The sequence below is a fragment of the Vanacampus margaritifer genome, chromosome 10 (assembly GCF_051991255.1).
Source record: "Vanacampus margaritifer isolate UIUO_Vmar chromosome 10, RoL_Vmar_1.0, whole genome shotgun sequence".
Taxonomy (NCBI): Eukaryota; Metazoa; Chordata; class Actinopteri; order Syngnathiformes; family Syngnathidae; genus Vanacampus; species Vanacampus margaritifer.
In genome coordinates this window covers 21,530,001-21,585,745 of record NC_135441.1, presented here as the reverse complement: position 1 = coordinate 21,585,745, position 55,745 = coordinate 21,530,001, and the positions used below count along the sequence as shown (strand labels likewise).

General features: G+C 38.5%; 2 protein-coding genes across 2 annotated transcripts; both read right to left on the bottom strand.

Annotated features, from left to right (window-relative positions):
• Window positions 1-1,867: 1,867 nt before the first annotated feature.
• On the bottom strand, window positions 1,868-18,509 carry mtnr1c (melatonin receptor 1C). The gene is made up of 2 exons (XM_077577708.1): window positions 18,022-18,509; window positions 1,868-2,929 (listed from the first exon to the last, which is right to left on the bottom strand). Exons 1-2 carry the CDS (start codon window positions 18,212-18,214, stop codon window positions 2,064-2,066), a joined length of 1,059 nt encoding a protein of 352 aa, XP_077433834.1. The 5' UTR covers window positions 18,215-18,509; the 3' UTR covers window positions 1,868-2,063.
• A 5,070-nt stretch (window positions 18,510-23,579) lies between these two features.
• Window positions 23,580-41,353, bottom strand: neurl1b (neuralized E3 ubiquitin protein ligase 1B). The gene is made up of 6 exons (XM_077578946.1): window positions 41,074-41,353; window positions 33,774-34,015; window positions 32,080-32,413; window positions 28,401-29,135; window positions 25,833-25,958; window positions 23,580-24,774 (listed from the first exon to the last, which is right to left on the bottom strand). The coding sequence occupies exons 1-6, from the start codon at window positions 41,102-41,104 to the stop codon at window positions 24,527-24,529; spliced, it is 1,716 nt and encodes a 571-aa protein (XP_077435072.1). The 5' UTR covers window positions 41,105-41,353; the 3' UTR covers window positions 23,580-24,526.
• Window positions 41,354-55,745: the final 14,392 nt, after the last annotated feature.

Below are 55,745 nucleotides of genomic sequence, written 5' to 3'. Positions count from 1 at the left end.
GAAAATAGAGCTGATGGTAAAACATGCTGAGAATATTAAATTGCAAAAATGGAAATGAGTCATTCATGTTTTATCTCAAGAAATCTTTGGGATTTTTTCTGTGAGGTGAACCGCAGATAAGATTGTTGGATCACGTAATCACACCACTGTCTCCCTGATTTATATCATGCCTCTTTGTCTGACTTTTAATATGCATGAATGTATGCCTTGTCTTAGCAACTGCTTTTTTATTTGGTTCGTGTGTATGAAGCAAAACCCTGAGGAGTTTTGTTTTCAGCAGTAAATCATTTGAGGGATTATACTTTTTAATGGATTGGAACCATAGAAGTCCAACAGTATCAAAGCTATCATTGAGTCATTTGCTCCCCAAAACAAATAAAACATTCTATTTTAAATATTGCCATGGTCCCAAAAACGTATTTATACGTTTTATTGTTTAGTTTTTTTTTTTTTTAAATGCTAGAGCATACATTAGGCTTTGATGCAGCCTCTGATCAGAAGAGGTCACTTAAATCAATGGTAGTTATTACAAAAAATGGCCAGCAGGTGTCAGCAGAGTATAAGAGATCAACAGGCCCATGTTGGAAAAAAAGCTATTTCCCCAGTGTTTTTTTTTTTAAAACAGATTTGTGAATAATAATAATGAAACTTAGCTATATTCTAATGCTAAGTGCTGAAAAACGGAAACCAGATACAAATACTTTTTTTTTTTTACCTGATGAAAGAAGAGACTCTAATCTTTCTTTTGGTAGGTTCCATCTTTTTATAGCAATAGAACACAATATTCTGTGGGCCTTGCAAAATCAGTCAAAATCCAGTAGAACAGCCGTGAGAGTGAAGCGGGTTGCTTCAGTGAAAATTGCTGATAGTGAATGAGTTAATGAAGTCCACATTCTCAGTGAAAAAAAAGCTTGTATTTGACATCGATATGCATAGATGATGAAATATTACAGCAGTATCACATTCATTACATTTGCACATCCACCGTTTAATATTCTTGGCCACTACATTCCAAGTAGGCGTGTAATCTTTGGGATCTGAGCTAAGTGTTGAATGAATCCCACATTGGATGGATAAAAGATTGCACTTAAAAAGATCAAAACACACACTTATTCTCTTTCTTTATTTCTTGACATGCTCATAATGGATCCGACCAAAAGATGCTGTGAGTCAGTAGCACGTGTTTGATAGGCTTTTCGGTTGTCCAGTCTTTGGGTGATCTGATGCTTTTTTTTTTGGTTGGCTAACTTCTCATATAAATGCATCATTGGTAATGTAGTGGTTCACACCATGTAGCACATAGGTCTTGAACTCAGGTCCTTGAGGGCGGCAGTCCTGCATCTTTTAGAGATTTTCCGCCTCTAACACAACTGAATCAAATGATCAGGATCATTATCAGGTTTCTGCAGTTTGCTGATAAGCAAATCATCTAAAACCTCTAAAAGCCAGAGGTCATGGGTTCGATCCCGTGCCATTGTGATCACCTGGAAGTATCCTTGAGCAAGATACTGAACCCCAGTTGCTTCTGATGCTACGTCATCAGTAGATGAATGAGTAGTCGAATGTAAAGCGCTTTGAGGGCTTTGTAGGTCGAAAAGCGCTACATATGAATGCAGTACCATTTACCAAAACATGAAGGACTGTGGCCTTCAAGGACCAGAGTTTGAGACCCCTGCTGTAAAGCAGTGGTTCTCAACCGCGGTCCTCGAGTACCTCTATCCAGCCTGTTTTTCCATGTCTCCCACAGCCAACACAGGTGTTTCAAACGATCAGCTAATCAGCAAGCTCCGCATGAAGCCTCAATAATGATCCTCAGCTGTGTTGGCTGAGGGAGACGTGGAACACAGGCTGGATAGGGGTACTCGAGGACCGGGTTTGAGAACCGGTGCTGTAGAGGTATGGGTTGGCTCACACTCAGTGACCGACAGTCCACGGAGAAGTCTGTCTTTTGTTCGCCTGTGATCGTGAACAGTGCCATAGAAAATGAATGGCGGGACTACTGCCATGTCTAAAGGCACTAGTTGAACACAAGATTCCCGATTTTCCATCAGGACAACAGTCTGCTATACATTTATCTCTGCTACATTATTGTTTGTTACAGCAGCTGAGGGTTTACTCTTTAGGCCCTCTGTGGCACATCTGGAGGTTTCCACCAGGAGCGAACGTGGCACGCACAGAGCAAGGAGAATTGTCTTGTATTCTTTTCGAAAGTTTTGGTTGAGTAGTCCGTAAATGATGGCGTTGAGGCAGCTGTTGAAGTACGCCATGAAGTAGCTGGTGACAAAGAGCCACTGCGGTATATTGGGCGCAACCTTAGCTGGGTTTATTGCCACCGCCAAGCCGATGAAGTTCAACGGCGCCCAACAAACGGCAAACAACACAAAAACCATGAACATAGTCAGGAAGTTCCTCACGTCGCTTGGTTTTAGCTTGGCCCCTTGCTCCGGTTTCACCCGGTGCTTCACTTGGATCACCCGGACCCATATCCTCAAGTAGCAGTAGGACACCACCAGCAGCGGGATCAGGAAGTGGATGACCACGACTGAGATGGTGTAGTACGAGCTAACAGTCTGGGCAAAAGTGCAGGAGTATATTCGAGGGTCGTACTGCAGCGAGCCCACAAAGAAGTTGGGCACGGTGGCGATGGCGGTGAAAGCCCAGGTCAGTCCCAGGTAGCAGCAGGTGTTCCTCAGGCTGAACACGCGGTCGTATTGCAGGCTATGGCAGATGTAGCAGTAGCGGTTGATAGCGATAGCCATGATGTTGAAGATGGAGCCGATGACGCTGATGCCCATGATGAAGCCGCTGGCTTGGCAGTGTAGGTCCCCCATGGTCCAGTCGTCGTGGAAAATGGCCGTCAGCACCAGAGGGTAGGGGTACAGCGCCACCACCAGGTCCGCAACTGACAGACTCACCACAAAGATGTTGCCTGGAGAAACAGAGGATGCTTAAACATTTAAACAACAGAACAAGAATAGCCACAGCAGACAGATTCCCTCAAACTGTGACTCTGGAAGTCTAACTGTGACTTCCTCTCATATAATTGAATCTATTGTGCCATCTGGGACCTGTTTTGCCCAAGAATCAGGCTAAAGCGATCGTCGCCTCAACTGACAGACAACAAATATCTTTTATGCAACATCCATAAACTACTGGAAATGCGTAAAAACTGACAGACTCGATCCCTTGGTGTCATGATTAGTATCAGCTGTGCTGTTTCCGTTGCAGTTGCTGGGCACCTGCAGCCCGTTAGCTCATCAGGCCAGGTTAAAAGCCTGAGAGAAACATCAATGAGTGTCGGGATATTCGTCCGTGACACTACTCACTTGACCCGACTGGTAAACGCTTATCCGAGAACCAGCTGCTGATCTCCATGACTTACCTTTTTTGCCGCCTGTGTGCGCGGTTTTGAGTTTGTTTGCTATCCGCCTGTGCGCGTGAGTTTGTGTTTACTTTTGTCCGCCTGTGTGCGTGATTTTGTGTTTTCGTTTATTACTACATTAAATCTAAGTTATCCTCATCCCTGCCGTGGCTCGCCTTCCTCTCTGCATCTGGGTCCTCCCTTCTCAAGCCGTGACACTTGGGGATTGAGCCTGCGAACAAGTACCACCTTGACTTTAATCTGAGACTTCTTTGACAAATCATTGCTAGTTGTGCTTTGTCAATTGTGTCCTCACTTCTTACTGAAAGCCCATCTTGAATTCTCTTATTATAAACTCTGGAAAATGGGATGAATTCTCCGAAAAAGTGGTTACACAACCTCGGGCTTGTTTTTAACAAAGCAATGATGAAGAAAAAGGAAAAAAAAAGATGATAGTCCTGGTCCATCACAAGGTTTCTTAATTCCAGAGTGAAAACCTTTGATTCAGCTAACAAGAACAAACTGGAATCATTTAAACATTTTTAGGCAATAATATGTTATATGCGACCTCACTAGTCTGAGCATGACATTTGATTAATTAGGGTGACCAACCGTCCTCTTTTGGGAGGCCGGACCATTTTCTTACGTCCTGTTTGAGCATCCGTAAAAAAAATAAATAAATAATAAAAATAATGAAAATGTCCGGTTGGCATTGCATGACTAATAAGAGGTGAAGTACAAAAAAAGGGAATATGGTCACCCTAGATTAATACATTTGTGGAATATGAATTATGCGGCAAAATCCAGCTATTTGTATCCATATCAGGGAGCGGCCATTTTGCAACTTGCTGTCGACTGAAGATGACATCACAGCTGCTCGGGGCTCAGGCAACGACCAATCACAGCTCACCTCTTTTCTGAAGCTGAGCTGAGCTGTGAGCTTGTTATCTGGGACCTGAGCAACTGTGATGTTATTTTCACTCGACAGCAAGTGACAAAATGGCCGCCTTCTGATACTGATACAAAATTGCTGGATTTGGCTGCTTAACTCACATTTCACTAATGCAATATTAACCAAAATACCGTATTTAGACTAATGGGGCTGCATAAAACATATTGTCAGGAAAATTTCTGGGGGTTGACTTCCCCTTTATGAACCTTCAATAACATTGTTTCTCACATACACAAGTTTTTTTTGGGTCATTTTAACAAAACAGTACTTTAAAAATGGTATTTCTAGTCCATCAAAACACTTTCTGATTCCATAAAAAAAAAAGTTTACTGAAAACTTGTTTAATGGGCTGCTGTGGATGAACTTTACATTCAATTCAAGGCCCACCTTAAAGTTCACATTTTGCAACAAGAAAATAATCTGGCATTTTCAAGTCATAAAAATCACATCCTCAGAGGACATTGCCTTCAGATTGTGTAAAGTTAAATGAGGGGCAAAATAGCCGTTTAAAGACCAAGTCAGGATTTTGATTAGGATCGCAAATAGCTGATTTGGACAAAAGTGTTTCCGCCTCTGCTTTGATACGAACTGATTTAATATGAGGAGAAAAGAATGTGTCTTGCATTTAAAGAGGAAATTGGCACAGTTTGCTAGGATGCATTTTGCATAATTTGAACTGCCTATGGCCAGCGCGGCACGGAAGTGGTTAGCAAGTCTGCCCCACAGTTCTGCTGTCCGAGTTCAAATCTTGGCTCTGACCTTCCTGGGAGGATCAAACATTTTCTATGTGGTTGAATTGCAAACTTTAGTAGCTGGATCCTGTGGGCCTCACTTGGCCCCAATGCAAGCAGACCGTAACGTAAATGAATACTACCTCTAGCAGTGTTGATTAGAGACAAGCATAGTTATGTATGTAAATGCAAATTTTTTAATGCAGATTTTGAATCGGATTTCGTGCAGTGTACCTAATTCAATGGTGTGTTAGTGTGTTACACAATCATATAAACAATACCAGAAATTTGAATTTGCATTTCATAATCCTGTATATATTTTTTTCTTTTCACATTTATTTGTGAGGAAATTGCGTTGGAAGACTGACAGACACGCGAACATAGACACACAAATATGGATTATGATTTTAATGTTGTCGTGTGTGTTATTATCCCGTCCTCCTTCGGTCAAAGCTGGAGGTTGCGTGACACTGGATCATCTCAGAGGGCATGAATCATAGAAAATGACGTCTGATGTTGTTACAGTGCAGCTGTTACTGACTGGGCCGGGAAGATAAAATATAAATCAATTGTAATGTTGTGTCAGATTGCATATCAGATAAGGGAGATCATGTACTGTGGCGTCTCAATTCAATCTACAGTACACGAAGATTTAAAAAACGCATAAGTAGCCACTCCCACCCTACAAAAAAAAAAGAGAACAAAATGTCTGTTTGTTTGGTTAACATAGTCACTGTCCACCTACTTTGCAAATAATCCCGATCAGTCATTAAATAAATTAAGTGGTCCCAAGTCCAAACGTTAACGAAACAGCCAGACAAAAGGAATTGGAAAAAGGAGTTAATTGTAGATAGTGCATAATTTAATTCTCAACACGATGGCTTGCCAAAGCCTGTTACGATCCTTTCACCCTTCATTAATCCGGCTTTTGCTTTATCTATGTACTTTATGGGCTAATTCAGTGCCATTTTCATGAGTGCAAAACAATGGTGGGGCACCAACCACTTAAATAGGAACCATACCAAGAAAAATACAGTACATACTTTTTTTTTCTGGCAGTTTTTTCTTTTACGTTGAATAGCTCTGTGCTAAATCAGTAATCACGCACAAAATGTGTTGTTATCTCTACAATTTTTGAAGGTAAGCTTGCTAACATTAATTTCTAGTTACTTTAGCTTGATATATATATAATAAAATATATATATTTAAGTTCATGTGCTTATTTTAACACTGGAAGAGCCTTCTAAATGTTTCAGCAAGCGTAAATTAAAAGAGTAGAAATGCTTTTCATGAATTCCAATGAAGCTATAAGAATAAAAATGAAATTGAATATTTATCTCTTTAATACTTTTGTTTTTTTTACCATTAGTATCTTCAAAACGGTGGCCCCCTTTTCAGGTATTAGCAGAGCATCAAAAAAACAGCCCAGGCCGTCGCTCAGCCTTGTTAAAATAAAAATAAACGAATTTGTTCTTCCTTCTTGAGTCAGCTCACTGGGCAATCCTGTCAGTTTGCATTTGTGCCACTCAACTCGCTATGCGCATTTGTCATTGTGCAGGGGTTTGAATTCTGGCTGACATGCTGCAGCACAGTGTTAGCGTCTGCACCGACTGGCCGGGTTGGCCTACAGCCTGAACTTTGGCCGGCTCAACCGTCTCTCCTCCTCATTGTCAAGAGAATTAGGTAAGTACTAAAACACAGCTGGGAAGATAGGGAAATTTATTTACACACGATTTCCATCACTGTTTTTTAAAAAGTCTGTATATGTAGTAATTCAACTTTTAAACAGTTTAATCACCAACATCATTTGACAAGAAGAAGAAGTAGTAGAAGTAAGAGGAACGGACTGTGATAGAACAGCCTCTCATGTTGTGCTAGCGCTAGTGCTAATGTACAAATATAGCAGTTAGCTATAGTCCCCGCCTTCACATCTCCCCTTTTACTGTTACTGCGCCATCACAACTATACGCAGAATTGAACAACACTAATCTAAAGTAAGCAGGTAACATTTATGTTATTGTATAAATATACATTATATATAGACAAAAGAACCGGAGCACCCGGAGAAAACCCGCGTAGCTAAAAGGAAAACATGAAAACTCCTCTCAAGATGACAGGAGTCAAGAATCGAACACAGAACCTCAGAAGCAAAGTTGATAACCACTCAAACACTGTGCTGCCAATTGTCATTGTTATATAGTGCAGTAAAATGTTAGAATAGCGTAACTGCTTAGCATCGAGCAGGAGAAAGAAACTACTGCTACTAATGCATAGCAACAGAGTAAGCTAATGTTAGCATTTGTCCTTATTTTTGTCATTTTAAGCCGTGGCATTCTCAATGTTACAATGTTGCGGTGATGGTGAAACAATGAGAGCCATTCCACACTTTGAAATCGAGATAGCTACTGAAAATAGCGCCTAACACTCTCGTACCTTTTCCCCTTCCCAACGAGTAGAAACTCGCCAGTAAAGAATGAAGCCAAAAGAAGTTAGGTAAAATGAGTAGAAAACAGGCTTTTAGTTCCATACCACACATATTGTAGCATTTTTAAAATACTGGATAATAAAGTCATGTTCGCTACTTTGTGTATTCATTTCTAATAATGCAGTCTATGGGTTGTGCCTTCTGTTTATTTGTCAGGAACATCTTAAAAAATGTTGGAAATAAAAAGGCCTCAAGTTTTTTTTTTTTTCTCAAGCTATTTACATTCCCTTGTGTCCTTACCACCAGTTTCTTGTTATGTAATCATCGGTGTGTACATCGTCTCCTGTCTTTGTTTATTCCCGAAGCAAATATTGTGCATTTGCATGTTGACTGTGCTTCTCGCTTTGGATTTTGCCCTTTTTGTATTTTTATTCTTATAAAAGTTTTGACCGCTACGTGATCCTCATTCGCCACAGGAGCTCATCACAAACAATATTTCAGAATATATATATATATATATATATATATATTAGGGGTGGGGGCAGCAGTGAGCTTGGTACAAAAGGGCTGCAACACTTTCAGGAATATAACCTGACTCATTCGCTCCCTTCTAGCCTACAAGCCTTGCAAGCCGAAATAAAAATTGATTCCATATGTTGGCATATTAATGGCGCGTTGCGTGAGCCGAGCAAAATGGAAAGGCAGACACAACGAAAACAAAGACACAATTCAAATCAATGGGGAAGGATAAACATACAGCGAGACCACTTGCATGGCTGCACACGATTCTTCGGCTTCTCTGGTTTTATATTTGCCCCTCAGTCTCACCTCACACCTCACCTAAGAGCGCCGTAAAGCATTCCTTTTAATATGACTGAATGCCAGCAACACCTTATTGTTACCTCCAGTGGTGTCGTGGTCCCTGGAGAAGTGGGTATACTCAAAATTCTACTTACCGGCACTGGAACTTTAAAAAATAAAAATAAAAAATAAATAACTTTTGGGTTTTGCTTCTAGAAAAACACCCTGTTTTAAGTAAGTCGGTTCACATAAAGTAAATGTTACCCACCCTACCAGTTACTGCATGCGGATGGAAAGAGAATACAGCATAATGCGATTGGCGTTTTCTTTACTGATGTGATTTCATCGGATTATTCTAACTTCTTCAATGCTTACCACATTAGAAAGAAATAAAATGTCATCTTTTATTTAGCTGCCTGGAAATGATGACATATCTAATGTGACATCTTAAGTGATATTCACCAAGGAGCTGTCCTGTCAATTTAAGATGTCCGGCCTGGTTTGACTCAGTCAGTCCAATAACTCAATTAACCCCCCCCTGCACTCCTCGAACCCTCTGGGACACCCCAGTGTTGAGGTTTTATTCGTGACAACAGCGTATAAGGCTGCATTATGAGTTAAAATAAATAAATAAATAAATGAGTCCCTCCCCACATTTACATGAAGTGCCTGACGTGGAAGTTCAAGCACAAGTCATTCTTTCCACCATCTGTTCCCTCCGAACCCTTTTTGTGAGTGTATTTTTAGTTTGTTTAACCCCACTGGGACATCGTAACGTTAACACCCCACTGTGGCAGTGCCACAGTGTCACGTGCCCCCACATTAACAGTCACTTTGGAGATCCTCTGCCATTTTGGCACTTTAGAATGCCCGAGAGCTGAACAACTAATTAAATTCTTTTTTTAATTTTTTTTTTATGGAGGGCTAAGTTTTTTATTTTTTATGGAGAGCTAAGTATTGTTCATTCGGTAATTTTACCGATTTGACATGTCATCATCATTGCTCTCTTTTTTTTAAATGTATTTTATTTTTTAAATTTTTGTATGTGTACGTGCGTGTGAGTGTGTATTCATTAGTTCACCTAAAACCTATTAAAAAATCCCATACCGTTCACCTAAACCGAACACTTCCAGCCAGAGTCGTGAGGCCGTCAGGAGACCCGAGGAAGGACCAAAGAAAGGAAAGTGAAATGTGAAATTCAAATAATTAAATTCAAATCGACGTCTCATAGCAATAAAATGCCATTCTTCGTCAGTCAGTAGGCTTTATTTTTTTATATACTTATATGTGTTTTATTTATTTATTTATTTGTTTCATGTCATGTCTAGATAAATTCAGCGCTTAAGAAATGATTAAATGTGAACGTTGTATGTGACTGTAAGTCAAACTCCTGACCTGCGGGCTTAATTGTTTTGATACATGGCACGGGTCCTTGGACTTGGACTCATGCATAGAGTGCTTCCCGAGTGTCATCAATAGCACTGAGATTTTCACTCAAAATTCCAGATTATGATAATACGTAGTACACCATGCCTTTACAAAATAACACTTTAAAGAGGCATGACAGGTCAGTCATTTGATTCCATGTCACGCCCCAATATCTCTTCAAATGCCAAAATGTTCATCCAAAGTTTGCTTGGAGTTTTTGGTCCCCTGTTCAATTAAGTGCCTCAAATGCACATTTTGCACGTTCTTCTCGTGATTGTGTTGTCCTATTCCGAAAACGTGTATAGTTAGTTTCAGAATGAGAGAAGGATTGTAAAGCTGGGGTTTGAAGAGAAAGCTTTTAGCAGTGGTGCATTCTGGAGAGAGAAACAAAAATATTTTTCAGATTTACATTGACACTAAAAGAATGAGGTAGACGAGTTTGGGAGAACGATTTTTTTTTACAGTAGATTTACAGTATTCCACACACAGACCTAAATATTGTGCAAAAAATGAGAACGAATCTTCCCTTGAGGGAAAACCCAACACTGTGATTTGTGTTTCATAATAAAACTTACTAACTAAAAGACGTATTGGAAAGAAAGAAAAATAGCACCTTCTCCTGCACTGAATGTGGATCAAAATGTGCCTGTTGGACTTGGATTCGCGACCTCTGAAACCACGGGTATCAAATGCCGGTCCTCAAGGGCCAGAGTCCTGCAGGTTTTAGATGTTTCCGTCAAGATCATGTTCGTTATCAGGCTTCTGCAAAACTTGCTAAAGAGCTGATGATATGAATCAGGTATGTTGGAGGAGGGAAGTATCTAAAACCTGCAGGACTCCGGCCTTTGAGGACCAGAGAGTAATGCCTGCGGTTTCAGGGGTGCCAATTCCAGGTCCAGAAAGTAAAAATCCTGCCACAGTTTGGCTTTAGCCACTGGTGCTTCTACTCAACCGGTAGGTAAGAGCTTGTTTACCTGCCGGTTCTAATCTGTGGCAGGGTTTTTTACTGTCTGGACTTGGATTTGCCACCTCTGAAACCACGGGTATTAAATGCCGGTCCTCAAGGGCCAGAGTCCTGCAGGTTTTAGATGTTTCCGTCAAGATCAACTCCCTGATTTGTTGGAACTGAGATGTCTCTGGGGTTGGTGAAGGACTCTGGTTGGTGGCCTGGTGGGTGGTGTCTGGTCGGTGCTGGATTTCACGTCCCTTTCTTTGGTCCTTCCTCGGGTCTCCTGACAGCCTCGCGACTCTGGCTGGAAGTGTTCGGTTTAGGTGAACGGTATGGGATTTTTTAAAATAGGTTTTAGGTGAACTAATGAATACGCACACACGCATAATCACCCACATACAAAAAAAAAAAGAAAAAAGGGGGAGCAATGATGATGACATGTCAAATCGGTAAAATTACTGAATTAACAATACTGAGCTCTCCAAGAAAAAGAAGAGAAAAAAAAAATCATAGTCGTTATCAGGCTTCTGCAAAACTTGCTAATGAGCTGATGATATGAATCAGGTATGTTGGAGGAGGGAAATATCTCAAACCTGCAGGACTCCGGCCTTTGCGGACCAGAGAGTAACGCCTGCGGTTTCAGGGGTACCAAATCCAGGTCCAACAAGTAAAAACCCTGCCATAATTTGTTAGGTAAAAACTCATTTGCCTGCCGGATGAAAGCTAAAGACAATCTGTGGCAGAGTTTTTACTTTCTAGACCTGGATCTGCCACAGGTTACATAACAGAATAACTCAAGTTGTCCAAACCGATTTTTGCTATGAGGTGACAGTACTAAACAATCGTCTTTGTAATGGGACTGCTGTAACGAATCCAAAAAACAGCCAGCTCTTAAGAGGGGATGAAGTAAACACCAACGAGAACTTGTACAGCTTTGTTCCAAGACTTTGCTTTCCTTTAAGGAAATCTGTACAATTAAACATTCATATGAAAAAGCCGACACTATAAATAGGATCTCAAGAACAGAGCAGAGTTTGTTGAGACACTGACGGTGCTGCAAAATACATTCACTTCAGAGAAGCAAAGTAAACTAAAGGAAAGGACAGAAACCCCCCAGGAGTGATTATGGAGTCTTTCACACATGCCAACTAAATGAGAAAACTGTAAACTACCACGACTGCGCTCATCAGTCAGTCCTCCTTGTTTTGGTGTCCATGTGCTTACAAGCCCACCCGCGTGCACGCAAGACTTCTCAACGGGGGCTTTTTACCCACGGCGCTCTTGTCCCAGACCAGCCAACCGTGTGATTTTTTTTTTTTCAAAATCGATAGTCAAATTGTCCCCCTTGGTGCGACGCTTCTTGCCAACTCGCTTTTTGGCACGTGAATATAGGAGAACATCTTGTTATGTAATATATTTGAAACTGTAAAAGCTCATTATTCCAAGCGCTCTCTGACCTAACATGCCGCCGCCTGGTTCTCATGTCCTCATTAGCATCACCGCGCGAAAACGACTATCGGTCATTGGCTTCTCGCAAGACTTTACAACCTTCACTGAGAGGGCACAGCACAAACGGCCTAGTCTTTAAATGCACAACCTTTAAGAGCAACATATTGACACATAAGTGCAACAACAGAAATGAATAACAACAACCCTGTGTGGAAATTTGCTTGTTCTTCCTCTGCTTTAATTGAAGACTTTAAATTGAACAACAGCGCAAAGTTGCAATGGTTGTTAGCAGAGGTGGGCATTCCATCAATATTGACAATGACGGACACCCATTTTGTTGACGACTGCCGATTGGTGGGAAACTGTAACCTTCAATCCGTCAATGACGGACGGCCCATTTTGGATTTCCGGAGCATTGACGGATGCCCACTTCGAACGACGGAAACATTGACGGACGCTCATTTTGCTGAGCAATCGACGAATGACGGATGGATGATTACGGTGCGCTTTGGCTGGAAATATTGACGGACTGACGATGACGATTGCCGAATGATGGACGCTCAAAATTCATTGGTGCGCCCGCCCACCTCTCTGGTTGTTAGTTTTATATGTGACCTGCGATTGGCTGGGACCCATTCAAGTTCCGTTCAAGGGTCGGCTAGGGAAAGACTCCCGCCCACCCAAGACACTAACGAGGCCAAGCAGGCTAACCCTAACATGCTTTTTGATATTTGGATTCATCCAGGTCCTTTCATTCTGGACTAGTGCTGTCTTTGTCCTAGAAGATGTTTCACCTCTCTTCCGAGTAGGCTTCATCAGTAGTTCATGCAACATTTTTTTTATGCTGCAGGTTCGAGACACGCCCCAATCACAAATATTATCGCTCTGTTAGAATGCGAAACAACACTATTCATAACACTAAAGAAAATGGATGAATATCAACCTACTTGGAAGAAACATGAATTTTAGTGATGCATTTGTACTTTTACACCCCTTTTTGTCGTTTAATGTTGTGTATAGTGCTATCCCTTTTTAGACACCAGTGTTTTTGGCTGTGAAATTCCTAGGTAGAGCGTTTTAGGGTTTGTTGTGTGCGCCGTTACTTTCTCCTGCACAGTTTTGGCGTCATGTGCTGTAGTGTTTTGGTTGTGGTATTTTATGGAGTAAAGATGATTGCTTTTGGGATTTCACCATTAGTCAGGTTTCCATCCAATTGTTTCACATTTTTTTAAGCAAATTTACTGAAAATGTGCAAAACGGACATGCGACTTATGCCCGTTTCCATCTGTTCTTCTTTTGCGAATATTGAGAGGGGACTCCGCCGCTGTAGGTGGCGGTATACTCCATAGAGATGTGATCCATTAGTACTTTAAAAGAAGAAGAAGAAGAACAGAAAGTCATATGAGTTTGCTTTTGTAATTCTTGATAAACCGTAGCATTTCTTTGCTGTTTTCCATCTAAAATGGCATTAATATTCGCTTCTTTAATTAATTCCAAAAATATTTCTGTTTCGTCGTCCCCCCCAAACATACCTTACTTTATCGTCTGACATTGTTTTGTGACGTAATATCCAGTCAAAACGTACGAAAAATCCCCCCACCAAGCGTAAAAACTTTTTTGCGAATTTCTAGCGTTTTCATTCAGTTTTATTTTCGCATTTCTTGAAAATTTAAATATAAATGGGTGGATGGAACCCCCACTATTGTCTGCCGTGAGGGGCTTCGATCCTGTGTGGAGCCAACTGATGCACATTTGGTAAAGAACGCAATCGACGACGCTCAGCGTTAAAAGGAAGTGACGGGAAGTGACAGAGAAGACTAAATGTGATAAAGATGATATCAGTCATGGAGCTAAAAAACACTGCTCTCCTTTCATTGGTCCACTCATCCATTCTCCATACTCTTGATCCTGTTTGCAAGGTTGCTGTGAACTGGAGCATATCCTAGTCACCGGGCAGTTTTAATTGGTCAAAAGAGAATAAGCCATTAGATTTGCCACCAAGAAAAATCACATTTTAATGGAAAAAATATCTGCCTCAAATAAAAACCAAATATCAAAATTTATAGAAACATGGTCTACGTATATAGAATTTTTTAACCTAATTCTGGTTACTTAATTCTGTCTGTTAGCGAGAGCCACTACATCGTGATAACTTACATTGATGTTTCTGCATTTGGCAATTTATTATTATATTATATTATTAGTATGGGATTTTTTTTTAATGGGCTTTAGGTGAACTGATGAATACACACACACACGCATGCACATGCACATGCTCACCCACATACAAAAAAATAATATATATATATATATATATATATATATATACACATATATATATATATGTGTGTATATATATATATATGTGTGTATATATATATATATATATATATATATATATATGCGTGTATGTGTATGTATATATATATATATATATATATGTGTGTGTGTGTATATATATATATATATATATATATATATGTATATATATATATATATATATATATGTATATATATATATATATGTATATATATATATATATATATATATATATGTATATATATATATATATATATATATATGTATATGTATATATATATATATATATATATATATATATATGTATATATATATATATATATATATATATGTATATGTATATATATATGTATATATATTTTTTAAAAAAAAGAGGGAAAAAAACTTTCTTTTTTTTTTATTTACTTGTTTTTTAAAAAAAAGGAGAGCAATGATGATGTCAAATCGAATGAACAATACTGAGCTCTCCTGAAAAAAAAAAAAAAAGATTTGCCACCAAGAATGAATTGAAATTCGTCTCCTTTTTGTGTAATTTACCATCTATGTAGCCGGCGCAGCGATTGCTAGCAGCTAATTTGTCCCATGGAAAAAGCACAAGAATCTGGCTCAACTGACACCATGGAAGTAACATAATAAAACTGACCTGATCTGAACTGTACCGCTCCGTGTAAACTAGGCTAAGTGTTCTTTTCTGCATAATAAATCCCAGCCATGCTTTGTTTTGATAACACCCGTTAATAGAAACTCAAAGTTTTTGTTTCTTCCACATCGTCACTCTAATTTTGTTTGACCATCAATAGCAGGATGAAAACATACTGTCACTGACTTTCCCTGCCAAAGAATTTAATGTTTTTTATTTATTTCTAGAGCCCAGCAACTAATATCCTAAAAGCAACCACGGCAGGACTTTGTGGTCAATTGAGACAGAGGGTCATTCGTAGGACTGCATTTTCTCAGAAGTAAGAAAAAAAGTGACTAATAAACATCTTGCTCACCTTCACACTGCTCCTGGGACCCCTCAAGTGTATGACAACATGATATGATGTGTGAAGTGATGCAACAGTCCCTCACCTTGGCAACTCGTGAGCCACTGCAGGTCCTAATACAAGGAAGGATTTAATTTATCAGGGATGGTGGACCAAGGATAAAGCCAAATGGAGGGAAGGGCGTGTTATTATTTATGGAGAGATGTGACAGAAGACCGGCAAGGCTGCGGAAACTCCGTCACATCTAAAAGGACTCGCTTTAGATAACAGTCTGTCAAGCGCAGGATTGACTTCAAAGTCACATAATGAGCTTTTTGACCCATTCACTGCCATTGACGACTATTGACGTCAAAAATTAATTTGAACGATTTCTTTTAGTTTTAAAAAAAATCCACTTTTGTTAATTTCTTTTTTTTTATCTTTTTTTTTAAAAAGAAGAAATGATTATTAAAAATTTGTGGCGTCAGGCAATTACAATTTTTAATTGTAATTAATCGCATGACTTCACTAGGTTTTTTTTTTTTAATAAAATATTTTTTTTAAAAAAGAAAAGAAAAGATTATTAAAATTAGGGGTGTCAGTTTGTAATCGTAATTAATTGCATGACTTCACTAGTTAACTCACGATTAATCACAAATTTTACATCTGTTCTAAATGTACAATAAATACTCTTGTTAACAAAAGTGGGGATTTTTTTTTTTTTAAACCAATAGAAATAGTTCAAATGATTATTTTTTTTAACGTCTATAGCCGCCAATGGCAGCGAATGAGTTAATAGAAGATTTAGGTGCAACCGAGCTGCTTACCGCTAACATTTAAAGTAGTTGAACCCATCTGAAGGTACTGTAACAGTTTTAACTTATGATATTGTAATCTTTCAATCGCAGCATCAGCGACGTCACATTTGTCTGCTGCAGGAGCTGAAGTTTAAATATAAACAAACAACTGCAGTTTTTTAATAGCTGTTTGTTAGTTGGTATTTAACATACAAACAAAAGGAATGGTTCAAATCTCCTGTCCCATTTACTGTAGTTTCAATCATTTTAATCCCTTTCCATGTGTCCTCTAGAATTCATTTCCCACCCGGCTCCATGTTGGGGCTCGGCATCATAGACAAAAGGCAAACGTCACAACCAAAACACTTTTGAAAGTACAAAAAAAAAAAAAAAGTTAACCCAATTGTTGGCGTCAAGCTGCCGATATACAGGCACACACCAAAAAAAAAAACAAGCATTGATATTCCTTATTCAAAAATGGCGAAAACGCTACAAAAAGTTCCCTGTGGGTTTCAATGCAAAATTAATACCAAATGGTCAAATAAAATGGAAAAAAATACAAATAAGGAGAAATTTGATTTAACACGCTGCTATATTGACTCAGAGGTCACACTTGTAAGTTTTTTCTTTCCATAAATCATCATAATGTATCTGACTTGATAAGCTCTATATTTCGTTGCTAAAAATAATACAGTAATAATATTAAGCAGTCATAATTGTTAATAATCCACCCCACCAAAATTCTAGAGTTTAGTCATGATTTTCAACCCATTTATTTACCATACAGGGCTTATTTATCCTAGCAGGTGACCAGCCAATCACAGGGCACATCAACCACGCATTCAAACTCATGTTTACACATATGGACAATTCAAAGTCGTCAATGAACACAACATGAATACGGAGTACCTGGAGAAGAAAACCCAAGAAAGCACGGGGGAGATCAGATCAAGCAGAAACATGTGAGATTTGAACCCAGAACCTCAGAACTCTGAGGCAGACGTACTGACCAGTGACCAGACTCACTTTAGTCTGTCACGCGCAGGATTGACTTCAGTCACATAATGAGCTTTTCGACCCATTCACTGCCACGTCAAAAATTCATTTTAACAATTTCTTTTAGTTTAAAAAAAAATCCACTTTTGTTAATTTCTTTTTTTTAATCTTTTTTTTTTTTAAAGAAGAAAAGATTATTAAAAATTAGTGGCGTCAGGCAATTACAATTTTTAATTGGAATTAATCGCATGACTTCACTAGTTATTTTATTTTATTTTGATAAAAGATTAAAAAAAATAAAATAAAAGATTATTAAAATTAGGGGTGTCAGTTTGTTATCGTAATTAATCGCATGACTTCACTAGTTAACTCACAATTAATCACAAATTTTATATCTGTTCTAAATGTACAATAAAACAAAAATGTCTAGGTTTTCATACTCTTGTTAACAAAAGTGAGGATTTTTTTTTTAAACCAATAGAAATAGTTCAAATGATTTTTTTTTTACGTCTATAGCCGTCAATGGCAGTGAATGAGAAGATTTAGGTGCAACCGAGCTGCTTACCGCTAACATTTAAAGTAGTTGAACCCATCTGAAGGTAACAGTTTTAACTTATGATATGCAGAATCATGTGCGATTTGAACCCAGAACATCAGAACTCTGAGGCGGACGTACTGACCAGTGACCAGACGACTGTCACAAATCATTCCTGCAAATCCCACTTGATAAATTCTGGATTTTGTTTTTCAAATATTAAATTTAGGGTGCATGTACTGGCGGGGGGGCGGGGGGCGGGGGGGGGCACAAATGTTCCTCCCCACTCCACGTTTATTTCAACTTTCTCACCTGCATTCCGAAGCTTTTTATTCCTGTACACGGACAAGATGACGAGCACGTTGCCCAGGATGTCGACCACGATGGTAAAGATCAGCACGCTGGCCAGCGCAGTGGACAGTCCCGCGGAGGCGCTCGGCCCCGCGTCGCTCTCATTCCGGGACAAACAAGTGGAGCCGTTCAGCTCCCTCGCCTCCAAATCCATCACCCCTCAGGGCACGGCGACCATGGTGGACGTCTTCCTCCCTCTTTTTGAGTGGAGTTTGAACAAAATTAGACTTAACCAGAGGGAGTCTGGAACTCTCTGATGGTCCGAATCCAAAAGCACGTTCCGACGTGTGTGATGCCGGAGCAGCAGTACCGAGAATTCGACGCCATTCAGGGAAAGAAGTTGGCAGGCGAAGTATCAACGAAGGTCCTCCGGTCCACGGTACCGAGCCGAGTACTACTTAGAGGGGTCCATGTGAGACCTCCGGTGCGTAATGGAAGGATGCTATGGAGCTTCATCACTCATGCACACGCAACCCCGAGTCCCGTGTTGGGCTTTTTTAATCCCCCCCCCCCCTCTGCCATCTATATAAAGACTGCACTTGTGTTCACTGTTCACGCTGTCCAAGGCAGATGACTTGTGAGCGCCTTTCATTGCGAGCGTGCGCGTGCGTGCGCGCCCTGCGCGTCCCGATAGGGACTCTCACAGTCGAACCCGCCCTCCCGCCCGATTAGATAAAAGTCCGATATAAGCATGCGCTTTAAAAAACGTTTAGAGGTTATTGATCTCCGCATGGGATGAGCAAATGGCGCCTTCGTGTGTCCGCGGGAGATTCTTACAACTGATATCCCTTCCAAAATGAAGACATGATTGCCTTTAAACGACGTGGTTTGACGGTTTAATCAGTAAATATAATAATTTGAGTAAAAGTCCGTTAGCAGTATCACCGCGAACAGATTTCACAAAATAATGTATTCAAGCAAGTTTATTGCAAGACAATGAAGACATTATCTTAGATCCTGCAAAGTCAATTTATAGGCGACCCTTGCCATATTTTGAGTTCGACTTAATTTTTTTAAATGTCTTTTTAGCTGCAAGTGGCAAAGCTAATGTGTAAAATGAAGGAAATGACAAAAAATTACATGGCCAGATTTATCAATGCTCTCTTTCAGGGACAACCAATGTACTAAAAGTTTGAAAGATCGTTCTTAAATGCATCTCAAATTTTTTCCACCACAAAAAAGACAATGATCAATTTCCAGTAAATTCATTACAAACAATAAACTGATATTTGTATTACAGTATTTTAAGCCACTCGAACGTCATGCTAAGTTTGAATTTTAATGCTTTATTTAAACGTATAGGAAATATAGAAACCTACTCAATTCATCATGCAGTCAAAATATAGTGCTAATAAAAGCACCAAAAAAGTTCTTAGTTAGCTAAACGTTGACAAAAAAGTTTAAACAGTTATGTAGTGTATTGTACATGAAAACTAATCAAAAAATCGTGTTGTACTTGATTAAAAAAAAAAAAAAAAGCGTTAACAGGCTTTTTATGCATAGCAAACTTCATTCTAATATTTTTTTCAGGGGTCATCAACTCCAGTCCTCCAGGGCCCCTATCCTGCATGTTTTTAGATGTTTTGCTCCCCCATCCAACACACCTGATCCAAATGATCAACTCATCCTCAAACTCTCCAGTAGCCTGATAACGATCCTGATCATCCAGGATGTGCTGGAGGACGGAAACACCTCAAACTTGCAGGATAGGGCCGGAATGGTGACCCCTGTTGTGCATTTTATTCCAATTTAATTAATTGATTCTTCGGCACACCTCACCACACATAGAGAATAACTTTTTATAGATTATGTTAGAAGTGATCAGGAATTATTTTATTATGTCTCTTTAAGTAGAGCAGAAGACATCGTCAACACTAAATTAATTCAAAGAGCATTCCGAATATTTGTTTATTCTACAAATCAAAATAATAATGAAAGTAGGCCTAAATGATGTCAATACTCATTAACGTCAAAATAATTTGTCGCCAAAACATTCCATTTCCTTCCAGTCCTTAATCAGAAATACCCATAAAGAAACGATAACAATTTTCGGTCCATTTAGGAAGTTCAGTGATGTTGCGTTTGGAACAAAAATAAATCCGTGTTTAGTATTAGTTTTGGAGGAGTGACAGCACTTAGCTATTTTGTTGAAAGCTTTTCAATCATCGCAGCTTGCAAGGGCAAAAGATTTCTTCCAGTTCAGCCATCCAAGGTGCCATACATTCTTTTTTTATTCTTCTTTTTTTATTCTTCTGATATTCCTACACATTTGCTCCAGCAGCGTGTGAATGAGCTCTTTTTTTTTTTTTTTCATTTCATGACGATGTGCAATCTGGATGAATGAGGTGCAAAAGCAGATCTCAGTACAGACAATTTAATGCCTCCCTCCAATATATGCCTCATCTTCTATGTAAAATAAATATAAAAAAAATAAGTGTAATATCGCCGATGAATCCATTTGCACGCTATTGCTAACCAAAACGGCAGCACCTACCACGTAAAGGTCTCTGATATAAATTAAAGCGTAGAGGCTTACCTCATATTGTAAATACGTTTCCTGATGTCCATTTTTAGAACTTTTCATATATTCAATTTATTAGAGCACTATAATAACCTCAATGGCGCTTTTCACAATTTTACAAGCTAGCCCTCGACGACCACATGAGTATATAAAGATCATTTGAAAAAGTTTGTTATTTCAGTAGATTGCAACAAATTAGTGTCTCTTGGTACCCAAGGCGTAGTGGATAACAAAGTGCGCGTAAACTAGGAAACTGATACGGAAGGGTTGAAAATGTGTAGAGAATTTGTGCATTGGAACAGAGTTACTGTGTTTCACTGAAAAACAGCCTTCGACAGTATGTTCTAGTTTTGTTCCAGGAAAAAGGCGACAGACAGACAGACAGAGTGCGTGTTTGCTCTGATAAAGACGTCTTTATTTTGAAAAGCCTGAAGACAAAGAATGCGGCGTAACTGTTTCATCTCCCACCGATCGACTCATAAGGCACACTACTGTTGAAAAGCACAGCAGGATTTCATGGATTTTAAACAAGAATTTAGCCTCACAAAGCAGTTATTGAGGTCGTAGTAATTTCTTTTGAAATTTTCAAACAGCTGAAAAATGTGCATTCATAAACAAAAAACATAATGTTCCCGCATAATCCTTTATTAAGCATGAATTCACATGGATCACATCAGAATGCAGCACAAGTCTAGAAGCAAAGACTTCCTTTTTGCCAATTATTAAAAATACTTTAAGAATGCAGTACAACGCTACACATTTAACTAACCATTTTTTTAATGCTAAGAATAATGTCTAATTTCCATTTGTTATTAATTGTATTGTACACTTTTCAAGCTTCAATGTAAAAACTAACCCAAAATAGGCGAAATAGATAACCCAGCGCTGGGTCAAAAAAGGCCTCAGCCAATGCTGGGTTATTAATATTCCCAGTGCATTGGGTTGAGGATTTGACCCAACATGCTGGCTTTTGTGCATAAACATTACCATTCAAGTAAGTACAAAAATATTATTTGGGTACTATTTGCCCTCCAAGTCATTTAAAATCAGCAAAAACAAAAAATATTAGGCAAGTGCCATCTAGTGGTCAATGGTGATACTACAACTTTAGGGACCGGGCCATCAAATAAATGACGCCCATTGAAATTTATTATTATTATTATTATTATTATTATTATTATTATTATTATTATTATTATTATTTATATTATTATTTATATTTTTGGAAAAAAATGGGGTTAAGAAAATGGGGGGAAAATAAATACAAAAAAATATTCGCAATAAATCGCAAATAGGTAGGGGACCACTGTAGTAGAGAAGGCACATTTAAATTCCCCCACAAAAAAATAAAGTAATACAATAATAATTTATCCCCGGAAAAAAAAGAAAAGCTGAACCTGTAAATGAAGGAAAATACAATAAATAATTTTAAGTGGAAACAATGTGTGCTCTCGTCAAAGTAGACACCAAAGTTTCCTATTTTTGTCTCAGTCGAGTTACACAAACTTTTGTTGCAGTGTTAAACATGAGCGTGAGTTCGCAACAAAACACTGTTTGTGTGTTTTTAGATCAGCCTGATTCAAATGAACCCCTGCATTTATTTGGGGATATTTGAAAGAATGTGTATAGGCTATTAGCTCTAATTTAATAAATTATTTGTTCTTCTATGTACAGTGGTTAGCATTTCTGCCTCATAATTCTAAGATTGAAGGTTTGAATGTTTCTTAATAGGAGTTAGCTGATGTTTTTTTTTTCCTAGCTAGGAAACATTTCAGGTGGTTAGAGACAGCACCAATGAAAAAAACAACAGTTTTTTTTTTTTGTTAGTTTTTTTGTTGTTGCTGTGGCTCAACATAAATAACCTTTATCATATTGGAAGTTTTAGTCAAAGAGCTTCCCAAAAAGTGTTGTTTCTTTTCCATAAATGAGAATGAAATTGAGTTAAATGTACCGACCGGTAGCTTGAAACTGCTTGTGCCACAAACGACCACAAGAGGGGGATAAAGTCTTAAATGAAAAAAAAAATGTATTACGTTGGGGAGAACAGCAAGCAGGAGAGAATTAACAGAGCTGGTTCCCAGCCAATCACAGGGCTTAGGTAGACGAACAACCGTTCCCACTTAAGGAAGCTTTAGGCTTCCGTGAACTTAGCATGCATGCATTTGGAATGTGATAGGAACCCCCACAAAAATCAGAATCTCCATTCAGAAGGGCCAGAGCCCAGATCGAACCCAGGACCACAAAACTGTGAGGCAGATATGCTAATCTTCAATTTTGTTACATTTACCCCCCCTCAAAAAAAAGGGAAGGACATAGGAAGACCGGGGCTAGTTGTATCACGGGTAAGTTGTCACATTGCAATTTTCTTGTCCACCAGAGGGCGCAACCAAAAAGTAGAATACTAGTTTTCTTCGTGTTAATGGTCCGGGGTTGTGTACTGTCTGAGAAGAGAAAAGCACATTGTGAGCTGAGATGAGTGCCAGTTATCTTTTTTGCCCAGCTCAAAGTAAAAATGTTCAACTTTATATTAAGAATTATAATTAATATTTTGAAACAGACAAATTCTAGCAGCAAATCACGTGGAATCATTAAAGGAGAGATTCAGGCATCTTGTCGTGCCTTGGTCACTGCTCTTTTTTAAGATAACTTTAAACTAGAGCAAGTATTAGCCAACATGGTAGTTTGGGGCAACTTGTCTCAGTCCTTTTGGGGTTTGTTGTCACATATGCAAAGAATGAGCCAATGAAAAATGCACCTCTGGCAGTTCTGTTTACGTATGCCAGAATTGTTGTTCAGATGATGAGTCTGAAGAGTGAGAAAATTAAGTTTGCCAGGTTTTGTTTCGTTTTGTTGTATGACCTACATGTCAGCAGTTCCTAAGGACTTTAGTTTATTTCATAATATATTATGTTAAAGTTTGCTCACTGACTATGGTCAATTTTCAAAATCAATGATAAACAAGTTCTCTGGCTGTATAAACAAACAAAAAAAGAGGAGAACCAGGATAACTTTGTTTTATTAGTTGCAAAATCCAGTGTTACATCGTACCCTATATAGTGTGACAACTTACCCATTGATGGGGCAACATGTCACATGTTTACTCCCTCTATTTGATGGCTTATAACTCTGCACTGACACAAAATATAAAAATGACACATATAAAAAAAATATACCTAAGACTTTGGTCTTTCATCTGGTATGCATTTTTTTTAATATATGATGTATTGATTCCACGAAATATATAGAAGTATAAAAAGTGATACTAGCTACTACTACCGGTCTCCCTAATTGTGCGAAAAAAATTAAAATCCACTTTTAAAGTGGTAGATGCATGCCTTGTGTTGAAACAAACAAAAAAAAAAAGACATTTTTTAACTCACTTTTATTTTTCTCTCAATGTGCAAAACCCGACTCTTCATTTCCAACAACCTCTCCAAACGACGACTTCATTAACCCATTCACATACTGCTTGCACACTCCGGGGTGCCTTTAATCGCTTAAATTCTTTCATTTTCCATGACAAACCTTATTATACATTTAAAAAAAAAATATGGCCTGGATTGTCAGTTAATCACTTGAACACAGAATGAGACAAAATAACAATCTAAGGCACTAAAAGTCTTAACCACGTTTTCCAGCTGAAGCGTAAAAAGATTTGCAACAATAATCTTAACACTTTATCGTTTTGTGAATACATGTAGCAACATCTGAGAAAGCATACTGATGACGATTAAACAACAGTGCCACAGAATACATCGCATCGTTCTTTACCAAAAATAATGGTGCTCATATTTGTTAAGACAGTGAAGCTTTGTTTCTTGTCTCCAGAGATGATTAACATATAAAATCCCATAGGCACAATGATGTCCTCTTGAGGCTAATCTTGGAGTTGGCGTCCAACCATGCCTGAGAGAAGGAGACGAGCGCTTCCCACGCCAACAGTCATCATGGCCGATATGTTTTAATTACATCTTTGATGGGCCTCCTGCAGATTGGGCAGCAGGGGTTGAACTGCCTCTTGAGCTTCAGTCCGCAGTCGTTGCACAGGCACATGTGGCCGCACGTGTAGATGACCGTGTCCACTTCTTGGTCGAAGCAAATTGTGCACTCTCCGTTCTTTTCGCAAGAGGGCCACTCTGAGCCAGCCAGGCCGGGAGAGACGGGAGGGCTGAGAGGGGAACTGGGAGCGGTCACTACATGGAAGAAGAGAGAATGTTTAAACTGTTGGGCAGATGAATAATAATCAGTGTTAGTTACTAGACTCTTTAACCCCACAAAAAAATACTTTGAAAAAGTAATTTGTTTAAGTTACTAGTTACTTTAATTTAAAAAAAGTAATTAGTAATAGTTACTAGTTACTTTACCCCCCAAAATTACTTTAAAAAAGTATTTACTTTAAGTTACTAGTTACTTTATTTTTTTTAAGTAATTGGCTTTAGTTACTAGTTTAATTTAAAAAAGTAATTACTTTTAGTTACTAGTTGCTTTAACCCCCCAAAAATACTTTAACAAAGTAATTAATGTTAGTTACTAGTTACTTTAACCCCACAAAAATACTTTAAAACGTAATTAGTTTAAGTTACTAGTTACTTCAATTTAAAAAAAAAAAAAGTTTTAGTTACTAGTTGCTTTAACCCAAAAAATACTTTAAAAAAGTAATTAGTTGGAAAAAAGTACAAAGTTACTAGTTATTTTAATAAAATAAAATAAAACAGTAATTAGTTTTAGTTACTAGTTGCTTTAACCCCCCAAAAAATACTTTAAAAAAGTAATTTGTGTTAGTTACTAGTTACTTTAACCCCACAAAAAAATACTTTAAAAAAGTAATTAGTTTAAGTTACTAGTTACTTCAATTTAAATAAAAATAATAGTTTTAGTTACTAGTTCCTTTAACCCAAAAATTACTTTAAAAAAGTAATTAGTTAGAAAAAAGTAAAACGTTACTAGTTATTTTAATAACATAAAATAAAACAGTAATTAGTGTTAGTTACTAGCTACTTTAACTCCCAAAAATTACTTTAAAAAAGTAATTAGTTTAAGTTACATTTTCAGTGCACCATGTACACTGACTGTGTACATGGTGTACTTGTTTTGGTCTTTTGAAGAAAACCACACAATATAAGACCTAAAGGTAGACACACACGCCGATTTTTTTTCCTGGTCATATGTGGAGTTTCTCACATTTTAAAATTGGATAAGATGTTGAAAATCACTAAAGCAATAGACTATATACTGCATGTGTTGTTCTCACCCAGAGAGGATTCAGACGCAGAGGAGGATCTGTTGACGCTGAAGGCCAGATCTGAATCGCTGTCGTCTGGACTGCTGCTCTGGGAAGTGCTGGGAGATGTGGAGGGAGGACTCGGCTGCAGCGTTCCTGGGTCACAAAAGATAAAGACGCTAATGAAGAGGTATGCGTAGATGCGCGCTCATATTGATTATTATGTCTTAGAGTTTCACTGGGAGGCTTTATGCTAATGGCGTTGGATCTAAAAAGGTGGTTCCCAGATGACGGGAGTTTTGGGGGAGTTGTGGGAATGGAACGCAACATGAAGATTAGATGTTGTTTTGAACACCATCGAAAGACACACTCTGTGGATTGAAAGACCTTGCGCAGGTTAGCTGGAGTTTACCCTAGCGGACTCCATGAGCTAGTCACGAGCCATTTACACTTACAATCACTTAAGGGTAGATTTGGTGTCTGCAATCAACCTAATGTGCACGGTTCCAGCATCTGGGACATTTAGAAACTCAACATAGGAAGATTACGTCACAGTCGGGCACCATGTGCGCTATCACAGATTGTTTACCCAGCCATGCAAGACTTTATGGGTTTTCCGTGGATTGATCTCCAGTTAACGATCCTGTCCGCCTCTGACTTTCCTCCATTGTGGTTCTCCCGGTAATCCCCTCGGTCTTCTGCCCCCAAACATGAGTTCTGCCTTAGCACACTTGCCCGTCCTCGTAGCTGTTTGGCGTTTTGCTACAACAACAACAACCTCAGTGTCGGTTTCCCCATCCTGCTATATGTGGATCATGAGGCATTACATGACCTTGCCCCAAACCCCTTCCCAATCTTTAAAGACTCTTTATCGGGTCTTAAAAGTGAACCGCTCTTTATCTGGACTTTGAAAGGATCTGCTGTGCTACTTGTTGATAGACTTGCAACTCTCAATTCTAGCTAATCCTGTGCTCCGATGTACTGCATCTGGTGTCAAATCGTAGCTGAGATTAGCATCAAAACGTCACTCGGAATACTCATGTTATAATTTTCTTAATTGATCTGTTTGTTCTTCATTTTAAATATGATTGTTGTTGATGCTGATGGTAGAAACCGCCATGATCTTGTGTCTTACGTCACCCTTCTCAGTGAATATTCACATTTTACTATCTGAATCCAGATGGAATTGTTTTCTCTAATCCCCAAATCACAAATGATACAGTCTCATAAATTATATCAAACGGATGGACAAACAAACACAAATACTGTATATATAGTGCTCCATGACTTTATTTTCCTTGGGGTTTTTATTTTCTCATTTTTGCTGTTTGAGTCACGCTGAAACTGTTTCCCGCGCCCCAGAGTTAAAAATGGATCAGCCCTGTAATCTTAGGCCATTCTCCATGTGGTAGGAAATAGCCCCCTCTTAATAATGTTTTTCACTTATGCCCATTTATGTCACAATGGAACCATTGCTCTGCAACAGAATCATAAATGGTTCTGTCTTGCGTCATCCTGTGTCGACCAGGAAAGGGCATTTTGGGAAACAGAAGGGCATAAAAACAATAATAGAGTGCTGCATGAATTTTCACTTATTGTGCAATTTAACCTTGTTGTTATGTTGTGAGTCAGTTCTATTTCAGTGCTTCGTAACTTCTTTTTTTTTTTTTTCTGGAGAGCTCAGTATTGTTCATTCGGTAATTTTACCGATTTGACATATCATCATTGCTCTCTTTTTTTTTTTTTGTGGGTGAGTATGTGTTTCGTAACTTTAACACAGGTTAAGATTTTGCCTGTCACTGGAATACAGTCGATTATGACGGCGTATTAGGGCCACGTTTAAATATAGATTTTTAGACTAGTAAATTTGCGGCTTTATAAAGTGGCAAATTTGCGAGTTTAGAAAATGGCAAATTTGCCACTTTATAGTCGCAAATTTGCTACTTTATAAAGTGTCAAATTTGAGAGAAAAAACTTTCTTGCAAATCTGCCACATTTTTTTTTTTTTGTGGGTGAGTATGTGTTTCGTAACTTTAACACAGGTTAAGATTTTGCCTGTCACTGGAATATAGTCGATTATGACGGCGTATTAGGGCCACGTTTAAATATATATTTTTAAACTAGTAAATTTGCAGCTTTATAAAGTGGTAAATTTGCGAGTTTAGAAAATGGCAAATTTGCCACTTTATAGTCGCAAATTTGCTACTTTATAAAGTGTCAAATTTGAGAGAAAAAACTTTCTTGCAAATCTGCCACGGTATAAACTTGCAAATTTGCCACTTTATAAGGTGGCAAATTTACTAGTTTTTTATCTCAAATTTGCCACTTTATAAAATGGCAAATTTGCCACTCTATAAAGTGGCAAATTTGTGAGGTTTTTATTATTATATATTGTCCCCGCCCTCTAAAACATATATGTATATGTATATAGAACTCAGGTAGCTGAAAGATGTAGTCAATACTGTAAATCTTTTCAATCCAATTGTGCCGCGACAGAACATCATGCCACGGTAAAGTTTTTCAGAATCACTGCTTGGCTACAAATTTTAGGGCTCAAACAGATCCCATTTTCGGCTTTACTTTACATATTCTACTTACCAAGTATCCTGAGTCTGTTGACAGCCCCATGCAGGGCAAAGAAGGCCCACAGCACCTGAGAAGAGTCCACGCAAAGCAGCCTGCCTCGTCCCACTCCGTTCACCCCGTGGTGCACCTCCCCGCTGGGCAGCAGGCTGAAGCTGAGTACGTCCCCGGAGCACGGCATGGGAAAGCCGCGGTGCACCACCCAGTACTCCTTACGGTCCAGCAGAACCTCGGGGTCGGCCGGAAGGTCCCCGGCATGTAAACTCGCCGGGTCGCAGGAGGTCAACCCAAACAAGAGCGCCCCAAAGTACGGCAGACCCAAGTGGCCAACCTCTACGTATAAAGTCTCTCCCGGGTGCAGCGGCCGGTCGCTGAACACCAGAGTCCGACTGCTGTCCAGAAAGTGGATACAGGCGGCCGAGCGATCCGCGGATAGTGTGATGTCGGAGCCGCGGATGGGGTGAAAGTGCAAATCGCCGTCTAGCGGGGAGGGAAGGCTGCGGACCACCCTGGAGAATCCGGTGGAAGCAGATGAGGCTGGCGTGGTGGAGGACGAGTTGGACGAGAAGCAAGGAATTAGCTGAGTGTAAGTATTGAGCTGGATGTTGGCCATCTTGGCAGCGGCGGCCTGGTTGTTCTCCAGTTGATTGTTGTTGTAATTGGCTGAGTCGTGGCTGCTCTGGGGCAGATAGGCACTCAGGCGGGCGGCGCTGAGACAGCTTGATCCAACGCTCTCAGCAAACATGCTTTCTGTAGGGCGAAAAGAAGAGCATGATTTGATTATATAAGGGTCATCTTTGTGCAAACTCACTTGCTCTTAGGCTAAAAATGTGATCTGTGTGTGTCATTGAGGTCTCCTGAGGTTCGTGTTCAGTCTATTTGGTTTTTAACATTAATCGTCCCATTGAAATCAGTCCAGTGAATATTCTTAGCCTCATTTCACGTTGTTTGCCACTGAACACCCTTTGCTGACGTTTCAAGGATTCAAGGTGTTAACTTGTTCATCCATTCATCAATTCGCTGAACTGCTCGTCCTCACTAGGGTCACAGGAATGCTGGAGTCTATCCCAGCTGTCATTGGTGGAGAGGCAGGGTACACTCTGATCTAGTTGACAGCCAATCGCACGGCACAAACGGACATAGGTAGGTTTACCCTGCAAGTTTTTGAAATTTGGGAAGAAACCTAAATCTACTGCTTATCCGGGGTCAGGTCGCGGGGGCAGCAGCTTTAGCAGGGAAGCCCAGACTTCCCTCTCCCCAGCCACTTCAACCAGCTCCTCCGACGGGATCCCAAGGCATTCCCAGGCCAGCCGAGAGACATAGTCTCTCCAGCGCATCCTAGGTCGTCCTCGGGGCCTCTCGCCAGTGGGACATGCCCGGAACACCTCACCAGGGAGGCATCCAGGAGGCATCCGAACCAGATGCCCGAGCCACCTCAACTGGAAACCGGTGTACCCGGAGAGAACCCATTCAAGGTCAGATGCCTAAATTGTCAACTGTTCCATGTAACATTGCAATTGATAACTCTTGAGACTCTTTTTGAATTTATGTCCTAAAAAGCCAAAGAAAAATCTTCCTTTGTCCGCGAGGTTTTCCTTGGCAGCATTTGTGTGAGTTCAGATAGATACTTCCCTCTAAAATTTTGTTTTTGTATGACTTCAAAATGTTGACTTTTCACCAGTTTTTCGTAATGCAGGTTGCATAATTAGCAGGGGATTTTTTCCAATTTCATACAAATAAAACCTTTTTATTACCGTCCCCATGACTTCCCCTCCGTATGATCAAGTCACTACACTGCAGCATTGTAAAGGTTTCATAACACAAGCACTGTAAACTAATCTGGCACTAGTCGTGTCTCATTTGATTTAGGGTCCATTCCTTTATGACTATTTCTAGTGATGGCGTATAGCAGATGAGCGCACTGGCCCCTCACCAAAGCTCCTGGGATCTGCCGCCTTGACCAAACATGGCTATAGCTCCTGTCAGAGTGAATATAAACACAGTAAGGGAGGGAACTACAGGGCAGGCGCTGATGGAAATAAAAGGAAGCGCAAAAGGGGCCCAACAAAGCGCGGCAATGAAATGGCGAAGGTCTGTTGAAGGAGTCATTAGGGCTGAGAGTTTTCGGCAAAATGGAGACTGGGTATCTCCTATATGTTGTTGCTTGCTCAGTGATGCTGCTGCCTATATGTCCAGTCCAAAGTTGACATTGGAACTGGGCAGCACAGCTGCTCTCTGCCCTCTCTGGAAGCTGCTTAAATTAGCTCTGTATTTATTGACACTATGTAAATATGTTCCTGAGGTTTAGCAGTCAACAAAGCCATGTTCAACCTACATAGGCTTTCAAGTTGACCTTTAAAGCTGTCCCAGTGAGTCTAATAAAAATATTGTTTTAATCATCTTAAAAAAAAAAAAAAAAAGCATCTCAGATTCATTTGAGTAAACAATTGTCAACAGTCTCCATGAAGTGATCACAGATAAGCAGTAACGAAAAAATGGTTGAAAAGGAAGACCATGCAACCTTGACAATCTCTTTTCCTATTTTTAACTAATTTGCTCCCAAAAACGTATAAATATGTTCTATTTTAAATATTACCATCGTCCCAAAAACGTATTTATATGTTTTTAATGTATTTTTGTTTTTTTTATGCTAGAGCATACAAAAGGCTTTGATGCAGCCTCTGAAGAGAACGCTTGAAGCAATGGTAGTTATTTCAAAAACGGCCAGCAGGTGGCAGCACAGTATAAGAAATCAACCAGGGCCATGTGGCTAAAAGCTCTTTTCCCCACTGTTTTAAACAGATTTGTGAATAATGATGACACTTAGCTATATTCTAATGATAATTGCTGCAAAACGGAAACAGATAGAAATATACTTTTTTTCCTGACGAAAGAAGAGACTCTAGTGTTTTTATAGCAACAGAACACAATATTCTGTGGGCCTTGCAAATTCAGTCAAAATCTAGTAAAACAGCCAGGAGCAAAGGGGGTTGCTTCAGTGAAAATTTCTGGGAGTGAATGAGTTAATAATAATTGATTCCAATGTTCTGCTTCCATTACCGGCTGATGAAGTGGTTTATCAGCGGTGTAACAGCAAAGTCCCGATTTATCTGCCAAAGCAGGACATGCACGTTCACACGGCCATTGCGGTTTCCCTATCAAGATAATTAGATGTGGCGTCAGCGTGACGGTGACATTTGCCTCAGACATATGTGGGAACTGAGTCTCGGCGCTGTTAAACTTCACAACACTTTTCAGAGGCCAATACCTCATGTGAGAGGAGGGATGATCAGTTTGGTACGGAGGAGGGAGGGACCGAAAGACGAAAGATTGATTAACTTGCATTGTCCTAAAAAAAACTATCAATAATAAATTGTTTCCATACAATTTGTCATAGTAAAATTATCATAGTAAAAAGCTTTTGTAACTTTGACATATACATACTTTTATTTATATCACAGTATATATTCTATAATGATAAAAAATAACCACTATAAATATACTCACAAATATCATTAGTGTTCCAGAGCTTTATATACTGTAGAGGCGTCCATGTTGACTTACATTTAAGCCGTTGGAGCGATACAATCTGAGTGTCTTCATAAGGTAGGATTTATGTGCATCATTTTAATAGTGTTATGAATGCTGCTAAGTGTACTGGCTCATGTTAAGGAAGTTTGTCGAGGCAATTTACCAAGCAGCGTGACCTCTTGAGTGATGCCGTAGATATCTATGATGGCCCAGAGCGGGCAGCCGATGCTGAGGCCGCAGTGGAAGAGGATGGGCTCGCCGTCGTTGATGCTGTAGAACACCCTCCCGTGGCGATCGGCCCAGAACGCCAGCACGCTGTCCTTCAGGGCAAGTCTCTCGGGCAGCGCCTTGGCCCAGTAGCCGGGCCGCGTCACCAAATCTGGACAAGCGTACTTGGGGATGTCGGATATAATCAGGTCACCGGGGTCGAGACTGGTGAAGCCAAAGCGTAGAGCTCCGCTCCAGCCGGTGTGTACGCCGGTGAGACGAAGCCGCACCTGAATCGAGAGAATGATAATATTCAGGGGTGCACATAAAAAAAATATGGGTCAAGTGTGGCACATTTGCCTACCAAGCATTTTGCGTGAATTATTCCGTGAAAGGGGTCGTCCGTTAGAGCAAATCGCTCCTACTTTCTTTGTGGCTTAAAAACATTCAGTACAACAGGGTGACCATATTTCTACCCCCCCCCCCCCCCCAAAAAAAAAAGAGAACACTTTCCCCAGCCTTGAAATTGTGGTACCAGTCGCAGTTACACAGTGCACTTCATCTGCTATTACTCACGCAATGTCAACCGGACATTTTCATGAATTTATAAAAACCCCTGGACGCCCGAACAGGACGTAAGAAAATGGTCTGTCCTCCCAAAAGAGGATATTTTGTCACCCTACCTACAGTTCAAAATGATCGTTTTGTACTTTTTTTCGTAGCCTAGAAATTCTTAATATAATACAAGACTATTGTAAATAAATACTAAAAGAAAAATATATATATTGCGGGGAGGAAAATGGCGTTACATCGGGTGGCATTTATGAGTTTGTTAGCGCATCTTTTTTTCACCTCCGTTACGATTAGATGCCATAAATAAGATCAACTGTTTCAAAAATAGCACTACAGGCTCCAGTAGAAACAACAGCCATTCATATAAATAGGTTGATCAAATATGCTTCTTTTGCGCTAGCTACATACCTACGCCAGATGCTAAGCTATATATGCTACATTTGAAGGGACTCTGCTAATGTGGCCACCATGTTTGTTTATACATTGCTGTTGATGTGAAAGCCGCCTCTGCCAGCATAGCTGCCACATTGGAAGATTTTAGCCTGCTCTAGTCTGCTGTAAGTCAATTTGTTTATGACAAGAGAGCGGCACAACCTGGAAATGCATGACCTGTTCCTGTCTGTTGATGGCGGCCAATTCCAGAACAAACAGACTTAAACGGCTCCCTCAGAAGGGGTGTCTGTCCATTGAAGGATCCACTGTATTTCACCTTTCACCTTTAATAATGATCCATCTTAAAGTGGGAATTGTCAAACCTAACAACACAGCCAGCATTGCTGCCATACTCGACCATATACGTATGGTCATGCTTGTAGCTAGCTTGTTTACATTAGCTCCACGAGCCAGCTTGTGTGTGATACAGGCACAATATTTATCTATTTCATATTGAAAAACAGCAAATGGATAGACACACAAAACCCTAACAGGTAATGAGAGAAAAAGAGTTTTATTTACCAAGGGTCTGTTTGCTCGTGGTGCCATCAGAGCTACCACCGTGTGACGTCATGGTGAAAAGATCTATTAAATTTGAACTGCTCAAATATGAACTGTTGTGGACAATGGAGGAAGCCAACTGACCTTCTCGTAGAGGTGGACGGGCCTGTGACTGAAGGTGATTCCATTGCAGAAGCTGTTCTTGCGAGTGGCGCGGCGAAGCTGCCCGTCCAGCCTGATGTTCTTGCCTTTGGCGTGGGGGTGAAAGCGGGGCGACTCCATACTGATGCTAACCGGATGCGCCGACCTCCTCTCAAGTCCGCTGCCATTGTTGGGCAAGGTGTAGTACTGCCTGCTTGCCGCCGAGCGGGTTTGCAGAGTCGCATCTGCAAATTTACAGCAAACCGTAGAAAAAGGGGTTTTATTTTTCAGCTTCAAAAATACAATTCAACGTCAAGGCATGCCAACAGCAAGTTTGCATTGTTGTGATTACAACAATGTCAAACCATTAAAGTTGGAAAAAAAAAAGCAGGTGAATTAGCACCCAATAACTGCACTCTCAAAAACAAACCAATTATGAGTCAAATAGGGAGCACCGCATGACCAAATTACCAATGACCGCAAATTTACTCAACTTTTGGGGTTATTCATTTAACCCCAGAAGTTGGGTCAAATAAAACTATTTGCATGACTGTGGAACTGAACATTTTTCCCGCGGCACCCCTGATGAGCTCTCACGGCGCTATGTGCCACACGCCGCCCTGGTTGGGGGAATCACGGCTTTCGAGGGCAGAGGCCAAGTGTGTAAAGGAGCCCACACGGTCGTCGACACTTCCTTTCCCACACTGACACTATGTACCTCTCAACAACTTTTTTTGAGCATGCATTCTAAAGAACTTACTGTCATACAAGACCACAGAATGAATACCACGTACAGTGTTTCCATACAAGGGCAGAAGTACAAACGCCAAACTGTTTTAATAATAATAATAATATTGTGACACTTGTTAAGGTTCTGCATTGAAGTGAGGAACATAAGGAACAAACCCATATTCCATATGAAAACAGCATGAAATGCGCAATCTACTGACTGACTATTTTTTAGCATTCAACATCGTCAATTGGTGACAGTTGATTATACGAAATACAAAATAATATAATAGTTTTGATATGTAACAATTTGCATAGTCATAACCAAAACATGAAAGAGCAAATGAGCCTTACAGAAAGTTTAAGTCTAAATTGCGTTCCAGTTACCATAAAATCCTGTGAATAACACACACCTGTGTAACGCCCCCCCCGTACTTGGGTATAATACGATCACCCGGTTTGCTGGTATCCCTTATCATCAGAGTGAATAATATACAAAAAAGGAACAATTCAAAACATACCAAAAAAGTGTAAATGCTTTTAAATCCAGGTTAAAAAAAAAATTTTTTTTTAGTATTATAAGTCAGTGATTCTATTTTGTGTGTGTGTTTGTGTGTGTGTTATTCACCGGATTTTACAATAATCATAGCCAAAGTCTATCGTTTACTACAGTAATCCCTGATGTTTTGTTTGAATGAACTAAATTTGCCAAACACAGTGAAGTACTAATAGCAATTAAAGGTCATACAGAAGGAAAAAAAAACTTCTAACTCCAAATATTGCTTGTAGCAAAAGAGTATTTCCAAATCTACCACTGGAAAGGTCACATCATCGCGCGAGACAAACGATAATCACATCAAGAGAAAGTCACGTCGTCACGTGCTGGCGTTTATCTTATTTATGTTGCAAAGACTGACAACATCCTTGGCCAGCAGCATAAACAAACTCAATAGCCCTTATTGTCTCCTCCCAGTCCAGGAAAGATTCCAATTATTCAAAGGTCTTATCTTTAATTGTGTTGTCATACAACGCAGTGCCTTAAGACATCGCATTATATTGAATTTAACAAGGGTTGGAAATCAAACAAGAATGATTTGGGTCAATTTATTTTGTATCAAATTCAATTGAGCTGTAAAAATCATATGAGCAATAAAGTCAGCTAATTTAAACAACGTAGCCTTCATGCAGAAGACAAATATATGAATTACAGTAAAGGCATTAAATCAAAAAATGTCTCATAATTCATCATTCATAATACAGTTCATAATTTTGGCTTTGAATGGTTTGAATGGTTGAAATAATTAGAGTTCTGTAGCTATATTTTTTTTATGTATTCAAACATGACGTCTTCATTTAAAGCAACAATGATAAATGTTTCAAGAGTTGTAGCTGTTGTTTTGTTAATTGATTAGCCACTTCATTAGTTTACAGGATGACACACAAAAAACTACACAATGAAATGAAAATGAATAGTCTTTATTAGCAACAGTAGCCCTGGCATCAAAACAGGCAATGATTATTCTTCTGAGAAAAATCCAAGAATCATTTGATGTTCATTCAATGATGATGTAAGTGTGTTCGGAAGATCTTCCCCTCAAACGACCGTGCTCTCTTTCCATTGAGGAGCTTCAAGCAAGTCTCAATCTCTTGCTGGAATTTCAGAATGCCAAGTGTAAATAATACATTTGCAACGCTCACCCAATTACATGCCGCTCTGGCTTCCATTTAAGGGTACTGATAAATTATGGCCTTCATTAGTTTATTGAAGAATCGGTGGTGCTGGGCGGCTCCTAACACTAATGGAATCATGCACTTTATATCAGCTGTCTGTTTTTTTTAGAGGTGGATTATTCAAAGTCCTTCACTGGAGGGGAGTTCGTCTCCTTAGTCTGCCTGCCCACACGCACTCATGTCTGTTGCACAGGTTACCTCAGTTCATAGTTTTCACACAGTTAGTGTACAGGTTCCTTTTTCTCATCCTTTGTGCTGTTAATGTCTGAGTTTGGAGATATTTGAAGTCAGGTTTAGGTAGAGATGAGGGAAAAAAATCATCTGCAGGGTCAGGTAGAGCTCATTGCTCATTTTACTGCAGGAGGAGGTTCGAGGTCCAGACTCCTCTGATGGTGGGTCGAAACAGGACAGTCGATGCTGCAGTAGTCACAATTGAAACCCAAAACTCGGCCCTATGTGGCATCCGTGGCTATGGTCTACAAGAGGAAGCATGGTTCAAGCCTCCAAAACACCTCAAATTATGAAGATTTTGCCCAACATCCACCTGCTGTGTACACACTGTCTGATCCCTGTGGATAACGTGCTCCTCTCGGGCAGCTGGCCAAGGGTTTAGAAAGTTGTTTTTTTTTATCTCTTCCCTTTTCGGGGCAAGACATCTAATAGGTCATGAGCTAAAATGTACCAGTTAGCGGTATAAAATTTGACTGTCATACCATCAGGACCAGGAGCTTTACTTTGCGCTTTGGAGGGCTGTAAAAAAAAAAATTGTACTAGTGGGTGTTCCAGCTGTAAATAAGATTCCTTAGAAACCTGAGGTAGCTCTCTGCAGGACAACTCCATCAGATTTTCATCACAGGGAACTCGAATACTTTTTGGAGATGATTCTATGAAGGGATCTTATGCAGTGCCAGCAAAATGAGTTGAAGTTCGATGCAGTTCTTGGTTTGGTTTGCTTGTTTTGGTTATTTTTGTAGCAATGTCGTCTTCAATGTTATTCATCTTTACGTTCTTCTTCTTCTATCACGCTGCATGTTTTCCAGTAGAGCTTAGTGATTCCCAGCATGTTGCACCACTTCACTTCCTTGTTTATATGCAGTAAAAAAAATGGTAGCTTGAAAATCCAAAAGATAGCACTAATATATATCCCGGGGAATCACTGTAATCAGGTAGCCATTTTGGTGCATAAATGCTTTGTGGTGCCCCACGACCGACAGAAATGAACAATATCTGAGTATTTGTCAGTTTTGCTTTTATTTACAAAATAACTTATCAATATTAATGTTTCAAAAAACGTTCACAAAAATATGACTTTTCTTTTTGTGAAAGTTTTGGGATAAGAGACCTACTGAAATTCACTTTGGATATAAACGGGTATAAACAGCATGAACCGAACACTAAACTGAATAATCAGACCTGCTATAGCATTTTTATTTTTATTTCATCACTCGTCTGTGATGATGGAGCAAATAAATAATAGAATGTTTTCCACGTACACCTTAGAATGTGCTCACGTAGGACTAGTCATCGCTGTTTTTCTGTGGAAATTTGAGATGTCTGGCCATTGTCGTCGTGGTTACTGAGGTCAGGCACACCTGGATTAATCAGTTTGTCCAATCATGAAAGACAGGAAATGAAGGAGTGGTACTGAGTTCAGGAAGTAGTGGATTTGTGCAAAGAACCCATATGGGCTCCAGGAGAGGACCACAAATTTACACGGGGAACGAACCAGCGATCCCGACTACGCACTAGGCACTCTCGACCTTTGCCCTTAGCTCCGCAATTTATTTAATTTCACTCAATATGGGCAAAATAATTTTAGTATTTTAAATCTTACATACTGATATTATTCTAATTACTATTATTATGATTTTTTTACTAGCTTGATTTTGTTTCGGTGCCCCCAACCGGGTTGATGCCCAACGCGCAGTGCGGGATAAAGTATGCCGAGCGCCGTGTCTGACTGTAATCATACGTCACAAGACACTTTGACGTAATATGAATGATGTACTTAAATAACGTGCCATTGTCAACATAAGTAGGGCCTTTATTCTATTTCCTCTCCAGGCTACACTCTGAAGAGCCATGAGCTTTAATAGAGTGAATGAGAATTTCATGGTCTTATTTATTGCGTCTTTGTTAAAGGACCCCTATAGCATTATTTTTGAAACTTTTCATTAAAGTGACTGTTAAGATTCCGTAATTTGACGATAAGACAACATTTAAATGAATACAGATTTTGTGTCATGCAATCAGTGAACGGTGACTAGGGTGCTGGTAGCGGGAACCACATTGTATCTTTGCCTGAATGGGGGGCGTGGGAGTGGGACAGGCAGAAAATCAAAACATCAGGAACTGATTATCAAGTAATGTTCTTTTAGAAAGGACAATATTGTTGATGGGAATGATTCAATTCCAATAAACATGTTTGATGGCCTTAGGTTAATTGAAGTCTACACATAGCCAATCGGTGTGAATGAGCCTGTGAATGGTTGTTTGTCTATATGTGCCTGCGACCAGTCCAGGCTGTAGCCCTCCTCTTGCCTTAAGTCATCTGGGAAAGTCTCCAAGTGGTATAACAAATGCACGTCTATCTCTTGACATTGGCTAAGTAACATTGTGTTTTATACTGTATGTCACATGAACTCATTCACTGCCATAAAATTCATTTTAAAAAAGATTATTAAAAATTAGGGGCAAGAGGCGATCAAATGTTTTTGATTGTAATTAATCACATGACTGCACTAGTTAACTCACGAGTGATCACAAATTCATACTCTTGTTAACAAGAGTGGAAAAAAATGTTAAACTAATAGAAAAAGTTCAAATGAATTTTTGATGTTTAAAGAGGTCGACGGCAGTGAATGAATAAAAAAAAAAAGAGAAAATTTTATTAAAAATTCGGGGCGCCAGGCGATTAAAGTTTTTAATCGTAATTAATCGCATGACTTCACTAGTTACTCACGATTGATCACAAATTCATACTCTTGTTAACAAGAGTGGAAAAAAATGTTAAACTAATAGAAATAGTTTAAAGAGGTCGACGGCAGTGAATGAATAAAAAAAAAAAGAGAAAATTTTATTAAAAATTCGGGGCGCCAGGCGATTAAAGTTTTTAATCGTAATTAATCGCATGACTTCACTAGTTACTCACGATTGATCACAAATTCATACTCTTGTTAACAAGAGTGGAAAAAAAATGTTAAACTAATAGAAATAGTTTAAAGAGGTCGACGGCAGTGAATGAATAAAAAAAAAAAAAAGAAAATTTTATTAAAAATTCGGGGCGCCAGGCGATTAAAGTTTTTAATCGTAATTAATCGCATGACTTCACTAGTTACTCACGATTGATCACAAATTCATACTCTTGTTAACAAGAGTGGAAAAAAATGTTAAACTAATAGAAATAGTTTAAAGAGGTCGACGGCAGTGAATGAATAAAAAAAAAAAAAAAGGAGAAAATTTTATTAAAAATTCGGGGCGCCAGGCGATTAAAGTTTTTAATCGTAATTAATCGCATGACTTCACTAGTTAACTCGCGATTAATTACAAATTTTATGTACAACACTAAATGTGCAATAAAAAAAAATCTAGATTTTCAACAAAAGTGGAAAAAAATGTTAAACTAGCACAAATAGTTCAAATGAATTTTTGCCGTTCAAAGCCGTCAATGGCAATTAATGAGTTAAAGGGTTCTCCAAAGCAGTAGGTGGCAGTAATGAGCATTACAACTAAGAAGAGAAATCTTGCTATCTCCGTTGAATTTGTTCTATGTTTTGCAGCAAACCAAAGACAAATTTGACTGCACTATTATTATGACCAACATGTAACAATTATCTGGATTGTGAACATAATGAGCATTATGAGCTGATGATTAACAATTGTTGTAACTTTCAGTATCATTATATTGTTGATGTGCACGTGGTAAAATCAGGTGAAAAAACATTGTCCATAATGCATTTTTTTTTTTAACATGGATTTAAAAGTATTCACACTTGGGCCTAAGTTCAGTTCTGTGGCAGTTTATTCCATCTGCATGCAGCATAACAGCTAAATGCTGATGCACCATGTTTGCTTTGAACTCTGGCCCCCACTAATTGACCCGAGTTTGCTAGCAATTTTACATTATAATTTTACACAGTTGGTAAGATTTTTTTTTTTTTAATGATCATTTATTGATTAATAAATAGTTGTGTCTCACTATAGTAATTAAATGTAACACATTTAATTAAATTTAGGGTCACGGACACAATGGCTGCTGACTTCTGGTGAGAGGAGGGGTAACCTGTGTTGATCAACCAATCACAGGTCACAATTGAACAAACAACCAATCACATTCACACCTAACAGCTTTTTATGTTATTGTTAATCTAGAACCTCAGAACCCACATTCAGGCTGTCCGTCATTCTGTGTAATAATTCAGTTGATATGATTAATGAAGTTTAGTAGTACTACTATGAACTAAACAACGGCATAAAACCGTAGTTAAGTCACACTTAAGCTTGTTCCATTTTAAAGGTAGTCAAGGTAGTGTTAAAACGACCACCACCGTGGGCAAGGTGACCCTTATTAGTTGCACTTAATCACTTCTGGAACACTAATGTTATATTTTTTGCTCAGCGTTTACGTGCAACAGATGACGACAAAGATTACAGTCAGAGAAAGATACAATATCTGCCGGGAAACTCCATTTGGAGTCAAGCTCAGCTTCCCCCCGTGATGCGCAACTCGCTTCCAATAGCTCAATCGGAGGAAATGGCACCAAAAGCACGCGCTCGCGCATTCACACTCACACACACACACACACACACACTCCAGTAAAACAATAATCATCACAAATCTCACCTATTAACGGTTTCGGTGTCGTATTCCCCATTATGTCCACAAATTCCGCGCACCGGCTGTGAAATTAATCCAGATTATTATTGCAGCGTCCGTCTGCACATCCATGTGGACAGTAAACCCCACACTCTCTCTTTCTTCTTCTTCTTCTCTCTTTCAATCTCTCTCTCTCTCTCTTGTTTTTTTCCCCAATGCTGACGAAAATCTGCGCGAATTTCAGTCAAAACCGCCACCGTGTGCGCGTCTTGAGAGGTGTGCCTTCGCGTGGACGCGAGGCAGGCAGCGTGCAAAAGCAAAAGTAGACCCCCCCTCCCCCTTCCCTTCCCCTCCCCTTCCCCTCCTCTCCTCTCCTCTCTTTAGGAGCAGCGCTCCCTTCCACGGTCCGCACCACTTTAAAGACACAGCAAGCAGAAATAGTCCCCAAATAAAACAACAATGCATTCAAAGATGGTGAAATGCTGAAATGACGATTTTCTGGAGGAGGCTGTGGGCTACAAAGGGTTCTTAAACGTTTTACATTAAAACCCTGGAGAACCCACGGGGGTCAAATTTGGCCCCTAGAAATTCTGCTACTCAAATAACAAAGACCTTTTTTTATTCTATTTATTTTTTTACAAATTTAACTTCAAAAGTCCAGAGTGCCACTTCTGACCCCTGCATGAGCCAAAGTGGTGGTGACAAGATGGCTGGCAACATGCTGTTTTGTTGAGCTGGAAATCAATCCAAACAAAACCATCTTCTCAGCAAACCATCAGATGGTAAAATTGTTTTTTTTTTGTTAATCTATTTCATATCATGTTGCAGAATGCCTAGGAGTATGTTTTATTTATATATATATATATATATATATATATATATATATATATATATATATATATATATATATATATTGATAAATTAGCAACTCTGAGCTAGTTAAAAAAAAGGGTTAAAATTAAAAAAAATATATATGTTGGTGTTCAGTGAACTTATAGCAGTCATTTAATGTATAATTCATAATTTTCCAAAGAAGAAAAGGGTTCTTGGGTTCTCCAGGGTTAAATACCACCTCAAAAATATTGAGTTTGCCAAGTACTTGACAGTTTGAGCATCAACACTGTAGGCCTACTTAAATATCAGAAAATAAAATTAAAATAAATAAATATAATGTTTTTTAATGCATTGCACATAAAAGTGAAATAAAAATTGTACACAGTTAAGAATTGTATTCACATTTGAATGCAAAATGCACTTTCATAAAATGATTAACTGACAGCGTTTCCTAAGCTTAAATAAGCATTTTTACAAATACAGTTGTCTAAAATAAACGCCTGGGACTCACAGTTGAAGTACACAATGCAAAGAAGAAGCATCTATTCATCACCTACGTACAGTATTTATCTTGTTCAGGGCCACAGGGTAGCGGGTTGTATCACGAGTCAATCCCACGAGTCAATTGAATGGAGCATTTACCCGTACTTGAGCTCAGGCCGGATAAATGAAAGGCTGCTATGTGAACCACTGTGCTATAAATAACTTTTAAACAAACCTGATGTGGTCTTAGAGCCTCTCTAATAAAATTGTAAAAAACAAACAAAACAATTTTTGTTTTTTGACATTTTGACATTTTGACCTACACTGTAAAAAAAAAAAAAAAAGTAATAATATTTGAAAAACCTAGTAAAGTTTCTTTCACTCAGAAATTTTAAGTAAATTTAACAAAAAAGTTTTGAGTACATTTTACTAGTTTATTTATTTATTTAAGAAAAAAATGACTCAAGGGTTGAGGAACTAAACCACGACCTTCAGGTTGGGAGACTCTACTCTCTACCACCTGAGCCTGCTGTGTGTTATTATATTGATGGTGTCAGACGGAATCCTTGTACCTCCAAGAGACCATTTTTTTGTCTTATTTTGGACACCCCCGCAATGCAGTACAGTGGCAAACAGAAAGAGTGGCATGGTTCAGGTGGTAGAGTGGAGTAGAGTCTCCCAAGCTGAAGATCATGAATAACTTTTTATTTTATTTTTATAAACTGGTTAAATGTCTTTGTAAAATTTCCTGAGAATTTCTGAGTGAAAGAAACTTTACTAGGTTTTTCAAATATAATTACTTTTTTTTTTTTTTTTTTACAGTGTAGGTCAAAATGTCATTTTCATGTGACCGCGTCCAACTGCCCTACACGCAGGGATTCACGTCGATGTCGATCCCACAGCAGTGATCATACGTTTGCGCCAAATAAAAGACGGCACACTTTTGATAAAAATCTGGGCCATCGTATGAGGAAATCCCCCCCACATCCCCACAACCCCTCCCGTGGCCTTGACTGCTGGACTTCTATCAAGCTGTTTCCTGTCTTCTGGACCACACTGCTCTCAGAGGAGTCGTGGCCTGCAGGGCTTGGAGGACTGACTCAGACAATCAGCGAATGGAGGGTCTTGACCGTTAATTTCGCTTTAGTCAAAATCTTCTGATCTCATTAGGGGGAAGTGTTCCCATTGCACATATGCGATGTATTTATTCATATTTGCGCAATGAGGAAAAAACCCTTCGGGTTTCAGCCGATGCCAACACGCTCACAGTGGTGTCTTGATGCCATTTGCATGAAGGCAGCTCCAATCTAAATATATCTGCTAAAACAAAAGCATTTGTTTCTACCTCATCAGCGCTGTTTGTTTTAGCAGGATATGGTGGGCTCCTTATATGAACCGTTGCTGAATGGTGTTTGGGTCCAAGCCGAGTAGAACTGGAATCTCCCAGCCTTCCCTGCCACGCCCTCGCCGTGACATCAGATCGAAAAAAGAGCTGCCACGGCAACAGGGGGATCAACGCAGGAAGTGAATATGGAGCACCGCAATCAAGCCTTGCCGGTAAACCGTCGAGCCGCAGAAACGAGTGCCGATCCGCCATGATGCTTCACACACACGCTTGCGTCGCGTTGATGAGAGCGTAATGACGGGCCGTGTTGATTTGACTCCAAACGCGTGGATTAAACGGTCGTTAAGGAGGCTGTTGACATTAGTTGAGAATGTGTCAACATTATTAGCGAGAAAAGGGTGCGCGTTTGAGTGTGATAGCTTGTTGTTTTTATAAGCAGTCTCGTGCCAGACAATCAGCAAAAAACAGGCCTACGCTCAAATTCCAACACACGCAGAACAAATAAATAGTCTGCGACGTAAAGCTAAAGCTAACAATTTCATTTCTCACACTGAAGAGATTGCCTGAAAGCTACCACGGGAATGATCACTTTCTGATTTCTGGCAAGATTTTCAAAGTTGTTTTCGTTTTATTTTTTTATTTTTTTTATATGTATATATTATTTATTTATTTTGGGTTCACTCACACATACGGTCTCCCAGGCAGGAAGCGAACTCACGCCAACCTGCACCGAAGGCAAGTGACGGTAACCACTCCGCCACCCGAAGTTGTTTTCAATCGACATCATCGCCGTCTAATGGCCTTTATGCCCATCAATCACATACGGATGCTACTTTGTATCATTTTTTTTGCCCGTTCATCCGCCACTTTCTGTTTGTTCTCAAGGTTCCGATTTGTGAATATATTACATGAAGGGGTCGTCAAGTATGGTTAGTTTGCTACAGAATGCTCATTTTTGATTTCATTCATTCAGCTGCTCAGTGGAAGGGCGGATGCATTCAAATGGGATGCAGGGCCACCCTAAAAATAAATAAAATAAAATCCTCAGCTACATTTTTTGCTTCATCACCTTACACAGAAAGCCTTGAAATCTAAATAAAGAAATAAAAAAAAAATCTCAGCCATTTGCTTTATCACCGTACACGAAAGCCTTGAAATCTAAGCCCCAAAAAATCCTCAGCTATTTGCTTTATTACCTTACACAGAAAATCTTGAAATCAAAAAAAAAAATTTAAAAAAATTCTCAGCCATTTGCTTTATCATCATACACAAAAGCCTTGAAATCCCCAATAATAATAATAATAATAATAAAATAAAATAAAAATTCTCAGCCATTTGCTTTATCATCATACACAAAAGCCTTGAAATCCCCAATAATAATAATAATAATAATAAAATAAAATAAAAATCCTCAGCCATTTCCTTTATCACCGTACACAAAAGCCTTGAAATAAAAAAAATAAAAATAAAAAAAATAAAAATCCTCAGCCATTTCCTTTATCACCGTACACAAAAGCCTTGAAATAAAAAAAATAAAAAAAAAATTAAAAATTTAAATCCTCAGCCATTTGCTTTATCATCATACACAAAAGCCTTGAAATAAAAAAATAAAAAAATAAATAAAATGAAATAAAATCCTCAGCCATTTCCTTTATCACCGTACACAAAAGCCTTGAAATAAAAAAAAAATAAATAAAAAAATAAAAATCCTCAGCCATTTCCTTTAACACCGTACACAAAAGCCTTGAAATAAAAAAAATAAAAATAAAAATTTAAATCCTCAGCCATTTGCTTTATCACCGTACACAAAAGCCTTGAAATAAAAAAAAATAAAAATAAAAATTTAAATCCTCAGCCATTTGCTTTATCATCATACACAAAAGCCTTGAAATAAAAAAAAAATAATAATAAAATGAAATAAAATCCTCATCCATTTCCTTCATCACCGTACACAAAAGCCTTGAAATAAAAAAATAAAAAATAAAAAAATCCTCAGCCATTTCCTTTATCACTGTACACAAAAGCCTTGAAATAAAAAAATAAAAAAATAAAAATTTAAATCCTCAGCCATTTGCTTTATCACCGTACACAAAAGCCTTGAAATCTAAAAACAAAAAACTTAGCAATTGGCCTTATCACCTTACACAGAAAGCCTTGACGTAGCAGTTTTTCAAAAGTTACATTATGTAAACAATGTATAATTTGATTGATTGATTGTACCATGTTTAATAAGTTGAAGTTAAAAAAATTCTAAGTAGCCCTTTCTTTCTTCTTCTTTTTCTGTTTTTCCACATGCGGCCCTCAAAAGGAAAAAGTGTGCACACCCCTGCTCTTGATGGTACCAAACTAGCTTAATCCAAAATAAACAATTTAGGGAACAAAGGCCACATCGAGATCAACTACAAATCCTAATTACAATGTATTAAATATATCCACTTACTGTCAGCAGTGGTACATTTGAACTGGCTGCAATGTGGTCTACATATGAGCTCGGCTTGACTCTATCCAGATGCCCCCGGTTGCTGTTAGCACAGATATGTCACTCTGATTGCGTTGACAGCATGGCAGAAGCCGAGCGGCCTCCGGGAGGTCACAGAACAGCAAAAAGCACATCCTTGTTGATTTAAAAGGCAGAGAAAGATGTTGGAATAATTCGCGATGAGACATTAACTTCGAATTTCACACAAACGACGCCACAATCAAGAGTCGGCAAAAAAACATCCAAACAAGCAAAACCAGTTTTGGATTTTTCATCATAGTTATATTTTTTAATATTGTTTTGACTTGTGCTCATTTTATTTATTAATTTTTTTAATGCTTCTTTTTAGTTTGTTTTTTATTACTTTTATTATTAGTTTTAGTATTAGTTAGAGTTTTTTTTTAATACATGTATTTTACATAGTGAATTTGTGGGGTGCAAAATATATTTTTAAAATGTCACAAAGTAGTTATTATTATTATTATTATTTTTTTAATGCTTCATTTTAGTTTGGTTTTTATTACTTTTATTATTAGTTTTAGTATTAGTTAGAGTTGTTTTTTTTAAAATACATGTTATATTTTACATCGTGAATTTGAATTTCAAAATATATTTTTAAAATGTCACAAAGTCTCAATTTTAGGTTAGTTATTTTGTTACTGTACTCTACTACCCTTTATTGCCGACAGCAAGTGACAAAATGGCCGCCAGTTGACAGCAAGTGACAAAATGGTCACCCACATACGATTGATAAAAAATGGTTATTTTGCTGCTCAATTCATATTCGACTACTGGGGACACATAAAGCAGATTACTGAAAATAACTGTTGTAGTCTCTGAACTGAAGAGAACACTTAAAGTAATGGTAGTTATTACAAAAACGGCCAGCAGGTGGCAGCAGAGTATAAGAGATCAACCAGGGCCATGTTGCAACAAGCTCTTTCCCCCCCAGTGTTTTGAACAGGTTTGTGAATAATGATCAAACTTAGCTATATTCTAATGCTAATTTCTGCAAAACGGAAAAATGTAAAAAAAAAAATCCTGATGAAAGAAGAGACTTTAATCTTTTGTTTGGTAGGTTCCATGTTTTTATAGCAATAGAACACAACGTTCTGTGGGCTTTGCAAAATAACTGGGAGCGAAGGGGGTTGCTTCAGTGAAAATGGCTGGGAGTGAGAATGAATTAACTATAATAACCTTGCACGCAATAAGGAAATAATATTTATTCAGTCGATTTTTCTGATAAACGTTTAGAGATATCTTTATCAATCTGGATTTACCGTAGAAAAAAATGCTTAATTAACCTAACATCCATTTTGGGGGGAAATTTCTTACTGAATCCAGGCGGAACTCCCGATCATAACATTGCATTGGAAAGCTTTTTCATGTCGTGGTTCTCAATCTGAGCAATAAGCTTCCAAGCGTTGCACAAACGGACCAAGTGAGTCATACCACCTTCAACGTGAACCCGGCCATCACACACCAAAACAACAACTATGTTCAATCAGAGATTTTTATATTTTTGGGAGTTAGGTTTTCACCGGAGCAGTCTGTTCTACTATAGTGCACTCACATCTGGATCATTTGCTTAGTAACTGGAGCAATATTGGGCTTGGAGTTCTTGCCATGTGCTCTGTGCCCTGGCAGATTGTTCCAATTTCGCAAAACCTCAAATCACGAAACTCGACACAAAATGGCGAAAATGTTTGGTTTCATGGGGGCAATTTTGAGATTGGGATCATTTCAGAATGCCATGACAATTAAAAATAAATGTTCTGTTGGGGGGGAAAAAGGATCAGACGGCATCATTATAAATTGATTGAGGGATGAACACAACCCATTCACTGGATTTATTATGGCTAGGCTACGGTTAGCATGTTTTAATTTTATATGCTGCGGATTCTTAGTCAAGGTCAATTAGTCAGTGGTTGATCAGTTTTTCGGTTGATTATTTGGTTATTATTATTTTTGACTGGGTTCCACATTTTTCCGCATCATTAGGAGTTTTAACCAAATATGTGCATGTTCCTAAATCCGAATATTTTCCACATTCACGCCACTTTTGTAACTATGGCTCCTGAGTCTGACCACGACAGAATGTGATAAAATTAGTTCTGTCGCTATCAAATATTTTTTTAGAATGGATTAATCTATTCAATCGATTATTGCACTAATTGGATTTATTTTAATTTTGTGTATTACAAAAGCTCCCCCCCCCCCCCACCCCGATTCCTGTTTATTAATCAGCGATTGGTGTTTGTTTTTCCCGACGGTGTATTAGGGCTACGTATAAATATTTTTTTTAGAGGGTGGTTATTATTCCGAGAAAAAAGCTCAGAAAATTACTACAAATACACGTAGCGTAGCTATAGTCTAATGTGAGGATTCATTGGTGGTTAATGGGACACTGTTTATAGAATGAAAAGGCAGGAGGGAGACTGATTCATTTTTTATTTGAACTTTACTCGGCAGCTAGAGTGACAACACTTCCTGATCCCCTATCAGCTGACTAAACACTAACCAATCAGAAGCCAGCATACTTTAGGTAAATGCAAGTGAATGACGGAGAGCAGCAGATTCGACACATCAACTTAGCTACTTGTAGAAAAAAAATACTAAAATGTATGAATGTGTAAATAATAATTCTGGAAACATAAATGGACAAGTAAATATTTATTTTAACAAATTCACTTAAATGCTTGATCCTTAGGGTGTGAACTTATTTCATCAAAGTCTACAGAAATCAGTAAACAATTACTGTTGATATGCTGAAATCAGAGGATTTGGACAATTTCAAATTAAAAAATGGCTCCAAACGATTAGTCGATTATTAAAATTGTTGTCGATTAATTTGGGCACTTCTCGATAAAATATATTTTATATATATATATATATATATATATATATATATATATATATATATATATATATATATATATATATATATAAAAAATACAGAAATGTGGCGACACATGGTCCCCACACCAAATTGGAAGTTTCAGCCGCATTCTTATGGAAGCCTTAATGAACACATTAATTTACCGGGGTGTCGTGAACTTGCGGAGTTTCTACGAGATGTGTCTAAAAGCATGTTGTTGCGTAACACGACAGCTCCAGACACTCAAATGGCCCCCCGCTACTGAAACACAATGTGAACAGTCAGCCGTTGAAAAAGACAGAAGGAACAATCCTTCATTAGTCCCACAGGAAATTCAACAAGGTTCCATTTGAACTTCTTTATGCTTACTGCTCATGGTTAGAAATTTCCTTTTTTTTTTTTTTTTTTTCACTTTGAGTGCTTTTTCTGGTTCTAGAGTACGGCAGCAGAGCAGCAAGGCTTTTTTCTTCAATGTTGTTTTAGGCCGCCGAGTCAGTGGGAGATGTGCTAAAAATGGCCCATCAATGCATTTAAACCAGATGCATGCATGGACAGTGTTCTTCCTCCATCTGGTCTATTGTCTCAGCGTTATGTGAGCTGAGGAGCGGATGCACCACTGATGGAGAAGCAGGAAATACTCACAGCCTAAAACAACACTCTCGCATGTCTTCTAGCCTAGTGCAAAATGGCTGCAGATGCTCGTACGAAATACAAAGTTCATTCATATAAGTTGACCGCATAAGTAGGCTAAAAACAATTGGGTCAAAAATAACGCAAAAAGGGGTCAAAAATGAACCGATCCTCTACTTGGGTATATTTGACCCAACTTTGAGTCAAGAAATGGGTCTTTTAGTGTAAAACAACTCATAAATATTGGTCAGATCCTTTACTTGGGTCAAAAAATTGGGTCATTGTGTACAAAACAACCCAGAAAGTTGGGTCAAATTGACCCATAAAGTGGATCGTTCCATTTTTGATCCACAATTGGGTTACTTTTGACCCAACTGTTTTTTGATCCACAATTGGGTTACTTTTGACCCAACTGTTTTTCGAGTGTGTGTGTATATATATATATATATATATATATATATATATATATATATATATAATTTACAATAATACTACACTCAGAAAAAAATAATTTGAAACCTTTTTTAAAACAAATGACATTTTTAAATTATTATTATTATTATTATTATTTTCGTAGTCGTAGTAGGATTAAAAAAATACTAATAATTATAATAGTTTAGAAATGTCAATTATTTTAAAAAAGGTTTCAAATTATTATTATTGTTATTATTAATAATAATTTTAAAATGTACATTGTTTTTAAAAAGGTTTCAAATTAATATTATTAATAATAATAATAATAATAATGCATTGTATTTAGAGGCCCCTTTCTTGGCACTCAAGGGCACTGTAAAGTTTGTTGGCAAAAATAAAATGAATACATAAATAATGCTCAAACTACCTGTTTAGAAAACATAATTTCAGTCCATCCTTTTAAAAATATTATCCTCCCAATTTTTTTCTTTTGCACTTAGTAAATCAAGGGACCATTTCACAACAAGAATCCCCAACAAGTCAAGCTTTTCTTTTTTTCTTGACTCTTAAGTGCTTCCACAGTCACATGCTCAATGTAGCGGAAATGACATGACTCTGCTGTTGCCACTAATCGCAGCTCTGAGCGGTGTCCAGTCTCTTGGCAAAAAGGACAGGAAAACCCAGTACATGTCAAGTTTTGCTGTTTTTTTTTTTTTTTAAACATGACTTCACTTGACATGCACGCTTAACACACAAGCCAGGAATAACTCTTCTGGTGAAACATTAAAATTTACAAGGCTTTGCTATGCATTTTTAATCTCCACTTTAAACAGATCAAATATTCTGCCTTAATAAGACGATAGGAATTAAAAGTAGAGTAAATGGGCTGCATGCATGCTTTATTTTGATGTTTATACCAACAACATATTTATTGTGAAAGTAACATTAAAAAGATGGATGCGTGTTGTTCAGCTGCAGCGTTTCAATTTTAGCACGGTTATAAAATAATCCAGCCATATATGTTGGGAACACGATACATTCTCAACATATGAAACAGCACCGTTAAGAAGCTCCCAATTAGGCCCGTTAACATCATTAGAATTTATGACACAAAAACAAAACGGCTTCGTAAGCAATTCAAGGTTGGTCGGGATTTTGGCCTCCGGCTTCCCAAACGTTAACCTCCAAATGGCTTCACTTGAAGTTTCGGGACGAGAAACCAATCCAAAATCTCATTAAGGGAACTTGAGCGGGTCGGGGAAATTGCGGAGGAGAGCAATTCAAAAGCTTTTAACTTTTTAGTTGAATCTATAAGGACCGTTCCCACCAAAAATACCAGCTTTTAGTTTCTAGTATGTCCTCCAATAGGTTTTTGTTGTTCTGCATTCCCACGGCAGTTACTAGAACGTATCGCCATCTCATTATCCGTTTCGTTTATTATCATTTTGTGTATTGGTCGGTAACGACCAATCATGGCTCACCTGTTTTCTGGGTTTGATCAGCAAACTGAGCAATGATTAATTGTTACCTACTTCCTCAGCACAGATGATGTCATCTTTAGTCGACAGTGAGTGGGAAAAAAATCGTTTTTAAAGATATTACCGTAATTGTACATGAAAAATAATGAAGTTATCAAATTCATTCTGGACAAACTTTTTACTGCTGAAAATGGCTAAATCCAGCAGTTTTTATCAGGGGCCTCTAAATACTATTATTATTATTATTATTATTAATATTATTATTATTATTATTATTATTTATTTTATTATTATTAATAATAATAATAATTTGAAACATTTTTAAAAACAATTTACATTTTAAAATTTTTTTTGCTGTTGAGTGAAAATGACATCACAGTTGCTCAGATTTCAGGTAAACAACCAATCACAGCTCAGCTTCAGAAAACAGATAAGCTGTGATTGGTCGTTGCCTGAGCGCTGAGCAACATTGACGTCATCTTCAGTCGACAGCAAGTGGCAAAATGGCCGCCTCCTGAGACAGATAAAAAACGGCTGAATTTTGCTGCATAACTCATATTCCAAAAATGTAATATTAATCAGAATGTCATATTTAGATTAGTGAGGTCACATATTACATAATATTGTCAATAAATGTTTAAGGTTGACTTCCACTTTAAGTCATGGTAGTGAGTAATTATGGATTAATAAGACACTCATTTTTATTAACATTTTTGTGTTTATTGTGAAATCCAAAAATGAATGAAATTGGACAGTTTTAACTTGAGCGGTAGGGATGTTTATTTCTACTTTCTTCTGGTTCGGATAAACACGGTAGTAATCTTTCAAAATTCCTTCTGTTGGACTCCAAAATTTCAGTTTGGACCAACAACAACGTTTGCGCCTCGTTGTCTGTCCACATCTGTGGTAGCTTTTTGGGAGTACGTACTCGGTACTTCATCTCGTAGATGCAAAAATGTCAAATATAAAAAGAGCAGGAACTGCTGTCGACCTTTAAAAAATGCTGGCTAGAAGAAAAAAAAATTGCCTATTTATTTTTTTTTTTTCTGGAGAGCTCAGTATTGTTCATTCGGTAATTTTACCGATTTGACATGTCATCATCATTGCTCTCCTTTTTTTTTTTTTTTGTATTTTTTTTTTTTGTATGTGGGTGATTATGTGTATGTGCGTGCGTGAAAAAAAAATTGCCATCCAACCAGAAATATTATTGAGGGTTGGAGACCCTGCCCCAAACAAGTTTGAGGTAAAATCAAATATTTTTTCCTTAAACGCACAAATTGAGCAACACTGACACTCAAACTCGACCACCGGTGTCCAAACTGCGGCCTGTGGGCCATTAGTGGCCCACTTTCCATTTTTTTTAGCGGCCCGCAGCATGTCATGCCAATAACGTTTGACATGCCATAAGTGCATAATAGAGGAAGTGCTATGTTAAATATGTAAATGTTGCTAACTTGATAGCATTCTTGATAGTGTACTCATTTGATTGTGATTATTATTCATCCTATGTTTAGTTATGTCTATTTTGCGTAAATTTTTCCTATGTTCAATTTGACAGGCATCCTTAAAAAAAATAGGGATCTTAACGACCCAATGAGCGCTCGGGGTCGTGACCTGAAATACTGCTGCTATTATTAACCTTGCGTGGTCACTCGGTAGAAGCCACGAAAGAGATCCAGGCCTGCTTGTGGTAATCCCTTCTTCAAAGAAAGATTGCAATGTGTCCCCCTAAATGAGAGAAGTTCAAGAGCAGCCAGCAGCTGTCATGTTCTATCTCATTGAATGGCCAAAGCATACAGTACAGTACATACAGTATGGCAGGAATGCCGAGATGTCATGTTACATAACAGCAGATGCTCTTCCTGTCGTTGGCATGGACGTGCCGTAGCTTCAATGCTAGTTTTCTGTTGGAAAACGTACGTCTATAAGAGAGAAGGCGGAAGCTGCAGATGATCTACGCAAATGTGCTTTTGAGCATAATTGTTATGTATCGGTGCTAATTGCTAGTAAATATGTGTGCAATAATACTGTGGTAACTTAAAGTGGAAGTCAACCGTAAGCATTTCTTGACAATAATATGTTATATGTGACCTCACTAGTCTAAACGGGACATTTTGATAACATTACATGTGTGGAATATGAGTTATGAAGCAAAGTCTAAGGGGCGACCATTTTAGTTTTAATTAGTTTCCAGGGAGGTTCTGTTAGTTTTTTATTAGTTTCAGTTATTAAAAAAAAAAAAAATTGTTTAGTTTTAGTTTTAGGTTTAGTTTTAGGTTTAGTTTAGTTTTTACGACGGCGTATTAGGGCCACAAATAAATGTATTTTTTTAGAGGGCGGGGGCAATATTCAGAGAAAAAAAAAACTCGCAAATTTGCCACTTTATAAACTCGCAAATTAAGTGGCAGATTTGTGAGAAAAAAAAACTTGCGAGAAATACACGTAGCGTAGCGTAGCGTCGCTATAGTCTAATCATATGAGGATTCGTTCGTTACTCTATACATTAAAATAAAAAAAATAAATACAATAAAACTAATAAACGCAAACTTAAAATGGAGCACACCCCCAACCCCCACCCAAAAAAGATCAAGTCCAAGCCACGTGAACTGGACTGCTCGGATAACAAATATACAAATGAATACAAAATTAAAAAATGCTTAAGGCTAAATAGATAAACATATTTTCCATAGCAATATGACTTTGGGCCAATCTTGACAGGCTGCCTGTGTATCGTTGCCATTTAGACATAAATGAGCTCTTTCATATTAATTGGTTGTTCATTTGCATTTATTTTAGCACAAGCCTGAGCTGTAAAACCAAAACATTTACGGATAATAAATGGAATATTGTTTATTGTAATACCAATTAATTTATTCCTTGTGGGTTTTTTTTTTTTTATACATGCAAGATGACCTAGAAAAAAATAATCACGTATTAAATTGCAATTGCAATATTGAGAGGATGGGGGGACGGGGGGGGGGGGGGGGGGGTCGAAATAGTTCAGCCATAATCTGAATGCCAGCGCAATGAAGTAACAAAAGCAACTGTAGTGTTTTTTCCTGTACAAAGGACACAAACCACCCTTTTAAATCTGAACTATCAACACAATCAAGCCGTCATCAGTCATGTAAATAAAACACTTTCAACACTTCCTCTTTGGCAATTTGAACTGTAGTCATAAGAAATAGAGTGCGCTGTCGTTTTTCTATTAAGTACCCGTTGCAAGTGTTTTTTTGTTTTTTTTTACTGATACAAAAACGTCACTGATGCTAAGAGCTGTATGTCTGCCACTCACTGCTGATTAGAATGCACGCGCGGCGCTCGATAGCAGGTGCTGTTAGTTGACGTCTCCAGGGAAACCGTTCCCATGGAACTCATGTCCTCGTCTGTGCCGGACGGACGGACGGATGCATGCCCTTCACGGAAGATTACTTCTGGCTCATCGCCAACGTGGCCAACACCGTTTGCGTGTTATCTTTATTATTTTTGGGAAGAAAAGCATCCATGACAGTTTCGGCTCTCGTGATGGTGACAACGCGCGGCCCTGTAGCAGTAGCACATGAGCCTCAAAGCAAAGACGAATCAGCGGCAAAAGGCTGGCTTTGTTTTTTCCGTGTGAGAAAGCACGCTTTTGGCTGACCCACTTTGAAGTAGAACAACATGAACACGAGTGCTGATGTCTTCAAAGGGGGCCGTTAGTGGGCAGAACATGTTTTTATCAAAATAGGCTAATTTGGAGGTGCTATCTGGAAGAAAAAAAAAACGTGGCGGCTGAATCACTTGACTTCCAATGTCATTTTGTTTTTTTCTCCACTCGGCCGAGGATGACGTGCACCAATGAACCTATGAGAGACTTATGTTGTTGTTTTTTTGCAGCAATTGTTTACAGTTTATCTGTGAAGTTTTCTTTCTTTTGGCGTTTTCGTAGATGGGCCAATGTACACTCTAAAAACAGAAAGAAAAAAAACCCAAAATCCTGCACATAATGCGGTAAGTCCGCTATTCTTCCTGGGCTGAAAGGGAATGAGGGGAGCTGCTTCGATTAGGACTCAAGTCGGTTGTGTTCACTCCCACAACGGCACAAAAGAATATTTCTACACTCTAAAAACAGTTGGGTCAAAAATAACCCAACTATGGGTCAAAAATGGACCGATCCTC

Bases quoted from the DNA above. Each gene is read 5' to 3' on its own strand.
- mtnr1c (XM_077577708.1), bottom strand. From the start codon at position 18,214: ATGGATTTGGAGGCGAGGGAGCTGAACGGCTCCACTTGTTTGTCCCGG. The intron at 2,930-18,021 runs GTGAGAAAGTTG...CTGTTTCTCCAG, and splicing joins TAAAAAGCTTCGGAATGCAG to GCAACATCTTTGTGGTGAGT.
- neurl1b (XM_077578946.1), bottom strand. From the start codon at position 41,104: ATGGGGAATACGACACCGAAACCGTTAATAG. The intron at 32,414-33,773 runs GTCAGTTGGCTT...CTCTCGATTCAG, and splicing joins CCGTCCACCTCTACGAGAAG to GTGCGGCTTCGTCTCACCGG. The intron at 29,136-32,079 runs GTAAATTGCCTC...TTCGCCCTACAG, and splicing joins TCAAGAGGTCACGCTGCTTG to AAAGCATGTTTGCTGAGAGC.